General features: G+C 43.7%; 7 protein-coding genes, 1 long non-coding RNA gene and 1 pseudogene across 23 annotated transcripts in view; 5 read left to right on the forward strand and 4 right to left on the reverse strand.

The window, feature by feature from the left end:
* The first annotated feature begins 5,294 nt into the window (after positions 1-5,294).
* Positions 5,295-6,263, forward strand: LOC147966361 (uncharacterized; annotated as a pseudogene).
* Positions 6,264-12,435: 6,172 nt separating this feature from the next.
* LOC125531515 (uncharacterized) lies at positions 12,436-16,708 on the reverse strand. Of its 5 annotated transcripts, none has more exons than XR_015608861.1 (6): positions 16,545-16,708; positions 16,241-16,365; positions 15,461-15,507; positions 15,242-15,362; positions 15,001-15,102; positions 12,436-13,497 (listed from the first exon to the last, which is right to left on the reverse strand). XR_015608861.1 is itself a non-coding variant. In XM_087528840.1 (6 exons), exons 2-6 carry the CDS (start codon positions 16,335-16,337, stop codon positions 13,459-13,461), a joined length of 381 nt encoding a protein of 126 aa, XP_087384966.1. In that variant the 5' UTR covers positions 16,338-16,365; positions 16,545-16,708; the 3' UTR covers positions 13,038-13,458. The 5 variants fall into 5 exon arrangements, 2 of the variants coding, with proteins under 2 accessions (XP_087384966.1, XP_087384967.1); XM_087528840.1 differs by having other exon boundaries at positions 13,038-13,497; positions 15,242-15,337; XR_015608862.1 differs by lacking the exon at positions 16,241-16,365 and having other exon boundaries at positions 13,041-13,497.
* Positions 16,709-17,193: 485 nt separating this feature from the next.
* On the forward strand, positions 17,194-18,061 carry LOC147966362 (uncharacterized). Its single transcript, XM_087527236.1, has one exon. The coding sequence runs from the start codon at positions 17,220-17,222 to the stop codon at positions 17,946-17,948; it is 729 nt and encodes a 242-aa protein (XP_087383362.1). The 5' UTR covers positions 17,194-17,219; the 3' UTR covers positions 17,949-18,061.
* Positions 18,062-22,267: 4,206 nt separating this feature from the next.
* On the forward strand, positions 22,268-23,236 carry LOC147966363 (uncharacterized). Its single transcript, XM_087530800.1, has one exon. It carries the CDS (start codon positions 22,268-22,270, stop codon positions 23,234-23,236), a length of 969 nt encoding a protein of 322 aa, XP_087386926.1.
* A 4,610-nt stretch (positions 23,237-27,846) lies between these two features.
* LOC147966364 (uncharacterized) lies at positions 27,847-28,865 on the forward strand. The gene has a single exon (XM_087530801.1). The coding sequence runs from the start codon at positions 27,885-27,887 to the stop codon at positions 28,863-28,865; it is 981 nt and encodes a 326-aa protein (XP_087386927.1). The 5' UTR covers positions 27,847-27,884.
* Positions 28,866-32,914: 4,049 nt separating this feature from the next.
* Positions 32,915-40,029, reverse strand: LOC147966365 (uncharacterized). 12 transcript variants are annotated; one of them, XR_015608876.1, is made up of 9 exons: positions 39,845-40,029; positions 39,694-39,776; positions 39,183-39,309; positions 37,297-37,412; positions 36,975-37,169; positions 36,591-36,805; positions 36,175-36,274; positions 35,253-35,725; positions 32,915-33,193 (listed from the first exon to the last, which is right to left on the reverse strand). It is a non-coding gene; the product is annotated as an uncharacterized LOC147966365 (long non-coding RNA). The 12 variants fall into 12 exon arrangements; XR_015608868.1 differs by having other exon boundaries at positions 39,163-39,309; XR_015608867.1 differs by having other exon boundaries at positions 35,253-35,398; positions 35,515-35,725; positions 39,163-39,309; positions 39,694-40,021.
* Positions 40,030-42,236: 2,207 nt separating this feature from the next.
* NUDT3 (nudix hydrolase homolog 3) lies at positions 42,237-53,221 on the forward strand. Its single transcript, XM_087528842.1, has 21 exons — positions 42,237-42,433; positions 42,523-42,702; positions 43,251-43,328; positions 43,583-43,679; positions 43,966-44,099; positions 47,242-47,323; positions 47,405-47,491; positions 47,653-47,759; positions 48,494-48,665; positions 48,831-49,072; positions 49,153-49,234; positions 49,433-49,498; positions 50,330-50,407; positions 50,475-50,570; positions 51,279-51,385; positions 51,505-51,673; positions 51,802-51,885; positions 52,083-52,177; positions 52,295-52,385; positions 52,471-52,617; positions 52,751-53,221. The coding sequence occupies exons 1-21, from the start codon at positions 42,357-42,359 to the stop codon at positions 52,808-52,810; spliced, it is 2,331 nt and encodes a 776-aa protein (XP_087384968.1). The 5' UTR covers positions 42,237-42,356; the 3' UTR covers positions 52,811-53,221.
* Positions 44,106-47,226, reverse strand: LOC147966366 (uncharacterized). The gene is made up of 2 exons (XM_087528843.1): positions 46,247-47,226; positions 44,106-46,114 (listed from the first exon to the last, which is right to left on the reverse strand). The coding sequence occupies exons 1-2, from the start codon at positions 46,491-46,493 to the stop codon at positions 44,859-44,861; spliced, it is 1,503 nt and encodes a 500-aa protein (XP_087384969.1). The 5' UTR covers positions 46,494-47,226; the 3' UTR covers positions 44,106-44,858.
* Positions 53,222-56,306: 3,085 nt separating the features above from the next.
* The window catches only part of ATVPS33 (Sec1/munc18-like (SM) proteins superfamily), a 16,859-nt gene continuing 3,173 nt past the window's right edge, over positions 56,307-69,992 (reverse strand). Inside the window, exons 6-23 of the mRNA XM_048680491.2 lie at positions 69,951-69,992; positions 69,811-69,876; positions 69,405-69,512; positions 69,276-69,320; positions 69,039-69,095; positions 67,383-67,477; positions 67,013-67,064; positions 66,820-66,879; positions 65,132-65,194; positions 64,956-65,062; positions 59,711-59,833; positions 59,484-59,565; positions 59,275-59,345; positions 58,631-58,711; positions 57,980-58,037; positions 57,829-57,893; positions 57,097-57,184; positions 56,307-56,752 (exon numbers count right to left, since the gene is read on the reverse strand). The exon at positions 69,951-69,992 is cut by the window's right edge and continues 69 nt beyond it. Of these exons, the coding sequence (XP_048536448.2) occupies positions 56,651-56,752; positions 57,097-57,184; positions 57,829-57,893; positions 57,980-58,037; positions 58,631-58,711; positions 59,275-59,345; positions 59,484-59,565; positions 59,711-59,833; positions 64,956-65,062; positions 65,132-65,194; positions 66,820-66,879; positions 67,013-67,064; positions 67,383-67,477; positions 69,039-69,095; positions 69,276-69,320; positions 69,405-69,512; positions 69,811-69,876; positions 69,951-69,992 (1,365 nt within the window). The 3' untranslated portion in view covers positions 56,307-56,650. The remainder of the gene's footprint in view (positions 56,753-57,096; positions 57,185-57,828; positions 57,894-57,979; positions 58,038-58,630; positions 58,712-59,274; positions 59,346-59,483; positions 59,566-59,710; positions 59,834-64,955; positions 65,063-65,131; positions 65,195-66,819; positions 66,880-67,012; positions 67,065-67,382; positions 67,478-69,038; positions 69,096-69,275; positions 69,321-69,404; positions 69,513-69,810; positions 69,877-69,950) is intronic.

Below are 69,992 nucleotides of genomic sequence, written 5' to 3' on the forward strand. Positions count from 1 at the left end.
CATTTAGTGAGCCTGCTTCACCTAGTTGTGCTAAGTATTGACTAACATGCTCCCATGTGGTTTTTGTGCCCTCTCCATTGAACTTAACAAAATCTGGAATCTTATATATCCCGGAGGGCACTGGATGGCATCAAAGTACTCGGGGTACGGCTTTTGGTAAATCCGATTCCGAGGTAACTCAACTCCAAAATTCTCTCTAAGCATCTTAGCCATTTCCTCTCTAAGATTAGTTAGACCATCATCCATAGTGGATGATGAAGCTTGTGGCAGTGACATAGGAAGAGTATGGTTACTAGCTGCAGGTGGGAATTGTGGCATGTATGGTGACCCATAATTTGGTAGTGGTCGAGTGGTTGTAGCTGTAGGTAGAGTTTGGTTCAGCGTTGCCACTGAACCTGTCATGCTCATAATAGGATTAATGGGTGTAGCCACAATCTGATTTGTTTGGGTAGGATAATAAGTCATCGGCACGGGAGGCGCCGATGCAATAGGTAAAGCCAGATTAGGGTTTTGCACACTAGAAACTACACCATTATTACCACTAGACGATTGAGATATATTCTTCTGAGCATTAGTATTTTCTATAAAAGTTTGATAGACTAGATTGTTACCATCAGCAATACGACTTTCAATCTTAGCCCACTGCTCAGGAGAAAAGGCAGTACTTATACAAGGCTTAACCTGTTCAGTTTGAAGAGGAGGGAACTTGATTTCTTCAATTGGAGTGATGTTGCCTTGGCGATCTTTCTTGAATTTTGCAAGGAACTCCTGCAGGTCCTTCTCCTCGCGCGCCTTCTTGTACTCCTCATAGACTTGGCGATGATCGGCCGATATCTCATCAAGACTGGGCTTAATGATGTTATCGGCGTTTACCTCGGATGGCTTGGGAAGATCGGACATGGTGGATGATGACGATGATCTTCGTTCCCCAGCGGAATCGCCAAAAAGTGTGTTGAAACACGAACACGTCACGTGTACCCTCGACACTGGGGTGATGCACCGCAGCTCACGTCGAAGGAGACCCGACCGACAACGCGATACGCAAGACAGTCGACGGGCGCTTTTGCAGACTCGAAAACCCCACACCCCCGGGAGGGACCCCGTCAGGGAGTGCAGCGGCTATGGGCTGCCCTAGGTCGATTTGCTCGCCCCTAGAGTCTCGGGATTCGCAGCTCTCAAACACGAAGAACAGCTAAGAACGAGATAGAAAAACGGTGGAGAGATAAAACGTAGATGAAAAAGTAGTATATTGATTTGTTCAATTGTGTGTTGTTCAATCGGCCGTCACCCCCAACATATATAAGAGGCGGCTGGACTTCCCGTACAAGTAAAGGATTCATCTAGGCTTTCCTTACAAGAAAAATTACATCAATTCACGTCCTAGAGTCCTAATTCTATTCCAACTCGGATTCAGTCTGAATCTGGCCCAAACTCTGTCTTCCTTCTTGGGCGGGCCGCCGGGCTTGCATATGATCTCCGATAGAGATGGCCCAAATATCAAACTTGTGCGCCTCGACGATACGAACAACTCTCATGTTGATCACTTTTTCAAATAAGGCCATCTTGAATACTTTTCGAGGTCATCTTTATCTTCCAGTCGGACTCGGTCTTGCAGTAGACTGGATTATCCGAGTCTCGTAGTGAATTTGTAGGCTATATATTATCTCTGATGATGATGACTCCAAAATCAAAGTTTACCGTCTTGATGATACGCACAACTTCTGTATTGAACACTTCTTCATCCAAGGTCATTTTAACTTTCGAGCACATGTTCAATTTCACTCGGACTTGAGCTCATCCACTCGGATATTAGATACTTTCACTCGGATCGTCCGATTGGACTTTTTCACTCGGAAGACAATCTTTCACTCGGATGACTATATTTCCACTCGGATGACTATATTTCCACTCGGAAGGCACTATCTTATTCACTCGGATGACTATATTTCCACTCGGAAGGCACTATCTTATTCAATCGGCAAGTTTTTGTCCCGATGGTAATCTTTTCACTCGGAATATTTTCACCTGGACGACAATTTCACTCGGATGATCATATTTTCCCTCGGATGACTATATTTCCACTTGGATAATAATAAGTTCATCCGGTCAGCAAACTTTCACTCGACCGTAAAATTTCACTCGACCGTAAACTTTCACTCGACCGTAAACTTTCACTCATATGGTAAACTTTTCACTCGGATTTCCGACTGAAAACATAGCCTGATCTTGATTTGTCTCTCCAGGCCTCATATGATCTCGAATTGAGATGAATTATATATGAAAATCGATCGGCTCGACGAGACAAAACTTTTCCATGTTGAAGGTTTTTCGATTCAAGGCCGTATTGATGGCCGAATTACTCGCGCAACCTATCAGACAAGTGTCTGGCACCTCGCGCCATATTTCCGTTGAGGTTCAGTCTGAAGTATATTGCCTCTAATTTTTGCATATGAACTCGGATTGAGATGATTTATATATCAAAATCGATTGCCTCGACGAGATGAAGACAATTCCTTAAGAGTGCTCCTTCATCCGAGGTCATCTTGAAGACGTGATTGGCAAAAAACTACTCGGAACATTGAACTATGCCACTCGAAGTATAGTTTCGGTCCGTAAGATAAAGTCAAATGAATATAACCGAAACATCAAAGTGGTTCCACTCGATGACGTGAATATTTTTATGCTGAAAACTCATTCACTCGAGACCATCTTCATTGCAATCTGTATCTTGCCAAAATCAGGTGTCAACACCCGGACACCTCCGCCACCTTATTATGAGACCCGCAGGATCCAGAGCACGGCCAGGTGCCACTGCCGTCGTTACCGCAAGCTCCGCCGATGGGCTCCGAGTGCGTGCTGTCCGGCGATCCCACGGCCCCCGGCGGCTGCACCGTGGTCTTGACCGAGCCAGATGAAAGCACCACCCTGTGGTACTGCCACGTCGGTTCGGCCACGCCGGAGTGGGTAAGGCACGAGTATGATCTTGGAGGCAAGTTAGTGGTGATCGGCAAATACAGGAGCTGGGAAAAGAGGCACGTCTCCGGTCTGACACCGTACCGTGGCAAGTTTTACTATCCAATCTGCATGAACGAGTATGGTGTGCTTGAGTTTTCGCCGGAGCCGTCGTTAAGCGCCGTGAAAACCAAGGGGATCAAAGCCACTCTCCCTCCGAGCGGGGAAAAGTGTGTGCATGCATCCAGCTCTCTCGTGGACCTAGATGGCCAGCTCCACAATGTTTGGATTTTCTTTGCAGACATTGAACGGCAAACCGTCAACGATGTGGCCGTCTATAAGATGGGTTTCGCCCAATCAAGATGTGTCAGGGTGGACAGTATCGGCGATCGGGCAATACTTTTCAGCTCGGGAAGAAATATGGGGGGATGGTGTCCGGCCAGCAAGTTCGGGTTGCTTCCCAACAGTGTGTACTGGATGAGTGAGTTTGACAAATGTCTGCACGTGTACGACATTGGAACAAACACAGAGGAAGTGCGGCAGTGTCAGGGCATCGCGGGTCAATCGAATTTGCCATTTTGGTTGGTTCCCGTCAATCGTCCATGAACAAATTAGATATGCCAGCTTTATTGTGATAAAAGAAGATGGTCATGGTATTCATCGTTCAAGGTTGTCTAGTTAGGGTATTCATGGCTATATTTTCAGGGTTGATTTGTAATTTTGTAGTTCAAGGTTCTAGTTTTTTTAACATGTTAGGCCAACATGTCTAATAGGAGTATATGTTAAGGGTTTATTCATCCTTTTATGAATCAGGTTAACATGTTTATTTGCATTAAATGCTCCCTGTCCTTTGGTGATCGTCAGTCTCAAGATTTGTTGGGTCGATGTCTCGGATGTGTTCATAATTGTAAGCGTTTGTGTTTGTACAACACTTATTACAAAAACTACTTGCATGTTTGGTGAGCATCTGCATTTATACTAAGTTTAAATAAAACCCAAAAAGATGCTCCCAGATTAAGTGGATTAGCCGCAGCCCCATACCACAATGCATATGCCCATAACAATTTTCCTTCATGGTCTCGATCGCACACCAACAACAGCGGCACCCTCACATTTCTCCATTGAGCAGCTACAATTAACATTGATTTTTCAGAAATTAGGCATCTGGTGGCTCCCATTTTATCTTGATCTCATCTGTTTGGGAAGTCACCTTCTTCGGTGTCAGTTGCCAGATCCAATGCAACATCAATAGACTATCTCACGGAGTCCATCAACGCTCGGCCTTTCTCTCCATGGTTTCAAGCATTACGCTCCGACCAAACAGCCCAGTTGTCACATAAAATGATGCTAGCTTCTTGTCAGTAACCAGTTCTCCTTTTATACCATATGAAATTGAAATACGGCGGATTATGGGTAGAATTCGATAAAATATAAAGATACCTTTTTGAAATACGAAGACAGGGTTCCCTAAGTGAAACTTATATATGGGTGGGCCATGGATTTATTTTGATAAATATAAGGTATTGCAAAAATGGTTGTGGGCAACAAATAGAATATCGTTGGTTAAGGTTTTAGAAACAGACGGGATGGATTCCAAAAATATGGATCTATAATATGGATCACACATTTTTCTTTTTGTGGGTCTATAATATGGATCAAAAATCCCTTGTCCTTAACAAAACACAATATGGATCTATAATGCATGCGCTATTTGCTATTGTGGATCACACATTTTTCTTTTTGTCGCGTGCTAATAAATATATTGTTCAAGAAATTGTGGAGGTATGTAGGACACGTCCACATATGTATGTGGATTTTGTCCCAAAATAATAGTGAAATGTAATATCCGCAATTATAGGCCCAACATTGTTTTCTTTGTTTAAAAAACACTGTCTTCTTTGTTGCCTGCGAAAAAACGTTTTTTTTTTCTTTGTGCAGCGCAAATGAAAATATTTACTACTGTAATAAAGAACTCCAGGTAGGTTTAAGATGTACTAGTAGATATACATTCCTAATCTTAAGCTCTAAACGGAAAATGTTGATGTAACCAATAACGATACACTGTAAGGTTAAAAAAATGATACACTGTATATTCATCTAACTGTATATATACGCGTGCTTCGCGGTGACCACGTGAGCCGGTGCTTGGTTTTGAATCCGACTCGTACCCAAGTACTAGGCCACGTCGTTATGTGAAGCCGACTCGAACTGGGCTATGCCCCGGCGCCGTGCGCACGACTATATATAGGGCAACGGGCACCGCATCGGCTGGGTCATCGAGCCAGCTCCCACACCTTACGCGGCGATCGAACCGAGTGGAGTCTCTCAGCCCAAATCGCGCCATGGCGACGTCCCTGCCGTGCCTCGTCCTCAACTACGGCGACAAGCGGCCGAAGAAGCTGTACGGCGCCTCCGACGGCGAGTACCGGCCGTGCGAGATCGGCCCGCTGCTAGCCAACCGAAACTGGGTCACCGCGCAGGGCTGGGTGCTCGCCTGGGACCCTGACACCTCCGCCACCTTTCTGTGGGACCCACAGGATCCAGAGCGCGGCCAGGTTGAGCTGCCGCCGTTGGCGCAAGCTCCACCGTTGGGTTCTGAATGCGTGTTGTCCGGTGATCCCGCCGGCCCCGGGGGCTGCACGGTGGTCCTGGCCGAGCCATGCGAGAGCACCGTCCTATGATACTGCCACGCCGGTTCGACCACGTCGGAGTGGGTCAGGCATGAGTATGATCTTGGAGGCAGCTGGGCCGTACTCGGAGAATACCGGGAGTGGATTAAGGAGCACATATCTGGGCTCGTGGCATCCGGTGGCAAGTTCTACTACCCAGTATCGGACAAGGATGAGTGCGGTGTGCTCGAGTTCTCGCCGGAGCCGGTCTTCAGCACCGTGGCGACCAAGGGGGTCGAGCTCACCTTACCTCCGAACGGGGAAGTGTGTCTGCATTGGAACCACTTAATCTTCGACCTAGACGGCGAGCTCCACGCGTTGTGCATCTTCTTTGCCGGTCTAGACACCAACAAGGTCGCGGACATCACCGTCTACAAGATGGATTTTGCCGGGTCCAGATGTGCTAAGGTGGACAACATCGGTGATCGGGCAATACTTGCTAGCGCGAGCAACCATGCCGTGGGATGGTGTTCGGCTAGCAAGTTTGGGTTGCTACCTAACAGCGTGTATTGGATGAGCCGATACGACAAATTCTTGCACGTGTATGACATCGAAACAAACACCGAGGAATTGCGGGTATGTGAAGATGCCGCAAAACTTTCGAGGCAGCCATTTTGGCTGATACCTGCACATCATCCATAAAAAGATTTGGTTTTTTAAACGGAGGCAAAAGATTTGTTCCATCCATTAATCAAGCAGAAAGAGTTAATTGATGAACACCAGGCAAAAATCATCACAAATCGTTGAGTGACACACACAAGATACCTACGCACGTCACTTCAAAAAGGACCTCATCGAGACAGCACAACAACATCGTCGTCATCACTTCTTCCATAGAGGCGTCATTGCCATCTCAAACTCTAAGAAAGGACTCCGACTTCTCCATAAACGATCATCAAACCAACCCACACTGAATAGGCGGTGTGGAGACACATGAAGATCAACGCCATACCTCACCCACAGCGACATGACAGCACAACTCCTACACCAACGAAGAGCTATGAAGGAGAACCAAGCAAGGCGAAAAGATCAGATCACACTATTGGCTCTATTGTCGCAAAATCATGCACTAAAGTATTTTTTTTCACCGCTTTTACATATAGCTGATGATGAAATGAAATAAAAGGTTTGTTTATATGAAAAAATATATGCAATTATATTGTAACAATTATAATGCTTCAAGCTTATGACTGGTGATGAATAAAATGTCTGTTTATATGTAAAATAATACTGTAACATTTGTAATGCTTGAGATCAAATTGTAGTTTGATCAATTCAATGCCTCCTTACCTCTTTGTAGTAGAAGTTTCACATGCAAGGAAAAATAGTTTGCACGAGCTTCCCCTTGACTGTACAAGTTAGTATGTACATTTTCCTTTATATCTTATGAAGTTCCTAATTCGGTTACATGTATCACAAATGTGTTCTAAAATAATACAAATTTTCCATACATTTAACCCGATACTATGTGCTGGTTGTGTGGTCATATTGTTGTGGCTGACATAAGTGTTATCATTGTAAAACTTTATCACCTATTAGCTGAGGCCTACAGTGTTATCATTTAACCTGATTGTCGCCCGCCACGAACCAAGCTTTCTCGACTCGATGTTCTTCTTATAAAATATTTCTTAGCTCCACCATATCTCAGCTCCATCGATGGTTCCTTATAATCCAGAGTTATGTTCAAACATTCAGACGGTACATGGGGCTAGCATGCTTGAATCTCTATATCACCGTGTGTCATTCATGGCGTGACTAAGAGCAAGTATAATAGGGTGACGTATGCAGGCTATAAGAGATGTCACATTAGATTTTTACCTAGTTGGAGAAGAGCGAAGAGGAGAGAGCGGTTGTAGATTTATAGCCAGTCGTAGCATGGACTCCAACATCCTTTGTGAGAGAAAAAGATGAACCATATATTAATGGCATAACATACAAGTATGACTAACAATTATATGAGTAGACTATAGATGACGTGGCAACTTCATATAACCGGTTATTGGCTATACTATTAACCTTGCTCTGAACCAAATATGCTGCCACGACCAATCGGTTACACTAGGATCGAGGCAGCACGTGCGCTTCACCTACTGGGCTGCTAGATCAAATCAGAGGCGACAAAGTGACTACTCCCTCCTTCCATGTATATAGGGCCTAATACGTTTTTTGAGGCTAACTTTGACCAAGTGTTAGAGCAATAATATATGACATGCAAGTTACACAAAGCATAACGTCAAATTCATACGTGAAAGAAACTTCCAATGATATAATTTTCACATTATACATTTCATGTATTATTAATCTTATTAATAGTTAAATTAAAAAGGTTTTGAAAAACGCATTAGACCCTATATAGATGGAAGGAGGGAGTAGTTACATCACCGTTCAAAATTTGAGCTACTACGCCAGTAGCGGAGCTAGCCCACTCGGACAGGGTGGACCAAGAGTGTGAACTGTTCATATAATTATTATTATCTTTTCATTTTTTTAATCCTGCAACCCTAGATGGCCTAAGGCTAGTCATGGTGGGAGTAATTTAGGTAGTAACATAACGCATTTCAAGAAATGTTTGCTTATGTGGCAAGTAGTTAATGAGAAGTGGTAACATAATATGTTACTGCAACATAGCACTTTTCAAGACAAGATGAATCTACAAGCTATTAAATGAAGCCACATATGACACTGCTACTATGTTACTTTGCACTATGAAGGTAGTAACTTAAACTAGTGTCATATGCATGACACTAGTATAAGTTACTCCCCACTATGACTAGCCTAATCGTAGGATGGGTCATGGCCCACCGGGCCACCCCTAGCTGTACCATAGCTACTAGGTCCCACCTCATGCACGCCACATGTTCATCATGAAATAAAAGTTGACCGTTCGGTCAGGGGAGATGCTACGATTAAAAATAAAGTATGTCACAACTATTCCCTTCGTTTCTAAATATTTGTTTCTTTAGAGATTTCAAATGAACTGCCACATACGAATATATATAGACATATTTTAAAGTGTAAATTTACTCATTTTGCTTCATATGTAATTATTTGTTGAAATTCCTAGAAAAACAAATATTTAGGAACGAAGAGATAGAAGACAAAGCATCCAGACTTGAGTTCACAGGGAAGAGCATCCACAATGTATCATTCTGCTGCCTCTATACCTGCCTCTAAGCCCTTAGAGGCTGTCGCGATACACTGCTGGACCGAGCCTCTAGGAAAAATTCTCTAGCGTCGCCTCTAACACAAGATGCTGCCTCTAAGCCATTTCTTTGCATTAAAATAATCCCCTGACCCTACTTATAATCCATGTAGTCCATTTATTACTTATTTAGGGTCATATATGCCTAGATATGCATGTGTCGAGGGACCCATACTTGGTGATGGCTTCACAAGACGTGCCACCTCTAGTTTCCTAAGACGAATCTCTATTCAACATGGCAATCCTATCAAACTTGGGGAAGAAAAAAATGAAGAGACACATTCAACAAGCACTCAAAATCTATGACCACTTCTCTATTCCTATATACTAGTATGTATACACGTGCAATGCATGTCTTAACAGTATTGTTCTTATGATTCTAGTAAAAGAAAAAAAACATATAGTACTTTGTAATGAATTCAGAGCAAAAATAAATATTGTTGGTGTATGCATGCACAAATGAAGTAATAAAAAAATGGTAATTGGCATGATACAATGCCTATGGCCTAGTGACACCCAAAAATTTCCATGGGGAAAAAATTGAAGATTTACGTGGTGGAACCCACTAATTATTTGCTTTTGTTTATCCTCCTAGACAATACATCTCTCGTACTCGGCCAAGGGCGGAGCCAGGATTTAGATATGAGGGAGGAGAAAAGTCAATGTTCACAAAAGTTATGGAACATCAGGATATGTTAGGTCTCACGATAGCATTGATGACAAATTATCAAAATATATTTCTAGAACTACAAAAGAATGTTACATTTCCGTTAACTTAAATTGAGCTCTAAAACCAGAAGTGTTGAACAAGTTGATAATGTGAACTTTACAACTATTTTTCTTTGCAATCATGTAATGTCAAAGAAAATTGTCTTCACTATATTTCAAAAATATGTCTTGAAGACAACTGGAAGAGAATTAAAGCAATTAGCATTTACCATTAATGTTTTTTGCCACTGTCATTCGTACGGTGATCTGTGCCATGAATTATAAAGTGGTGGTTTTCTGCTAATAAAAATTGGTATTGTGGTGGTCTTTACATCAAAAAACGCCCTAAGTAGTCCAGTCGAACACGCACGTAGATCAATCAATCGATCAACTGTCCAAGGGAAAACAATAGTTAGCCACACCTACATGTATGGGTCACTCGGCTTTGGTCTTCTCTATATCCGGTGTAGTTGGTTCCATGAATATATTTTTGGACGGACTAATGATGCAATTAGCTGCGGTCATTAGCCGTTGTACAGTATAGAACCTGCTAAAAATGTTCACTCGTCACCGCCCCTGTCTCGGCTCTTTGCCTGATGCACTGGCACATACACCATGGTGAGAAGAGAGGAGGTGTGACGTGATTATTCCAGAACCCAGAAGATGCAAGTGAAGAGAGGAGGTGTGACCTGATTGTTCCAGAAACCAGCAGATGCAAGTGTGGGCTACTGTTCACTGCGAATCCGTTGAGTCTCAACCATTAGATTTATGAGATCAACGACTGGGATTGATGATGTTACTACAATTCAAAACTCGTACACTATATAGTAGTATAGAAAGAGGCTATGACCCTGCAAGAAGGGAATTTTTCTACGCGATGTGTGTGTTCCGACAGTCCCTTCCCCTTCATATAAAAGACAAATATATGGAACCATAATGTGTGCACTATTTGCTATTGTAGACTAACACACTTGTTTGTTTTGTGTGTCGCGTACATAAAAAATGTTTGTTAAAGAAAATTTTCATATATGTAGGACACATGAACCCTACAATCGTGAAAGTAAGGGCCATGATTGCCTTCTTCCTGGCATCGTCAGAGTTTTCACCCATGGCATCAGTGGGGAAGTCATGCTAATTAGGGGCGGGTTGGGGGCCAAGAAGAAGGGTGTGTGTACCACCCCTCTTCTCATACTCCATTCTTCAATGGGATGTGAAAGAGAATCCCAACCTTTATAACCTGGTCCCAACCCTTTATTTACGGGACTAAACTCCCACACATGTCATGGCAGAACACTTGGACGTTTGAGATTTCTCAAGAATTTAAATGTTATATGGGCCAAAAGCCTAATAAATAACATCCAACGTGTACTTGTTTTTTTCTCCCCTCAAGAAAAAACTTGTCTTTTTTCTTTCATTACAAAATCTAGACTTTAATGAAAAGTCTTCCCTTGAGGGACTCGTCCTTGGAATATCGTATGTTACTCCCTTTGTATTCCAAAAGAAGGCTTATAACTTTTGGATCAAGTCAAATGGTGCCTAGTTTCACTAAGTTTATAGAAAAAAATATCAACAACTATGATACTAAATAGATATAATATGAAAATATATTTTATTGAGTTTTTCATACTAATTTTGTATTCTAGTTGTTGATAATCTTTCTTATAAAATGGACAAAAAATTATAAGCCTTCTTTTCACATACAGAGGGAGTGCTTTGGAACGAGAAAGACAAAAAGAAGAAGAAACCCGATAATGCTATTGTGAGCTCGAGCTGACATGATCTCGAGTGAACAGTATAATTCAAGAAATGGCAAAAAATAAAAATAAAAATCCTTTGGCAAGAAACATTGATGTCTTTTCTACACACATGCAAATTCTCGCGTTGGAATCGCATTTGTGGAGGTGTGGACAAGAAAACAAAATTGATTCTTCAAAATGCTTCCAAAAACACTATTTTCTTAGCATCGTTTTTGTTTTTCCCACACATCCACAAATGTGATTTCATCGTGAAAATTTACATGCGTGTAGAAAGAACATCAATGTTTCTTTGGCTTTTGTTGTTCATCTAAGATCATGTGAGCTTGAGCTCACATACTCTATGTCCAAACAAAACTCGTTATGAATTGTTTGTACTTCGGGTGATCGACTATTTCAGTCTCCCAAGGGCCAAGGCGTTGCTCTGCACCTTGACAAGACTTCTCGGTAAAGGTTGCAAGACAAATCGACCCCTCTTAACAAAAACGCTAAAAAAAGGCTCGGTGATTTGGAGCCCATATGTAAACAGATTTAAGGGTATGTTTTAAAAAAAATGAATACACCGCGCTACATACTTGTAAAAGTGCCATGAAGAAATATATTTATTTTAGTGATACACAAAAAAAACTAGATGAATGTACTATTTGTTGTTATAGATCGAACATTTCTTTTTTTGCGAACTAATCTATGGTTGGATGGTTAGAAGGATAGTGTTATCCCCAACACACCAGAGTTCAAGTTCTAGACTTGACACTGGTGCTTGCATTTTTCTGGATTTATTTCAGGCCTTTCGGCAATGTACGTTCTGTGCGAGAGGCGTTCCCATCAACTACAAAGATGTTTGTGGTGAACTTGTCAATCTCAGCATAATTTGTCAGCTCAGTCTCTCAGAGGTGCTCACAGGGATAGGGTGTGCATGTGTGTGCATTGATAGGGATGAGTGTATGTGCGTATGTATGAGCGTTTGTGTTTGTACTGTGTTCAAAAAAAAAAGATGAAAGATTTTTCTTCTTTGTGCAGAACACACAACTTAAAATATAGGGCGCGTCTAGTGGGCGGCCGGCCGCCCACTAGCGCGATGGAGCGACCAGCCATAAAAGTCAACTTCCTGTCCCCCTTGGTCCCAGGAAGGAAAGTTTCTTCCGACCCGACTAGCCACGCTCCCAACAAACAGAAAATCTCCCCCATCGCTGTCAAGTGATAACCACTACGTCCCCATGCCTCCCACGCACACCTCGCCCACACTTCCTCCCCCCACGGGTCGCCCTTCTTCTTCTCCACGAAAGGAGATCCTAGGCCTGGATCCAAACCCTACAGAGCTGCCATGGTAGAGCAAAACTAGGTGAAGAAATTGGCCAGAAAAGCTTCAACTCCAAGAAGAGGGAGTACAAAGCCATAGTAGGCAGCAGCATCAGGTAACTTCCCTCTAGCTTCCAGCTCATCCTTCTTCACTTTCCCCTTCCCTTTCCCTCTGGATCTGCCACAAATCTTCTCCGGTCTTCTCCATAGTTGTAGGAAGAAGGAACATGAAGCAGCAAATAGAGTTGAATCTGATCTTTGCACAATAAAACACTTTCCTGTGCAACTAAAACATGGATCCAAGCCAACTTTTGCCTGGTTGCATGCAGATAAACCAACCCATATGCAAAAATAGATAGGGTGAAGTGCTTGTGCAAAAAGCCATCTATTTGTGCAACTAAACATGAATCCAAGTCAACTTTTTCCTGGATGTGTGCATATAAACAAAAAAGGAGTAGTTGCATATGCAAAGATAGACAGGATGTAGTGCCTGTGCAAAAAACCATCTATTTGTGTAACTAAGCATGAATGCAAGCCAACTTTTGCATGGATATGTGCAAATAAACACAATGAGTAGTTGCAAACAGCACAATAAAACTTCATGTAGTGTGTGTGCAAAAAACCTTGATATTTGTGCAACCACACATGGATCCAGGCCAACTTTTGCTGCAATGTGTGCAACAAAAACAAAGTAGACTAATAAAGTACAAAACATAGTAACATCAAGCATACATAGTCTTGTCACACAGAAAATGCAGTAGGGAAAATATGTTCAATATACTAAAGAAAAACAGAAAAAGATGAAAACTATTTTCTGCCATCTGAATCTTCTTTCTTCGTCCAAATAGCAGTGTATAAGAATTGTAGCATCAAATTATGTGCAGAATCTATGTCGGCTCCTTGAAAAATAAACCTGCACATCATTAGTATAACCAAGCAGCTAATTGAGCAGGATAATTTGTGCAACTACACAACATATGGACACCCACCTAGTATAATCATGCAGCCAACTGTAGAACCAGGAGCCAACTGAGCAGGATAATTTGTGCAAATGCACAACATATGGACAACCAACTAGTATAATCATGCAGCCAACTGAGTACAAAATTTGTGCAACTAAACAACAATGAACAAATCTGAAACTCCTACGGCTGAGCAACAACAAAATGGACATCAAAATCGCTCAATAGGCGCTATCGTCGTGCATCCTGTGCTACCTATCGTACACCGGCGCAAAGCGCTGACCCACCACACATTCTCATGCCCCTGACCAACGATTCCCCGCGGAGAGGCACCCGCAGACCCGCCGCCCCTCTGTCGCGGCCCATTCGGCGGAGATGAATCGAGAAGGAGAGGGGAGAAATGGGGGGAGAGCAACGACGAGGAGAGATTTCAGGCTGCAGTTTCGAAACCGCCGCCCACGAACTATGCTTTATGGCTTACAGGTGGGCCTCCCCATGTTCGGATGAGGATAGAACCACCCACGATCCACGGCGGAACTGATCCCGCAACCAGGCGGCACCTGACGCACGAGCGAGACGATCGCTACCCGATCGTGCGTCCAGGAAGTGGCCACTCGGTTCGCCCAGAAAGTGCGCATGCACTTTTTAGATTTCAGATATAAATATTTGTTCTCTGGAAAACTAGATTAAAAAGTTGATTATGGCAACTTGATATCTTGTTTGTTCTGCAACTAGAAATGTTGGTGATGACAACTAATGAGATATTCTTATGCGACTAGAAATGCTGATGATGCCAACTAATGAGATATTCTTGTGCAACTAGAGAGGTTGAGGATGTCAACTACTTGGATAATGTTGTCCAACTAGAATTGTTGAGGGTGCCAACTAAATAGATACTCTTCTGCAGCTAGAAAGCCTGAGGGTGCCAAGTCATTAGATACTGTTGGGCAATCCTCAAAAAATGTAAGATGGGATTAATCTCAATTCTTGTGCAACTAGAGAGGTTGAGGATGTCAACTACTTGGATAATGTTGTCCAACTAGAATTGCTGAGGGTGCCAACTAAATAGATACTCTTCTGCAGCTAGAAAACCTGAGGATGCCAAGTCATTAGATACTATTGGGCAATCCTCAATTTTTTTAAGATGGGACTAATCTGAGTTCTTGTGCAACTAGAGAAGCTGAGGATGTCAACTAGTTGTATATTGTTGTGCAACTAGAATTACTGAGGTTGCCAACTAATTAGATACTATTCTACAACTAGAAAGCCTGAGGATGCCAAGTTACATACTCTTGGGACAATTCTAAAAAAACTTGAAGATGGCAACATTGATCAACTGAGAAAGTTGAGCATGCCAATGCTTAATTAGTCCTTCTACAACTATGTATGAAAATTAATGCACTTGGCTGCCTGTATGTGGAGTAAAAAGTATTCCCGATGGAATTTTATGTTACCTCAGCGGCTGCTGCAGAAGATGTGGCATCTACCCCTTTGGATACTGCCTCCACGGGCACCTTTCTTCTCTGCAGTTTTACTAAGAGGAATCTTTCGCCACCCTAAAGTTGTGTAAAAAAATGAACAAGCATAAGGGGTTGAGAAAAAAAATAAACATGTATGTGTGCCATATAAAAAACCTAAAGGATAAAAGAAAAATGAAGGAAAATAAATTCCAAAGGAGTGATGTTCTCCACTCACATCGTCACCCTCTCCATCCCCGTCCTTATCATCGCCACGCGGCTGCCGCTTAGCAGCCCTTTTTGAGTTCCGTCGTGAGATCAAATTTACAAAACCCTACAATGAACAAAACATTGGGATGCTAAGAGGGTAAAAGAAAAGGGCATAATAAAATGGTCAAAGGATAGAACCCCAAAAATTAAAGTGCTAATAGGATAAAAAGAAAAGAAAAATGGGAACCTCTGTTTTGTTGTCAGGCACATCTCCTTCTCCATCCATTTTGGTCTCTGTAACAAAAAAATGCGAACAATGTATTAGTCAAATTAACAGAAGTTGCACAGGGGAGAGAAAATGTGGTGGGTTGGCTACTTTTATATTTGAAGTTGGCTAGTCTGAATTAAAAGAAAAGTTGCACATGATTTGCTGTCTAGTTGAACAAAAAATAAATGCCACCCAGAACACAATACTCCATCAGAAGAAAAATTAAGTTGGCTATTTTTATCATAATGTTGGTAAGTTCTATCTAACAAGTTGCACAAAGTGGGCTGCCCGGTTGCACAAAAACATTTGAAACAAATATGTAAACTCCTACTGCAACTCGCAAACCCTGTATAACCACCGCATTTCTCACCAAGCTCCATAGGTCATATACACCCACAAAATTCACTCCTCCAATAACACAAGAACTGAAAACCAATTGCTAAGTCTAGTAAGAAGCCAACTAGGTAGAGCCTCTTGTGCAACTCCACAAGCCTAACTAGCCAACTAGGTAGAGCCTCTTGTGCAACTGCACAAGCCTGACTAGCCAACTAGATAGAGCATGTTGTGCAACTGCACAAGCCTCACTAGCCAACTAATTTAATCAAGCACACCAATCCATATAGCGTTTTGTATAAACAACAGAATCAACTCACCCACCCCGTGAAACACCAAAAAAAACTGCATAATCTGTCAATTTCATCAAGCACCCACAACAAAAGCATCCCTAGATCCCCTGCGGCAAACTGAACGAGAACCCACCTAATCGATGCTCCCTGCTTGCATCCCGTGCTGCCTGGCCCGGAGCCAAAATATGCGTACAATATGTCCGTAAACGTGTACCTGTACACCCGCACATGCACAGGCACCCGCGTCTCGTGCATGTGCTGCCAGAGAACCACCAAAATCGAAGGAGATGTGAGATGTCAAATCAGGTGCCGAAATACATGCACCTCGAATCAAACAACGGGAACCAATTGACGACGTTGGAACCCTAAAAATCCGCTCTTTCACCGTCCGAACTAGCCCTCCCCGAGACAGAGAAATCCAGGAGATATCTAGGTACCTACGATGCCGACGAGGAACAGCGACTCCAGGCGGTCGCCGCCGGCAATCTCGCCGCTGGATTTGAGAACTCCGCCTCCCCTTCCGCCCTTTCAGGTGCGTGCGGTGGCGAGATGTGAGGAATGAGGGGGGAGAACTCGAGAGAGCACAGACGGAGGAGAGAAGAACAGCTCGAGTTGTTTGACTTTCAAGTGGGCCTCCCTCCACTGCAGATATGGACAGACCGCCCACGATCGCGCCTGTGATTCCGACCAGGTGGCACCTGGCCCACCCGCGGCACGATCACGGCGTGATCCTGTGGCCAGGAGACGGCCGCTCGTTCTTGCTGAAAAGTGTCGCGCGTACTTTTTAGTTTTTAGGTAAAATATATTGTCTAATACAAAATTCAGGTATGTAGTAGATCAATAGATGTATTTGTTGTTTTAATCTAATAACTCTAAATGGAATATGTGGATGATGTGTTCAGATGTACGCGTGCTTCGCGGTGACTACGTATAGCTGCTTGGTTTTGATTCGGATTCGAACCCAAGTACTATGCCACGTCGGTCTTTGAAACCGACTCAGACTGCTCATGCGGGCTATGCCCCGGTGCCGTGCGCACGACTATATATAGGGCAACTGCGCCGCATCGGCCGGGTCATCGAGCCAGCTGCCACGTCCCTCAGCCAATCGCGCCATGGCGACGTCCCTGCCGTGCCTCGTCCTCAACTACGGCGACAAGGGGCCGATGAAGCTGTACGGGGCCGCCGACGGCGAGTACCGGCCGTGCGAGGTCAGCCCGCTGCTCAGCAAACGGAACTGGGTCACCCCGCAGGGCTGGGTGCTCGCCTGGGACCCGGACACCTCCGCCACCTTTCTATGGGACCCACAGGATCCAGAGCACGGCCAGGTCCAGCTGCCGTCGTTGGCGCAAGCCCCGCCCATGGGCTCTCAATGCGTGCTATCCGGCGATCCCACCGGCCCTGATGGCTGCACGGTGGTTCTAGCCGAGCCAGGCGAGAGCACCGCCCTATGGTACTGCCATGCCGGTTCGGCTGCGCCGGAATGGGTAAGGCACGAGTACAATCTTGGAGGCAGTTGGGTGGTACTCGGAGAATACCGGAGGTGGATCAAGAGGCATGCCTTTGGTCTAGCACCTTATCATGGCAAGTTTTACTTTCCAATCTCCACCAACAGATCTGGTGTGCTTGAGTTCTCGCCGGAGCCGGCGTTAAGCATTGTCAAAACCAAGGAGGTCAGATTGACCTCCCCTCCCAGCAGGGGAGAATGTTATCATGCATACTCCTCTCTCTTGGACCTGGACGGCGAGCTTTACTCGGTGAGGATTGTCTTTGTGGATCTCTACACGCACACCGTCAAATATGTGGCCGTCTACAAGATGGGGTTGCCGGGTCAAGATGTGTAAGGGTGGACAATATAGGCGATCGGGCAATACTTGCGAGGTCGAGCAGCTATCATGCAACATGGTGTCCGGCCAGCAAGTTTGGGTTGCCTCCCAACACTGTGCATTGGATGAGCCCTTTCGATAAATGCTTGCACGTGTATGACATCAGAACAAACAAGGGGGAAGTGCTAGAATTTGAAGATGTCGCGGAGCTATCAAGCGTGCCGTTTTGGTTGGTTCCCATACATCGTCCATGAAGAGTTCAATTTGGGTGATTTTCGAACATCCACCACATGACGTCATTGGCTTTATTGTGATAAAAACGTGCACTAAAGTATTTCACCACTTTTACATATGTATTGATTGATGATGAATAAAAGGTCCACTTATATGTAATTATACTTTGACATTTGTATTTCTCAATGCTTTTACACATAGTTGATGATGAAATAAAAATTTATACCATGGAATTTGTAATGCTTGATGCTTTTACTTATAGGTGATGATGAAATAAAATGTTTGTTTGTATCAAATTATACCGCGGCATTTGTAATGCTCGATGTCATCTGCTCCCTCCGTTCCTAAATATTTGTCTTTCTAAAGATTTCAACAAGTGACTACATACGGAACAAAATGAGTGAATCTACACTCTAAAATATGTCTATATACATCTGTATGTGGTAGTTCATTTCAAATCTCTAAAAGGACAAATATTTAGGAACGGAGGGAGTAGTAGTTAGATCAATTCTTCGCCGTCTCGCCTCTACTTTATAATTAAGTTTCAAAACATAACCTACATTTGAGAGGTGCAAGGTGGTATGTATATTTTCTGTTATAGCAAAACTCCCAATTTGTTTACATGTACAATTTGGTTCGTGCATTTATGCATTTAAAGGGTTGCTATTTGCAGCTGGCTTGTCCATAGTATTTTGGCCGAGGTTATTATCAGCTATTAGTTGAGCCCTCTCCAGAGAGAGTAAATGGAAACGAGATGGGATGATGTAAGTAGAAAAAATAATTCAAAACTTACTGTAGCAGTAAGTGAAGTCACGTTCCGTCCAGCCCGGTTTCTATATAAACATAGGGAAATGTTTATATACGGCGCGCCGGCGCAACTTTCGGCCGGTCACGCTCACTCACGCGCATAATACACGTATCACGCTGAATTTTCTTGCCACGCTGGCACGATCCCAGGCAAACTGCTCCCGCACGTCTCACACGCACGATATGGGGCCCACATGACTGCCTTTTTTTCTCCCTAGTTATCTTTTGCCTTATCTGGTACCTTTCTTCTACCTCCAGCCACATTAAGTTTTTCTTTTCTGCTACAAAGTGTTGCATCCGGTTGAGAAAAATGCTGCAACCGACAAATAAAAAGCTGGAACCGATGAATAAAAAAGCTGGAAATAAAAGACGGCGGATTTTTGAAAAGTGATTTTTGCTGGATCCAACAAAGTCGGTGCTACAACCATGTAGAAAAGATGATACAACCACGGAGGGCGGCTGACAAGAGTTTTGCTGGATGTACCGATGTGAGCTGCAACCAGAAGCTGTTTTTGCTGCAACCGGCAATCACAAAATTTACTACCGGCAATCACAAAAGCTACAACCGGTGTTCAATTTTGCTCCATGGACGGCATGGTGGCAGCACCGGCGAGCATTTTTTGCTGCAACCAGCACAATATTTTGCTACTAACAGCTGACATTTTTGTTGCCACTAGCAAATCACAGTCAAAGCTTTTCTGAAAACGATGGAAACTTTTTTCATTTTTTTTGTTTGCTACAACCACGTCATTTTTTTGCTGCAATCGGCAACCATAGAAGCTACATCCGGTTAACATTTTTGCTACAATGACGACGGCGGGCTGCAGTGGTAAGCGTTTTTGCTGGAAGCGATAAACATTTTTGCTACAACCGATGTCGTTTTTTGTTCGAACCAGCAAGAGCCTCGGGTGGGCACACCGTGAGGTACGGCGCGAGCACAATGACAGGTGCTGCGGCCGGCGGCCGGCGCCACCGGAGATGCGGCCATCTCCCCCGGAGCTGCAAGCTTGCAACCACGAGTGCAACCATGGGCGCACGCTGCTGCATCCACGGAGGTGAGAAACGCATGAAGGCGGCATAGGTGAGGGCGGCGACCAGCGGTGAGGGCGACCAGCGGTGAGGAGGCTAGGCGAGGCGGTTGGCACGTGCGGAGGCGTCGGCGCGTGCGAAGGCAAGCCTCTCCCTTTTCCGTGCGGGAGGTTGAAGATGAGAGAAGTTGGGGACAAATGATTTGACGACTCAGGGGGCCCAGATATGACGGCTGGGGCTTGACCGGCCAAACAATTGAGCCGGTGCGCTGGCACAGATCGCTGCCCATAAACATAGGAATCAAATATATCTATGAATGGACCGTTCAAACAGGTCATATCCAAATAATACAAAGAGCTGCAGGAAATAAAGGGAGATCCTGAAACGAATTTTACTGTAGCTTAGCATCTCTGACCACAAAACCATCCTTCTTGGCCTCCATGGCATCATCAAAACTTTAGCAAGTGTCGATGCAACGTCACATTCCATTTACATTAATTTTGGGAAGTACTACATAACTTGGAAACTTATGATAAGAAATGTGAGGATGTGAACACTACCACCTCGTATTCCATAAAAGTCCTATAATGAGATAACATGTACATATGGTCCTATACATAATATCTCTCCAGTAAAATCAACCAATATTTAATGGAGAAGCGAAATAGCATACTATTCACTTTCCAGCACGTTGCAAAGCAACAAAAGGCACAATACATGGCAGATTTGTTTTTCCATGTGCACGGTAATGGTCAAGGAAGTTGAACTGCATGATGTTATAACATAACACTTGAAAAAAAGAATATTAGTACCATAAGGTACATGGTAGTTTTGACATGACACCAAAGGCACAAGCTGGGCAAATAAACATGTTTCTGAAAAACTGGGCAACAAATTATTTGTGCAAGATAAGCAAGCTGAAATATTTTGCATGTGTAACCATCAAATAATATAACTGTCTATAGATAAGTGAGTGAAGCAGAATGGTGTTTTGACAACAGAAAGCTCTTCCCAAGCACAAAAATTCCTACTAAAAAAAAGGCCACACCTTATTCGTCATTCATCTAACTGGAATATGTTGTGACCAACTGACCATGAAGGATAGAGAGCCAGTTCCCATAGACTTATGGAACGTTCTGTTTTGCATTAGTTCTATGCAGGAGATTTTTTTCAACAAGATAAAAGATAGCCAGAAAATAATGTATAGTTAGAACTGAGGTCACTATCTCATTCAAAGATTTTCTTAAAGTTTAGGACCACGAACTGGGCTACTAGTTATTTTGTAATGATTTCTGATATTTAGCCGCAACAAAGGTTGTTAAATAGCACACCTGGTTTGCCAAAATGGCAATATAGTTAATGGAATTGCTCCGGACATGAAAATAATGTCATTTCTTACAACTTTGTTTACAATTACAGGGCATCGTTCAGATAAGCCATAGACTTCCCTTCGAACTGCACGGGGAAGTTAAACAAAATGAAATTGACAAACTACAAATGTAGTTACTCACCAACAACATCTGCAACAGAACTCTGTCTGCAAGCAACACCAATGTGTTTGGTAAGCTCATGCTTCATAGGGTCCCGCGCAATACTGATAGCACCTGTAATGTCCGACAGGAGGGTGGTAGGTGTAGTAACAGACACACCAAAATCCTCCAGTAACCATCGTAACCAAGTCAGCTCTGCTGTCAGAAGAGCCATAGCTCGCAACTCGGCCTCTGCACTCGAACGAGAAACTGCAGTCTGTTTCTTCGTCTTCCAGGAAATGAGGGAACCACCAAAAAAGACACAGTAGGCAGAAAGTGAACGGCGATCCGTAGGATCACTAGCCCACGTAGCATCCGAATAGGCCTGGAGCTGTAACGAGCTAGAAGGGGGAAAAAGAGACGATGAGAGATCGTGCCACGAAGATATCATAGAACACGAAGAAGGTGACTATAGTGAACTGAAGTGGGAACCGAAATAAACTGACTCAGAATATGGACATGATAGGAGATATCCGGACGAGTGACAGCAAGATACACAAGACTCCCAACAAGATGACGACGTGACCACGTGAGCCGGTGCTTGGTTTTTAATTCCGACTCGTACCCAAGTACGGCCACGTCGGCATCTGACGCCGACTTCGAACTGGGGTATGCCCCGGCGCCGTGCGCACGACTATATATAAGGCAACGGGCACCGCATCGGCCGGGTCATCGAGCCAGCTCCCACACCTTACGCGGCGATCGAACCGAGTGGAGTCTCTCAGCCAAAATCGCGCCATGGCGACGTCCCTGCCGTGCCTCGTCCTCAACTATGGCGACAAGCGGCCGATGAAGCTGTACGGCGCCTCCGACGGCGAGTACCGGCCATGCGAGATCGGCCCGTTGCTAGCCAAGCGGAACTGGGCCACCGCGCAGGGCTGGGTGCTCGCCTGGGACCCTGACACCTCCGCCACCTTTCTGTGGGACCCACAGGATCCAGAGCACGGCCAGGTTGAGCTGCCAACGTTGGCGCAAGCTCCGCCATTGGGTTCTGAACGCGCGTTGTCCGGTGACCCCGCCGGCCCCGGGGGCTGCACGGTGGTCCTGGCCGAGCCATGCGAGAGCACCGTCCTATGGTACTGCCACGCCGGTTCGACCACGTCGGAGTGGGTCAGGCATGAGTATGATCTTGGAGGCAGGTGGGCCGTACTCGGAGAATACCGGGAGTGGATTAAGGAGCACATATCTGGGCTCGTGGCGTGTGGTGGCAAATTTTACTACCCAGTATCGGACAAGGATGAGTGCGGTGTGCTTGAGTTCTCGCCGGTGCCAGTCTTCACCACCATGACGACCAAGGGGGTCGAGCTCACCTTACCTCCGAACGGGGAAGTGTGTCTGCATCGGAACCACTTTCTCTTTGACCTAGACGGCGAGCTCCACGCGTTGTGCATCTTCTTTGCGGGTGTAGACACCAACAAGGTCGCGGACATCGCCGTCTACAAGATGGATTTTGCCAGGTCTAGATGTGCTAAGGTGGACAACATCGGTGATCGGGCAATACTTGCTAGCACGAGCAACCATGCCGTGGGATGGTGTTCGGCTAGCAAGTTTGGGTTGCTACCTAACAGCGTGTATTGGATGAGCCGATACGACAAATGCTTGCACGTGTATGACATCGAAACAAACACCGAGGAATTGCGGGTATGTGAAGATGTCGCAATACTATCGAGGCAGCCATTTTGGCTGATACCTACACATCATCCATGAAAAGATTTTTTTAAAACAGAGGCAAAAGAGAATTGCTCAGTTAATTAAGGAAAAACCAGGCGAAAATCATCACAAACCGCTGAGCGGCACACACAATATATCCACACACGCCACTCCAAAGAGGGCCTCATCGAGACAGCACAACGACGTCATCATCATCACTTCTCCCCTAGAGGCATCATCGCCATCCCAAACTCTGAGAAGCAACTCCGACTTCGCCATAGACGATCGTCGGACCAATCCACACTGAATAGGCCGTGTGGAGACACATGAAGATCAAAGCCATACCTCACACACGGCGACAAGACAGCGCAGCTCCGACACCAACGAAGACTATGAAGGAGAACCAGGCAAGGCGAAAAGATCAGATCACATTATTGGCTCTACTTGCCCAAATTCTGGGAGAAGCTGGGGAGGGGGTCAATTCTAGAAGAATTGCCCAAAAAAACTGGCCCTCAACATGGCAAGCCTATCAAACTTGGGGAAGAAGAAAAGAAGAGAAACATTCAACAAGGACTCAGAATCTACGACCACTTCTCTACTCCTATATAAAGAGGCTACGACCCTGCAAGAAGGGAATTGTTCTACGCGATGTGTGGGTTCCAACAATCCCTTCCCCTTCATATAAAAGACAAATATATGGAACCATAATGTATGCACTATTTGCTACTGTAGACTAACACACTTGTTTGTTTTGTGTGTTACGTACTTAAAAATGTTTGTTAAAGAAAATTTTCATGTATGTAGGACACATGAACCCTACAATCGTGAAATTAAAGGCCACGATGGCCTTCTTCTTGGCACCGTCAGAGTTCTCACCCATGCCATCGGCGGGGAAGTCATGCTAATTAAGGAGGGGCGGGCTGGGGGCCAAGGAGAAAGGTGTGTGTACCACCCCTCTTCTCATACTTCAATGGGATGTGAAAGAGCGAAAAGCAACCTTTATAATCTGGTCCCAACCCTTTCTTTATGCGACTAAACTCCCACACATGTCATAGCAGAACACTTGGACCTTTGAGATTTTTCCAGAATTTAAATGTTACATGGGCCTAAAGCCTAATAAATAACATCCAACGTGTACTCGTTTTTTTTTCTCCCCTCAAGAAAAAAACTTGTTTTTTTTCTTCCGAAATTTCATTACAAAATCTAGACTTCAATGAAAAGTCTTCCCTTGAGGGACTCGTCCTTGGAGTATTGTATGTTACTCCCTCTGTATTCCAAAAGAAGGCTTATAACTTTTGGCTCAAGTCAAATGGTGCCTAGTTTACCTAAGTTTATAGGAAAAAATAGTAACAACTATGATACTAAATAGATATAATATGAAAATATATTTTATTGAATTTTTTATACTAATTTCGTATTGTAGTTGTTGATAATTTTTCTTATAAAATGGGACAAAAATTTGTGACTCTTCTTTTCACATATGGAGGGAATACTTTGAAATGAGAAAGACAAAAAGAAGAAAGAAACCCGAAAGTGCTATTGTGAGCTCGAGCTGACATGATCTCAAGTGAACAGTATAATCCAAAAAATAATAAAAATTTATTCTTTTGGCAAGAAATGTTGATGTTTTTTCTACGCACATGCAAATTCTCGTGTTGGAATCATGTTTGTGGAGGTGTGGACAAGAAAACAAAATTGGTGGTCCAAAATGCTTCCAAAAACACTATTTTTTTAGCATCGTTTTTGTTTTGTGCCCACACCTCCACAAATATGATTTCATCGTGAAAATTTACATGCGTGTAGACAGAACATCAATGTTTCTTTGGCTTTTGTTGTTTATCTAAGATCATGTGAGCTTGAGCTCACATACTCCATCTGCAAAGAAACCTCCTTATGAATTGTTTGTACTCCGGGTGATCGGCTATTTCAGTCTCCCAAGGGCCAAGGCGTTACTCTGCGCCTTGACAAGACTTCTCGGTAAAGGTTGCAAGACAAATTGACCCCTCTTAACAAAAACGCTAAAAAGGTTCGGTGATTTGGAGCCCATATAAAAACAGATTTAAGGGTACGTTTTTTTAATGGATTGAAACCGCGCTACATACTTGTAAAGTGTCATGAAGAAATATATTTATTTTAGTGATACACAAAAAACTAGATGAATGTACTATTTGTTGTTATAGATCGAACATTTCTTTTTTTCTGAACTAACATGTGGTTGGATGGGTAGGAGGACATCGCTATCCATAGCACACCAGAGTTAAGTCCTAGACTTGACATTGGTGCTCGCATTTTCCTGGATTTATTTCACGCATTTCGGCAATGAGCGTTCAGTGGGAGGGGATGTTCCCGTTGACTACGAAGGCGTTTGTGGCAAAGTTGTCAATGTCAAGATGATTTACCGACTCAGTCTCTCGGAGGTGCCCATAGGGATAGGGTGTGCATGTGTGCGTTGATAAGGGTGAGTGTATGTGCGTATGTACAAGTGTTTGCATCTGTACCGTGTTAAAAAAAAGATCAAAGATTTTTCTTCTTTGTGCAGAACACACAACTTAAAATATATCTTTTAATATACAAAAGAGTCAATTACATCACTAGTGCTAAAACTTGGCGCAAAATTTTTACTTTGGTGCCAAAACTTGTGGCATACATTGAACTGGTACTGCAACTTGGCTTTGACATGCATATACGGTGCACAACATGTTTGTATACAGACATGATGCTGACTAGGCGCGCCACATGGCGTGGGACCCTACTGTCAGCCACTCAACGAAAGAGATAGGACGTTTGGCCTGTTATTTTGTGGAAAACCCCTTGAATTTTTTTCTTTCGAAAAGGCCTCTGACGTGAGTCAGGTCCATCTGTCAGCGACCCAGAATTTATGTACAAAAATAATGGCCGGCTGGATTCGAACAAACGACCAGCTGCGTGAAGGGTCGTATGTCTGACCAACGAACCTAGAAACATTTTCGGTCAAATCACATATACGTACTTTATATATCCTCAGGCCTTAAGTGGGCTGGAAACCTACGGCCCCTTTTGCACTGTTATTTTTTTTAAAAAATTATATGCAAATTATAATCATGTGTTATATATAATATAAATTAAAAAATATTAACACTTTTATATACTACGTAATTATTTTATTAAAAGCATGACCATTTTAAATATATATTATTATTTACTTAACTATATAGAAAACTATCTAATTACTTTGACATTTTTTTAACTTGAAAATTATTACATGCACAATTTTGAAACTTAGAATTTATTTCTATGGATAAATTTTGAAATAATGCATGAATAATTGCATAATGTATTATTGTTATATATACATATATAATATTTGTAGCATAAGATTATAATTTACATGTATTTTATAAGTTTCTGAAAAGAAAATAACGCTGTTGGGTGGGGTGGTGACGCACACATGATGACTACATGTCACTGGTTTAAATCTGATCCAACTATTTTTACAATACATGAATATATGTTTCTTAAAGCATGAACCCTTTTATAGACTACATGAGTATTTTTTTTAAACTGTCAACATTTTTGAACTTATGTATGCATTTACTAAAATATATAGAAAATTTCTTAAAGCATGAAAACTTTTATATACTACATTAATATATTTTTTAACTGTGAACATTATAAAACTTATGTAAGCATTTAATAAAATATATAGACAAATTATTAAAGCATGCACACTTTTATATACTACATTAATATTTACTAAAACTGTGAACCTTTTTAAACTTATGTAAGTATTTATTAAAATATATAAAAACAAAAAACAAATTCTTAAAGCATGAGCACTTTTATATACTACTTTAGTATTTTCTAAAACTATGAACAGTTTTAAACTTATGTAAGCATTTATTAAATTATATAGAAGCAGAAAAAAATCTTAAAGCATGAGCACTTTTATATACTACACTAATATGCTTTATGAAAAAATTATATATTTTTATTTATAAAACAAGATTATAATTTACAAATAATTTGTATGTTTTTTAAGAAAAAAATTCAGTGCAAAAGGGGCGTAGGTTCTCCAGCCCGCTTAATTCCTAAATGATATATAGTGTATGTATCGACATTGAACAGAAAACTCTTCATGGTGTGTTGGTTAGGCACACGCCCCTCTGCTCTCCAGATCACAGGTTCTAATGCCCCGGACACAATTTTTGCACATATTTGTGGGGTTGCTGACAGATGGAAGAAAAAAGTTCCGAGGGGTTTTCTATAAAAATAACAGGCCACACGCCCATATGTTTGGTTCAGTAGCTGACAGCGGGTCCTACGCCAGCCACGTGGCGTGCATAATCAGCACACTGTCCGTGTACTTTGCACCGTATATGCACGCCAAAGCAAAGTATGCCGCAAGTTTTGACATCAAAGTGATTTTTCGTGCCAAGTTTTAGCACCAGTGGTTACAAAATTCAGGTATGTAGTAGATCAGTAGATAGGTGCGCGTGCTTCGGTCGGGTCGCGGTGACCACGAGTCCACGACCACGTACAGCTTGCTCTTGGTTTTGATTTAGAATCGAACCCAGGTGCTACGCCACGTCGGTACGTGAAACCGACTCGGACTCGCCAGGGCTCAGGCCGGCGGGCACCTATTTAAGGCACGCAACGGCTCATCGATGGAGAGATATCAATCAGCCCTGCCAGGTCCTTGCGAAGCGCGCGCGGCAATCGGCCAATCATGGCGAACCCGTCGCTACCGTGCCTCGTCTTCGAGTACGGCGACGACCAGCCGACGACGCTGTACGGCGCCGCCGACGGCGCACACCGCCCGTGTGAGATCGAGGTGCTCCTAACCAAGCAGAACTGGGTCAGCGCCCATGGCTGGGTGCTCGCCCGAGACCCAGACACCACAGCAACCTTCCTGTGGGACCCGCGGGACCCCGAGCACGGCCGGGTCGCGCTGCCGTCGCTGGCGCAACCTCCGGCAATGGGCTCCGACTGCGTGCTGTCCGGCGATCCCACCGGTCCGGACGGCTGCACTGTGGTCCTGACCGAGCCAGAAGAAAGCGTCCTGTGGTACTGCCACGTCGGTTCGACGGCGCCCAAGTGGGTGCGGCACGAGTATGATCTTGGGGGCAAGTTGGTGGTGATCAAAGAATTCCGGTGCTGGCAAAAGGGGCACATCTTGGGCCTGACACCGTACGATGGCAAGTTTTACTACCCAATCCACCATAGCAAGTACGGCGTGCTCGAGTTCTCGCCGGAGCCGACGTTGAGCACTGTGAAAACCAAGGGGATCAAACTCACCTTCCCTCCGAACGATGAAGACTGTGTGCATTCGTATTACTTTCTCTTGGACCTTGATGGCAAGCTTCACATGGTGTCTATCTTCTTTTCGGACTTCGATATGCACACAATCATCGATGTTGCCGTGTACAAGATGGGTTTTGCCAGATCAACAAGTGTCAGGGTGAGCAACATCGGCGGTCGGGCAATACTTGCGAGTATTATGAGCTCGAGCGCAGCGTGGTGTCCGGCCAACAAGTTCAGATTGCGTCCCAACACCTTGTATTGGTTGAGCCCTTTCGACAAACGTTTACACATGTATGACATTGGATCAAACAAGGAGCTAGTGCACGAGTGCCAAGGTACCACGTCGGAGCTATCGCGCCCACCGTTTTGGTTGGTTTCCCCACATCATCCGGGACCAATTGAATAAGATTGTGTGGTTATCTTGATTATTTTCATCAACAAGATTGTGCGGTTATCTTATTATTTTGATGAACAACATTGTGTGGTTAGCTTGATCATGAGTGTGTTTACAGTTGTTACACATAATTGTCCAGTGCCACATTTTAATATTTGTTTCTTGAGATACATGTCAGATTTGGAATCAAAATTCCGAGACACGATGGATGTATGTCCTTCAATGTTTGCAGGAGAACTAGGTTTTTTTTTTAATTATTATCATTGAAAATTGTAATCAGATTTTTTCCCTCGTCCCTTCGATCTCCGCCAATATTGTGCTCCGACTAGTAGATAAGGGTAGGATTGGGTCCTTACGTAGGCGGCGCTTGGCTGATGGCAACGCATCCTCATCGAGATGGTCTTTCGGGGACTTATCTCGAATTCACCGGTTGAGATGGAGAGGACGAAACCAGATGGTTGTCCAATAAACACACTTAGGGAATCTCCAACGCCATCCCTCGAAACATGTGCCTATGTTTAGACCGAATTGTTCGGACATAATTTGTCATCCGATGTGTATTTGTCCATGGACGTGTCCGGTTGTTCGAATTCCCAGCATCTGGACCTCTGCCACGAAAAACTCCGACACTCAAGGCCCACTCAAATCCCCCTTTTGGACACTTCTCTTCCACTCTGCCCCTACTCCCTCTTTAGTCTGCATCTGCACCCTCATCATGTGCCGCCGTTGATGTACCTCTTCGGCCACCACACTGCCTTGGACTATGCCGCCGTCCACCCAGGATCCGTCCACAGCCAGGTGCCCTCCACCCTCATGCCGACGTCGTCCATGGAGGACAACACCACGCCCGGTAGGTGTTAGGTCAAATGTGATTGAGCTTTTTTGTTGACCTTGTTGTTTTCTAGAGTAAGCACGATGGCGGGGTACTCGACGATGCGTGGAAGACTAGAAGGTCGTATATATAGGCTTTGTAGTCATGAGGCAAGGGGGGCGACCTTTTGGCAAAACGTGCATGCTTTGTTTGATGAGCAAAAGCACTTCACGCCCTGCGACTTGCACGTGATCCGTGAATGTAATATGAAGTCGCTAGCCCATTGATGGTACACCATCTCTAGTTTCATCATGAAGTTTTCCGGTTTGATTGCACGGGTGAAGAGAAGGTGGCCATCAGGCTCATCAACGATTGAGATGGTGTTTTGCTTCTTATTGCTCTGTGTGTTGGCCAATTCGTTGATTCACTCAATACTGCAACTTGATAATCATCATGTTGGATAGCCCGGATGCGTTGTGGTGTGTACCACAGGACCGATGATAGACCATTTACGTTCATACATTGTTAAATGAAGTTCAAGGGGCACATTGAGTGGGACAACATGCGCGGATTATGGCTCGGGTATCGTTAAATATGGAACCGATGAATTCAAAAAACTTGTTGAAAATCCCATTGTCTCGGATGAATTATAATATTTTCTATAATTATTTTGAGTGTTGCTTCATAAAAATAGGCCGCGTGTTTAGGGAACAAGGTTGGATGGTCAGCTTCCATATTCGTGTCCATGGACGTATCTGAACTAGTTCGCGGACAAATTTTATATATGTTTTGAGGGTAATGTTAGAGATGCCCTTATAGTTTAATAAAATCAAAAGTTAGCTTCGTCCACATCAAATCGTACACTCATCACACCATGAAACTTTGGACATGTTTGGTTCATGACTAATTCTGCCACAAGTAAAGCTTAGGCAAAGTGTGGCTGCCACGAAAAGTGTAGCCTAAAAAATGACCATAACAAATGTGACAAGATTTGACAAAAAAATGAGCCTATGACATATGGACCATGTAGCTAAAAAATATGATAAAAAGTGTGACAAACCGCAAATGTGACGAGGAGCAATCAACCCCTAAAATGTTGTGGCACGACCAAGCTTAGGGAAACTCCAACGCACAACCCCAAACGGACGTCTGTTCTGTCCAGATTTCGTGTGTTTGAAGTGGCAATGGGGCGGCGTCCACCCGTATTTCTGGATATGCCGGTCGTGCACCCAACACTCGACCGCATCTTGTCCGCATACATTTTTTCGCCACATTTCTTATTATTTTCATCATCAATTTTTTTTATACATTGGAGTACATTCACCAAATCTTGACTAGAATAGAAAGAAAAGAAAACAAGAACCACAAGAAGACATTTTAAAAGATATCCAAGTTCCATAGCTGCTCCCGCAAGCTGGATTAGTATCTTCTCGATGCCTTCATTGTTGATCTGCGGATTCTCGATCTTGCATGCTTCTTTTTTTTCGAGTCTAAAGAAGTAGACGCTGCTTCTCTATTCTAGCAACAAGTGCACGGACATCAATCAAATTTCGTTCTATCAATAGATTGATGTATTTTTCTTCCCGATACCAAAAGTTGCAACCTTCCTACACAATATAAATTTGAGTATAAGCAAAATGCACCGAATCCGGGAGCACAACCGAAGCTAAACTAGCACATACTCCATCATTTTTGCACTTGACGAACACCCATCCGAGATGTTCCGACGTTGTAGACACGCGGCGCACGACCGTCCGTGGACAGTCGTCGCACTTTACGAGTGACAACGGTGCGCCGATGAGCCTTTGGGCTAGCACCGAGCCCGGACAACGGTCGTTGATGTATTTGCCGATGAACTGGGGATGGGGTAGATCCGAGCGACTAGAGGCGGAGTCAATAGTTGCATGTGGCTTGGGGGCGTTGCCGGGGCTGTGCGGTCCGGTACCTGGCCAGTCCATGGCATGGCGCGGCCTTCGGCAACCAGGTGGGCTCAAATCCGGCCGGATCCACTCCAAATCCGGCCGCCGGATGTGCTGAAATCAGGCGGCCAGGGTTGGACAGCTCGGGGTGTCGAGAAAACGAGGTTGCAACAAGGGTAGGGGCGAGCGGTCGTGCTGGACAGCGACACGACCAAGAAAAATGACGGCAGTGGCGGGTAGGGACGAGAAGGGAGTGGGGCGAGGGTGCGGCTAGAGTGGGAAAGGGGAATAGAAAAGGAGGCATATGTGTCCCGATGGGCGGGCTAGAGGAGGACAGAAGCACACGTCGCGTCCGTCTACGTGTGCCTGTTTGACCGCAAACGCGGCCCAAAGTTAAGCCGAAAATGAATTGAAAGTGAACCGAAAACGGACGTTGATCTATTTGCTTCCGTGCATTGGGCTGTTTGTTCTGTCGTTTATCCTCAAACGGACGCGGTCGTATGATTTGGGGCGAATTGGGGTTGTGCGTTGCAATTGCCCTTAGGCGTGGCAAGCAAACCAAACAGCCCTTAGGCGCTTCCTAACTATCCCCTCGCCGCCGGAAACCGGGCCAACTCTAATCCCAACTATATAAATAAATAACCCGTCATCCATCGTCACCAGCCACGTCAGATCGATCGCACCGACACTCGCGGCGCAGGACGAGCAGGACACGCCTCCGTCCACGGAGCACGACCCCACAGGAGCGCCCGAGATTCCGGAGCCAGACCCCACCGGAGCGCCCGGAGCCAGACGCCACCGGAGCCCTGAGATCCCCAGCCAGACTCCGAGCAGGTTCCGCTCCACCCCTCCCGCCGATTCGTCCCTCGATTCCCTCCCCTCGATTCGTCAGGTCGCCCCAATTTGGGGTCGAATACATGTTTCGTGCTGTATCGATCCAATCCAAGGGTTCGAGATCCAATCTAGGGTTTGTAATGAGATATCCGATCTAGGGTTTGATTCCGGTCTGGCGTCAGATAGGATCTAGGGTTTGGAAGATCAGATCCGATCTAGGGTTTGGAAGATCGGGTCCAGTCTAGGGTTTGGAACATGAGATCCGGTCTGGGGTTTTGGAACATGAGATCCGGTCTGGGGTTTTGCAACATGAGATCCGGTCTAGGGTTTGCAATAGATTTCTGTTTGGAAAACAGATCCGATCTAGAATCAGTTTCTTTTCGGAAATAACGATTTTATTCATATTGATAAGAAAAAAAAACGACAGGCAATTGCTCAGGACACATATAAGAGGTTCCGAAAGCAAAAAGAAAAACAGAACACTGAACAGCAGCACCTGTGCCAAAAAATCTATACCCCAGGGTCATCCAACATGAGTGCCCAGCAACATGTGGCATGCAACACACAACGAAATCACATCTACCAAAACAGTCGATCCAAAATATAATGCAGGCTGGCAACATTCAGCAGATTAGTTACTCCAATGAGCATTAGTTCACAATTCCAATTCCAATTCTGCGTGTCATTAGTTCCCATCCACTTCTTTCATCAAAGAAACTTGTGGCAATTTTAATGAGCAGCCGCCACGGCTCGAAGTAGAAGCCTCCTCTGTTTTTCTGCATCCCAGACCAATTGGATATCCAATAAGCAATTTGGAACAAAAAAAAAGTAGTAGGTTCATGCGGGTAAACACCATTAAGAGGAGCAGAATTCCCGCCTTTCCACGATGACCAGATCAAACTTTCCATTATAGAAATCAGTTCATAAAGCTAGTAAATCATTTCGAAGCATAACTCTATTGGCAGACCGTCTGGTCCAGGGGCCTTATTGTGTTTCATGTCAAAAAGAAATACCCTAACCTCTTCTAGTGTAAAAATAATAATATCTGGCACTCCATTATCCAAAATAAGTGTCGTGGTTTAGTTCAAATTTCGTGGTTTTAGGGAGTAGCATTTTCCTATCAGGATCATCTAACACACTGGGCATGTCAATATCCAACTTGATGTTTAGCATCCCTGCAGTAAAGCAATTATAAAATCTGTAGGAAATAAAAGTAAAGCTTTATCCCCCTGAACCATCTCATTACTACTATTCCTAAAGGATACAATTTTATTCTTCCTTTTTCTACTACTAGCTTTAGACATAAAATATGAGGTAAGCAGCTCCCACTAGCAACTCTTCTTTGGATCTCTGCGGCCATTTAGTTTCATCTTCTTCGTTGATTTTCTGTATTTGTTCCTCTAGATCTTTTCTAGCTAAATATTTATCTCTACGCAGCCCTATTAATTCACTTTCTTTATCAATCTCATCAATGCATTGAGTTCGATAAACTTTCTGTTTTTCATAAAACCACATTTAATTTAAGTTACATCCTTTCAAGTTTTTTCCTTGGCCTTCTAGCTCTATATTGCCACTGGTCTTGCAAGTTTCTACCACAATAGACGTCACATGAAACATTCAAAACTACAGCATCTAAATCCTCTATTAAAAACCAACGCAACTCAAATTTAAAAGGTCTTGCTCCCTCCGATCCATAAATAATTCATGGATCGGAGGGAGTACTATTTTTGGCTGATTTAGACCCAAATCCAGGAGCGAAGGGAAATGGTCTGACAGCACTCTAGGCAAAGCACTAAAAAACAGGAGTGGACATAAACTCAAGTTAAAGACATAGGAAATTTCTCACACAGGATTCTCCTGATTATTGGACCAGGTAAAACATCTCCCAGCTAGCTCTAATCTCTCAATTCCCAATGCTCTATAATAGCATTAAACAAGTGTGACCATTTATTCAAAGGCTTATACCTATTTGATTCACTCCTCTTTCTAATGATATTAAAATCCCCACCAATAATAGTAGGAAAATTATTAAAACAAAATATATGTACTAACTATACAAGAAAAGGTTCTTTCTGATTATTGTGAGGGGCTCCATAAACATTTACAATATGCATCTTATCCCCAGTACGTCTATTCTGAACAAAAAAATCTAATATGAATTGCGCCTTTTTCAGTATCCAAATAATATAATGGTCATTATCAACTCCCAGCAATAAACCAAGTGCTTGACCCACAGAGGGTACATAGTCAAAATTAAAAGAGTGATCGTCAGGACAAAGTAAAATGTTGTTTATTAGTTTCTTGTACACCAACAAACCTCACTTTATGTTCATTAATAGCACTATATATAAAAAATAGATTTCACCGGGCCACCTAGTCCCCTGGCATTCCAAAAAAGTCCAGCCATTTAAAACAATTAAGTGTCTTGTATTGTATATCTTTACTTTTGCTTCTATATCTCCTCACAAAGTATCTTTATGTAATTATATACTTTGTACTTTGTTCTCTTTTTTTAATAATACTCCCTCCGTCCGGAATTACATGTACTCAAATGGATGTATCATCAAACATTAAAATAGCGCTAGATACATCCATTTGAGCGACAAGTAACTCCGCACGGAGGGAGTTCTATTTTTATCATTAGTCATTACTGGCATTAAACATAGCAACTCTAGCAACCTCTAAGGATTTTAAATGTTGAACATTTTCTCCAATATCTAGAGTCTTTTCCTAAATTAAAACCCAAACCAACAGCAATGTTTACTAACTTATCATGCACACTATTAAGAATAGTAGGTGTTTCTACTTTATTGGGGAGAGTTTCAATGTTTTTACCTGGGGCAACTCCCAAATTCTTCACTTTTAACTCCCTCCACGGCTCTCCATTACATGTTGGTCACCTACATTTCTTTGAGTCCGATCTTCATGGACTACCACGTTCTTGTTCTTGCCCAGTTCAATCTAGGAATCATAAGACAGATCTGAGGCAGAAAAAAAATTATGTTCATACCACAATACCCAAATGAACTGTCATGTTCATTTTTTTATATTATATTAATCAGTACAATTGAATTGACAGGTTCAGATGGCGGTGCACCCCATAAACTGCTCGAAGCATGACCTGAAAGGACTGTTTATCCTCTCGGTGGTTCAAAACCATGACCGAGTGCATGCCGCCGAGAAGGCAGCACAACTTCTTGAGGATAAGAACCGCCAGCAGGAGGCGGCACAGAAGAAAGCTAATCGAGCTGCAAAGAGGGCGCGCCGAGACAAGAGGAAGAACGCCCAAGACAAGAAAGAGAGCGCCCCTGGTGCAAAAAAAAAGTAATCGGTGCAAGTAAAACAATTGAACTCTTCAAGTAGATTCTAGTACAGTAATGAAAATCTCAATAAACAGCTATCCAGCTGTTCTACTGTTCAGCTACTCTACTCTTCTCAGTATTTGACAAGGACAACTCATCAGTGCCGGCATAGAACAGTGCACAATTTTACTTGGCTGTTCTACTACTCTGCTCAGCTGTTCTACTATTCAGCTATTCTATTCATCGGTGCAGTATTCTATCCATGGACAATTGTTTTGATATATGCTAACTGAATTTATTGTTATGTGAAGATTTCAATTGGGACTTTTTTCAATTCTCAAAGAATTTGCTGCTATGCCTATAAAGATGCTTTAAGTTACACTGAACGATATCCACTAGAACGCCAAACTAAGCATACTGTTCAGTATCAGAAAGCAATAAGAAAATGATATTACCTGTGGACTCCTTGAACCTCCCATCAAGATCATGGTTCATAGCGTCCTTGCCTCTTCAGACCATCCGTGTTTTGTCAGATATTCATTCTTCATTGACATTCTGAATGGTTTAGAAAATAAACTCAATCAACTAGTATGAATTTTTACTGCTGAAAATATATAGCAGTATAAGGATGGTAGGTCCCCTTGTTCCTTAATCATACTTGCGTACTGAAAGTATGGACAAGCACTTGAAAAGCATACTAAATCAAGTATCCAAGAGGCGGCATAGTAATCATACAACAAACAGTATCTTCTGCAACTAGACTGCTAAGAATAACATGTGGCACGACTGAACTGAGGCATGTTTGGTGCATAAAGAAGTACCATGGAACTACTTGTATATCTTTAGCATCAGGTGTCCTCGGAAGCATTACCACTCAGCTCTCAAAGCTCTTTTTGTGATGGTCTTCTTTACTTTCTATCATCTTCGAGGAAAAGCTTGTTGATCGTATCTTCTGCAGCTCCTGGCAAATAATCTCCCTCAAATATGGCAAGCGAGCTGCAGTTATCTTTCACCCTTCAAAGGTGGGAAAGCCCGAATGTAACATCTAGTGAATACCCGCTGCTTACAATACTGAAGATAACTGATCTGTATGAGTATATAAAAGTAATGTTATACTAAGAGCAAAAGGTATTCCAAAATAATGAAACTGAAGTTTGCATACATGGTGGACTTAGGAAACCAATTACGCTCTGATTGGCATACCAAAGCTTTCTAGAAATTAGGAAAAAAAGAACCAACTAGAATAGTGGATTACCAGAATTTCATGATGGAGACATGTCCGCAAGGCCTCCCTGGACACTATTTTTACGCCAGGTCTAGAGAATCTGACAGAATCAATATATGACAGATAACCCTAAAGTTGGTTTGGGTCCTGCACATTCTGCACCAAATCATACATGCCAAAGAAGCATACTTCAACACCTTTTATTTTCTGAAATGAGACCATAGCCTGCAAAAAAATTGTTAGTACTATAGAGAATAAGATTAACTAAAAACTAACAAAAATATAACACTTGAATTGCAAAATATCAACAGCAACTGATTTTATACTTCAAATGAATGCATTGTCTTCTTACTATATTTGCAAGGGAATTCTGCTGGGTACTTGTCTTCTAGAAAAAAATCTTTAAAAAACGTGGTTTAACTTCCAATTTCTTGTCCAATGATGAAACAACTCCGACCACAAGTCCATCTGCTCCATTTACCAGACAAGTGAGAAAAAAAATCAGGATAAAGCCAGCAAAATAGAAATCTTGCTTAGAGATTAAAGACCGAGAAAAAATATTGGTGAATATAATAGTGGCATATATATTCTATTACAGGACAAAATTGCACAAAAGTATAATAGAGGCAGTGCTGATAATGCATAACCTAGCACAATAAATTAAGATTGTATCACGAGAGCACGTCCGTTATGTCTGCTTCGACATGATGGAAGTCATCTTATCAGATTAACAAAGACAATCAAGCATCAGTGGTACACATTACAGAGGGAAGCCTCTTCACTAGTAGGCTATATAAGTAACAGAACAAGATAAAACACCAGTCAGCTAAGCTCTCTGTCTGCTTGCTATGCAAATTTACTTTTCTGACTCCCTTATTAGCAGAAAGTTCCAAGCAGAGGCTAGCATTAGCACAGTGCAAAACCACATACTCCCTCCGTTCCAAAGTGTCGTGGTTCAAATTGAACTAAAACCATGACGCTTATTTTCAAACGGAGGGAATATATAACAAGCTAAGAAAAGTCAATCCCTTATATGTCTTCTGAAGTTTCTCTATTGCTGTAACTTTGCCATGGAATGGAAATGGTGTTGCATTTTTTTGTAGGGTTTTAACCAAAGCTAGTATGATTAGGCTTGCTATGCGCCCAAGTCTCTTAACTTGGACATGGAGATATCGTGGCTAACCTTGTAAGGACAGGAAACTAAGATAGCTTAGCATTTGGCAACGAAGGCGCTTCCCAAAAGAACTACCACCCTTGAATTAGACCTTTCTATAGTTGCTTGATTGTAACTCGATATTCACCCACCTTACAAATTTTGCTTGCATGTAAAAAATCAGTGGCACCTAAGTACACGGTACATACGTTGTTCTCAATTTAGACGACAACGAGCATAAAAACCATAACCATACTCGTTGTTGGTGCACGTCCCATTGTTGATAATGATGCAGCAATAGAGTCAAACGATAAGACAATATCATTTTCTAGGGTATATAAGATGCAGATGATGATACTGTTACCTATTTATCATCATGAAACACGAGCTAGCATCTCTTAGGTTTACTGGTGCCTATTTATAACAGTGTTCAAGAAATCATTTTTAATTGTAGTCTTAAGTGCTGAGCAATGGTAAAACACCTCACGCAGAAACTAGGGCGTAGATGAAGTTTTTTAAAGAAAAACCAGAATGTGGCTGTTTTTGAACTACTTCTGCTTTGCCACTTGTGCAATAACGGCAATATGCCATTTATCTTATTAAATTAACATTAGGATCAGTTTGGGAACTATTTCCTCAAAATTCTGGCCAAATTTTGGCCACATGATCTCTATTAAGCTATGTCTATTTCAACTGGACTGCATTTTCGCTGTCACTTCGATTGCTGTGTGAGCCTGATGCTATTTGCTATGATGCAAACCTACGCCAACTGCATCTTATATATGCTATATATTTCAGTTCCCAATGTGCTATGGTGTCCTACTTTCCTGCAGGATGCTATTCAAAAATAGCCAGACTATCGCCTATTATTTTAGAACGCTTAAGCGCCCATTGCTCTTTCCGCTTCGTTTAGGCTTGACGCTTTTCTAAACATTGAATTATAAACTGGTAGAAGAAATCATGATCAGAATATGATCTACCATCTTGAAACTGCTGAGCATGTTATCACGCACAGGTTAGGAGAAGGTGAAGAAACAACAATATAGACATACATACTAATGATACCTGAAGAAAATCACTTATACATTATCAGCTGAAAAGCATCTTGGTTCCTCATGATCCCTGGCACTACTCTCCGTGTATTTATGTATAGATTTCATGTATGCATCTATTCCTGGCACCAGTCTCCATCACGAAATCCACTTCCCGGTTCTGCAAATTGAACACATGGAAAACAATCAGCTAGGTCTGCTCACCACATGATTTTGATCCACAGAAAAGAAAGTCATCCAATTGGTAGCATCATCAGATAGAAAAAGGCACAAGAAGTTGAAAATTGGCCAGAAAGAGGCAGCGCCGCAGTTAGATCCAACCTATCCTAGAACGAACTACCCATGGGGGAAGCGATAATTAGGCAAAAAATCCCAACCCTCTGCCGATAAAAATCCAATCTTTGAGGTCAAATCAGACATGGAGACCCCGGATCGAAGCAAAAACGACCGAGTAATTCGCAGATCCACAGTCAAATCGTCTGGGGAGAGGTCTATGGCGATGAAAACTAGAGGAAGTGGGCGATTAGGGGGGTAAAGGCGTCACCTTTACGAAGATCCTGCGCCGGGGGGCGACGGCCGGCCGTTGTTCGTCCGGCGTGAGCGCAGATCTGGCGACTGCCGTCCCGCCTGTGAAGGGAACAGAGAGATGGTGAGCAGAGGTGGGAATTGGTGTGGACAGTAGACGATGGCCTTGCCTGGCGGCGGCGGTGGTGGTTCGGGGCGTGGGAGGCCATGGCGCGGCGGCGATGCGCAGGAGGAGGAGAGGATGAGGCCGAGAGGGGGCTAGGTTTGGGGTCGTGGGCGAGGGGATCAGGGCAACGGGGAAAGCCTTGCGTGATCCTCAAAAAAAAAACAAAAAAACTTGCGTGCGCGTCTCCAACTTGCGGCGCGGCTTTGACGATCGTGCACCGTCGGGTGTGGTTGTACGATCTAGAGTGTCACCGGTCGCGCAGTTTTTTTCTTTCTTAGAACCCGGTCGGGCAGTTTTTGGCGTGGAGGCTTCCAGCTCTCGTTTTTTGAGGAAGGAATTTCACCGGATCAGTTTCTGAAAACTGTACAATGTGTACAATGTCTCCAGTCGTGTCTTTTAAAGGAAAAAAATACTACTTCCTCCGTCCCATAATATAAAAATGTTTTTAACACTACACTAGTATAAAAAACGTTCTTATATCATAGGACGGAGGGAGTACTAGTTAGTTTACAGATTACTTACCACATGTGTCTTTTTTTATTTAGATGCAATTCGTAGGTTGGGTCATGGTATGAGAACCAAAGGGTGTTTCAATGCGTCATAATTCTAAGAAGGTAAATCATTGATTGAACGATCAGGAGCTTTCATTGATTTGAGAATCATCTCTTTTTATAATGATTGTTCACTAATACTCTCTGGAATCGTCGTTTTGTAACAACAATCATCTTTCTTGATGTTTTTGGGCATTTGCCCATTGTAATCCGAGGCAAAGGACTCTATTGGTGCATTTAAGCATTACCTACTCGTTTGAGATGCGCGGACATTACATTTTTTTTTTGTTTTTTTACAAGATGGTAGGCGGACAACATTGCGCGCGGTTTATGTATCAACTATCAAGACAAAAAATCACACATGCTTTGTTAAAAGTGGATGTACTATACCGATATTACTATCGTCCATATTGTGCCGACTGTATTTGAAATAAACGGTGGAATAGACCATAAGAACTAAGAGAGAGAGGAAACCTGCCGCACTTCATTATGCGGGGGTTTCACTTATCTCGATACTCCTTCATTTACTTTGTTCTATCATATCACTTCTCCACACACACCTTGTCACTTTTTATCACCCATTGATTGGTCGTTGTCATGTCCGCCATAAAAAAAACTCATAATACTTGTTCTAAAACGTTGGTCAAAACTATCAATAAAAATGACGATGGTACACCATATAGCCTTTAAAAGGAGATAGCCAATTTGCAACGGTGCATATAGTTATGTGTGATATTAGTCATTTTGTTCTAAAGCAAATGTGCTTCTCCTGTTAAAAACATGGCAGTATGCATCACCTGGTCCATTTTCACAGCACTCGAGCCTCACCGCCCCCCCCCCCATGTGCCACCGTTCTACCCTTGTTTACTCTCTTCCTTCCGTCATTAGAAACATAGCACCATGCATCATCATTATTACCATGGGCGCTTTCGAGCTTTATCATCTATTATACTCTCTTCCTTTCATAATTTTTCTCACTTTATGCTTTTATGTTGTTTTTAGCGTTGATGCCTTCCGCACCTTATCTATTGGAAAAACTTTGTTTTTGTCACTCTAGTTTCTGTCCATTTTGCTTATGCCACTCTAGAATTTGACATCTCACTTTTGTCACTCTTAACTTTTGACAATACATCACAAATGCCAGTCTGTGGCGAAAACGATAATTTTTCATTTCACTTTTGCCACCCTTAACTTTTGACATGTATCACAATTGCTAATAAATAAAGGTGGCAAAAACTAGAGTGGCAAAAACAAAGTTTTTTCTTCTATATTTGTTCCCAATGTGTCTGCCTTCCTTCGGCACCGGCCAAATAGTCATTCCCTCCATTCTACTATTTGCTGCACCATCCCTAACGCACTGGCACCACTATCGTGCCACTCTTTTCTTGTCATGGGAGGCACACGTCCTTCTCTCGTGACAATTAAGGTCACTCTTGCTTTCAAGCAGTGTCGGACCCCTCTCCTCTTCAGTCTAAGTTTGAATCCCTCTAGTCAAGCTTCACCTCCGTTTGCCCTCACCCCGTACGATCACCGGAGCGGGGAGGAGAGATGATCACCGATGAAGGAGGAAAAAGTTGATCGAAGATTAGAAAGTTTAGTTGCTTGGATAATGTACACCAAACCAAACCGAATTAAAATCAAACACGATGAAAAGAACAAGTAGCACACGTTGCACGTACACGAAGCATCGTATTCGATCCAAGCTTTGTGCAAAACACTGAAGAAATAGCCTGGAAAAGCAGAGAAGCCCACCAGCACCAGCCAAAGCAGCATCCACCCACAGTTTTGATCCGGAAGCCCTTTGCTCCTCCCGTCGCTGTCCGTCCTCAACTCGTGCCGGCGTTTGAAATTGGCACAAACATCCCGACCTATCCTCGACACAAATCCACCAAAAAAGAAAACCCTCTAAAGCTTCCCAGCCGCTTCCACTGTTCCACACGCCACCGCCGCCGCCCCAGCCGCTCGATGGCCGCCCCGGCGCCGGAGGAGCGCCTCGACGTGCTCACCGCCGCCGGCGACAAGACGGGCGTCTCCAAGCCCAGGCACGCCCCCGATCCCAGCCCTCCCTCACCTCACCCCCGCCGGATCGCCGCTCCCGTGAGCCTAACGCCGGTCGCCTTCTTCCCCGCAGGTCGGAGGTGCACCGGGACGGGGACTACCACCGCGCGGTGCACGTGTGGATCTACTGCGAGAGCACCGGGGAGCTGCTGCTGCAGCGCCGCGCCGACTGCAAGGACTCGTGGCCCGGCCAGTGGGACATCTCCAGCGCCGGCCACATCTCCGCCGGGGACTCCTCCCTCTCCTCCGCGCGGTGAGTGAGCCCGCCGGCCTCGCGCTCCTGTTGCTTGCTGTAGCGGACTCGGATGACTGCTGCACGGGCAATCTTACTTGCTGTCACAGATATAGTCAACTTATGGGATGCGTGGTTGCGCACGCGTTCTGCATTGTCACGCAGTGTTTGCGGTATTGCCTGTCGATTACGCCGTGAGGTCAATCACTGAATTGCCTGCCGATTACTCTGTAGCGTGACTCTGTGCTAGGCTAAGTTGCTGATGATGGGTTCTAATCTGTACTGACATTGATCACCAGGAGGGGTTTTGTTGCTGTGTCACAACTTTATTTTAGAAGGTAGGTATAGCTTATGGGGTGAGTGGTGGTTGTCAAATCAGATGATGTTCCATGTTGTTACACAGCGTTTGTGATGTTGCTCGTAGTTTTCATATTTGTTACACGTTGCGGTCACTGAATTGCTTAAATTTGCTGATCAAGTACTATGTAGTGCTGTTCTATGCTAGGCAACTTCTGTATCAAAATCACGGGTTCTAATCTTTTCTAGTATCTGCCATGGATTAACAACAGGAGGGAGCTCCAGGAAGAACTAGGCATCAAGCTTCCAGTCGATGCTTTTGAGCTCATCTTCGTTTTTCTTCACGAATGGTTAGTAGGTCTACATTGCTGTTTGTTACCTTATTGCTACCTATGTGAGATAGCATGCTCATCAGTTTAAGATGGTAGGGCATATTCTGTTAATAACTGCATTTGATCTATTACCAGTTTAAGCACCAGTAACCTAAGAGATGCTAATCTGTATTTCTTCATATTGATTTTTGTTCACATAAATCTCACAACATCATCATCTGCACCTTAGATACCTTAGAAAAGAGATGCTAATATTAGACTCTTTGCTGCAGCGTTATCAACAATGGGACTTACACCAACAATGAGTACAATGATGTTTACCTTGTGACGACTTTAACTCCAATTCCACTCGAGGCCTTCACTCTCCAAGTGAGAATTCAATAGTGGCCTTTTCACTTACATTTTATTATGCTCATTGTTGTCAAGATCAAAAACTTATGCATTAGAAGAAAGTATGTACTCTGCTGTTTAGTTTGTAAGAAAAAAGTTTAATGCAACTAATGACGCTACAGTATATTAAATGGTTTCTAAAAACGTCATGAGAAAACCTTTAGGTATGGCCAATGATGAATTATTTGTTATTCTTTATCCTTGTTTCACTGCTTGCACGGGTTTTTATTTTCAAAACTGACTCTAATAAATATTTAATATGCAGGAAAGTGAAGTATCTGCAGTTAGGTATATGCACCGTGACGAGTACAAGAGCTGCCTTGCAGCAGAAAGTGGAGAATATGTACCTTATGATGTGAATGGGCAATACGGCCAACTGTTCAGTATTATTGAGGAAAGGTAAGCACTAAAGCAGTCAGCTCTTTTTTTGTATATTATTCTGACCAAATATGGGGCTTCATCCTTCTATGGGATAATCCTATCCTTATGAACTTTACTATTATCAACATGCATCCGATTAACCAATAATCAGTTTGGTGTTCATGACACTTAAATCCATACCAGGACCCATTTGCCTTCCAGGTTTAGTTTTTAACACCAAGAAGCTGGAATCGGGGATTTGGAATCTTGGTATTGTCGTTACGTCAAGCCTAGGTTCTTAAAATTTATAGTCTGCCTTAAGTAAAAAATGTGACGTAATATTGTTTACATCGTAGGGAAAGTGGTAGAAACTAGGGTTCTACTCGGTCTAGGGCGTAGCCTGTAAGGAAGGAGGGAGGAGGGAGGAGGAGATTGCGCGGCGGCCGGCGGCTGGGCGCCGTCCTTGCGGCTGGTGCGACGGCGGCGGACGCAAGAGGCGGCTAGGGTTTAGGTCTCCCGGCTCCCTAAGGGAAGCCGAGCAAATATTGATTGCTTCTTGCTTGATTAGATTGATACATCTCCTCTCCTTATATAGAGAGGTTTACTTGACTCCTAAGCAAACGATCCTAATACGATAAGATAATTGGGCTAAGCCCCTAGTAATGATTAAGATACTTGGGCCATAACCCACTTGGCTAAGCCCCTAATATGCTGGTCATAACACTTATCCCCGCCTGCACAAACAGCTCGTCCTCGAGCTGTAAGGTGGGGAAGCGCTTGCTGAACTCCTCGAGGTGATCAACCAGCGTCAAGCACCTTCGTGACAGCTGGGGCGGCAAGGTCGGCGGCGACGACGTCCTCCGGAATGTAGTCTGCAACCTCCAGGTAGAAGAGTCGTGGGCAGGCGTGGCCGGGCGTGTAGGGCTCGTCGCAGTTGAAGCACAACCCTTGGCGGCGACGCTCGAGTAGCTCGACCGAGGTGAGCCGGCGGAACGGGCGCGCCGCGGTCGCGGCGAGGGGTGCCGCGGAAGCCTGAGCAGGCCGACCCTGAGCGGGATCTGGCCAGGGTAGCGACCCAGTGGCCCGGGACGGTGACTCCTGCTGGACGGCCACCGCGCGGCGCTCGAACGCGCGGGCGTAGTACATGGCCGTCTGGAGATCCTGGGGTCCCCGAAGCTCCACGTCCACGCGAATGTGATCCGGAAGTCCACCGACAAAGAGGTCGGCCCGCTGCTGCGCCGTCACGCCCGACGCGTGGCATGCCAGGGCCTGGAAACGGCCGGCGAAGTCCTGAACTGTGGAGGTGAAGGGAAGGCGGCCTAGCTCTGCCAGGCGGCTCCCGTGGATCGGGGGCCCAAAACGAAGGAGGCAGAGCTCGCGGAAGCGCTCCCAAGGGGGCATGCTGCCCTTGTCCTGCTCAAGGGCGTAGTACCAGGTCTGTGCCGCGCCACGGAGGTGGTAAGAGGCGAGCCAGGTGCGCTGCCCGCGAAAGAACTGGTCGCACTGGTTGAGCCAGTTGAGGGGGTCCTTCGTGCCGTCATAGGTGGCGAAGTCGATCTTGGCGAACCGTGGCGGTGTCTGGGTCGGAGTGTCGTGTTGAGCTGGCTCGGAGGTGCGGAGCAGCGAGGCGGGTGGCGCCTGGTCGGAGTACTCCGGGTTGGGACCCGCGGAGCCGGATGGCCCGCCGAACTGCGGAAACGGGGTCGGCTGCTCTGGAGCCGTGGTGTAGACTGGCGATGGCGAAGACCCAGCCGCCCAAGCTGGTAGTGGCGACGGGGAGGGCGGGAACCGAACCTGGTGTATCGGCAGGCCGACCGGTGACGGCAGTCCGGAGCTGGGCAGAGGTGGTGCCTGGAGTTGCAGCGGCTGCTGTGGAGAGTGGGCGGACGCGGCGGTAGCCGCGGTGGCAGTAGGGGGCCACTGCGGCCAGAGGGGAGCCGCGGCTGGGGGTGGCTGCAGGTGCAGCAGCGGCGGTGGCAGCCCGCTATGGTGCCCCGCCTGGAACGGCAGCAGCGGTGTCCCGCCAATTGCAGGCGCGCCCTGGGACGGCCACGACAGCCAAAGCTAGGCCGCGGCTGAGGGCGGCTGTAGGTGCAGCAGCGATGGGGGCCCGCTGGTGTGTCCCGCCTGGAACGGCAGCAGGGGCGTCCCGCTCGGGCCAGACGCGTTCTGGATCGGCCAGTGCAGCGCCGGATGGCTGTAGGCGGGGGGCGCAGCCGGCGGGGTGGCGTGCGGGCTGGCCAGGTACAGGGTGATGCCCTGGACGGCCGTCACGAGGTCCCGCAAGGTGCTGGACATCTCCTCCGGCGTGAAGACGGGGATCGTTGACGGCGGCGCGGAGGTGATCGGGGCCGGCGGCGTTGGGGACCCGGCCGTGGTCATCGGGGCGGTGGTGATGATGGGCAGCGGCGGCGTGGGTGGGGATGACGACATGATCGAACCCGAGTCTCTTTATACCAAATTGGTAGAAACTAGGGTTCTACCCGGTCTAGGGCGTAGCCTGTAAGGGAAGGAGGGAGGAGGGAGGAGGAGATTGCGCGGCGGCCGGCGGCTGGGCGCCGTCCTTGCGGCTGGTGCGACGGCGGCGGACGCAAGAGGCGGCTAGGGTTTAGGTCTCCCGGCTCCCTAAGGGAAGCCGAGCAAATATTGATTGCTTCTTGCTTGATTAGATTGATACATCTCCTCTCCTTATATAGAGAGGTTTACTTGACTCCTAAGCAAACGATCCTAATACGATAAGATAATTGGGCTAAGCCCCTAATAATGATTAAGATACTTGGGCCATAACCCACTTGGCTAAGCCCCTAATATGCTGGTCATAACAGAAAGCTACTGTTCTAACTTGAAGGAAAATTTGAGGAACCTAAATGGCACTCTAACATCTCCTGAGTGAGGCCTTTCCCAAAGAAGTCATGTAATGGAGCTATCCTATGTGACCACTCTAACCAAGATCTCCCCACTTGGTCAAACAAGCCCAAAGCACTATATGTTTCAAGCATATGTGCTCCTTGCTAACTAATCGCTGGATTTAGAACTTGAAAGAATGATTTCTTTGTCTTCCCTCTATTGCCAATTGCCACTTTCAAGTAATTCAGTTCAATAGATCCTAATTCTTTGGTGAACCCTGTTGCATTACATTTCTCTTAAATACTTTTTCTTAAACCTTTCATGCCTTCTTTAGGTACAAAGATAACACGGAGTCTCGCAGCTTAACCTTACAAAAGCAAATTAGTCGTTATGCTCCCATCCATTTGGAACCAGAGGTAAGTGAGTCTATATGTCAGCATGTACCTTTTGGCCATTGATTTGATTAACATTTGTTATGGATACTTTCATTTTGACAGTTGACTACTCTATCTGAAGGAGACAAAGAAGCCTTGGGATATATTCTTAAAGCATCAATGGTTATTGATGAAATATTTTATGAGCAGGTTAGTTCTTGCATAATATACTGTTCAGATATTAGTTCTATTTCATATTGGTTAGATGTCTCATGTATAGTTATGATTCATAACATGCTCACTAGTTTTGCACTGTATAGTTCTTGCGTAATTTAATTCTGCAACTTCTTACTACTTTTCTTCTCGAGTAGGTATGGAATAGCAACACAATGCTAAGAGACTGGCTAAAAGCACACGCTGACTCCTCCTCCCTTGATAGTCTGAAGTGGGCATATTACTCTATTAATAAAAGTCCATGGTAATATGTTATTCTCTAATCAAGCTTCTCTTCATTGATTGGAATTTACTAGCATGTTCACTGAAAATTTCATCTTGGGAAGTTGCTATCATCAACTATATATTTTTGTCTTTACTTTTCTCATTCCTTCCTTGTGGCTATATACACAATTGAACAATTTCTTGTTATAAGTTAGACTCTGAGATAGGTGCATAACTGGAATGGAAGATATGCATTGTGAGAGTTAAAGCATGGGACTTGGGTTTATTTGCCATCAATCATCTCTGAATGTATGTTAGTACCAGTGCCACCCCCCTTTTTGAGAGGTTTCCATGGCGTGTCAGTGTTACTGCATTTCACCCATGAGATAATTTTTCACAAGTTTTTTGCGATGTCAACATGCACTACTGCAACTTAAAGTCTTGCAGTGTAGATAGCAAATTTCTGCAAACAAAATGGTGATAGTAAATGCAGCATATGCCCACATGCTTTTTGCCTGAGTTGTGATTTTATCAGCTGTGGATATAAAAGAGAAAGTGCAACATAAAACTAAAATGCTTAGAGAGATCGTAGTTACTCATGTTGGTCTTGTCCGGTTTCTTCTTCTTTTGTTGACACCAGCTTCTGCTATCTAATTTCATGCATTTCTTATCCCTCACATTCTTTTTAACCTTTTCTAATTAGATTTCTTTATAACTATTTTATATTTCTTAGCATGCTGATATTTGTTTACCGTTTTGATATTTCTCAAACAGGTCCTGCCTTGATGAAAATAAGGCTTTTCTATCCACTGCCGATTCGGCTGTGAAATTGCTCACAGATGCCACCAAGCCAATTTCAGGATGGAAGGGGCTTGAGTATCGTGCAGCATTCCCTCTAGATAAGCCTCGTGGCGCGAACTTCTATCCTGCTGACATGAACAAAATGGTACCGCCATATTTAGTCACTTCTCAGTGCTTAAAATATCCAGTAGAGAATCTTTCGAGTGAATAATAAAACTTCAGTGCAATTTCTGCTTATGATAATTGTACATCAAATGTGTTCTTTCTAACTAATATTGGACCGGTTTCCACATTCTTAATGTGTCTGTAGGAGTTTGATTTATGGAAAAGTGGACTAACTGATAAGGAACAAAAAGATGCAACTGGATTCTTTACTGTCATAAAACGGCCTGATGCTTTATTGACTACATCAGTAGCACAGTCAGATGGACCAAATCAAACCAATACTTCAGATGATCTTTTTATTGTTCCATATTCCAAGGAGTATAAAGCATCCCTTGAGAAAGCTGCCGAGCTTCTCCTTAAAGCATCAGATTGTTCTGATTGTCCAAGGTAAGCTAGTAACCTAACATCTTTCAGTTTGTGAAAGTTTTAGTTCATTTCTGTGAAGCAGTGCTCGCTTTATCTTGTAGCCTGAAGAATTTGCTCAGAACCAAGGCAAATGCTTTTCTTTCAAATGATTACTATGAATCTGACATAGCTTGGATGGAGTTGGTTAGTATCCTCATTCTCAGTTTTATTAGTTCATTCATTTCTCTTTAAATACATTATTTGAGTGATTATAGCTGTTAACTTTGTTAGAGAAATGGGATATACTTGTTATTTTTAGCAGTAAAATTTCTTTTCTATTTTTATTTATATCAATATTAGTTGATGCTAGCTCTATATTTGGCATTCTTGTCATGTTTCCAGGACTCCAACATAGATGTCACCATTGGCCCATACGAGACATATGAAGATGGCCTGTTTAGTTATAAGGTATTTTAGGATCCTTGTCCCACCTGTTCTTGCATCACTTTGTCTATTGGTGAGTCTAGCAATGAAGTGCACTAAACACCAGGCACAAGTTTGAAGTTTTTTTTTTAAAGCTCGAAGTTTGAAGTTTCTGTCATGTGTCTTCTTTTGGACACTCTTCAAGTTTGTGCAACTGATGCTAGCAGATTAACAGTGGCTACACTAATATTAGCTTCAGACACCACATGTTGCCAACTTTCTCCATACTCAATTTTATTTTCTTACTTAGGCTACCATCTAGGCAAATTTGCTAAAGCATGTTCTTCATTAATGTACATCAAGTCAGCAATATTTTTGACTAATGGACTAATTGCCATGTAATTTAATTTATGTGTATTCTCTATGGGCTGTGATCATCTGTTCTTCTATTTAATTATGCACTCATGCTGAGACTGCCAATGTTATTTGGCCTAACCACTTGGATTTTAGTATAAGTACTCCCTCAGTTCCATAATTCTTGTTGTGGTTTTAGTTCAAAATCAACTAGGCACCAGCCATCACCACAAGGCAATATTAGCATATATATATGGCAAAGTGGTCACGCTGTCCAGTTAGAGTAGATTGCATTTCTCTTTCCTATGGGATTTTACTTTATATTTCCCTCCACGTAATGTTTGCCCCACTGACCACTGTGGCCAATACAACGACTCATTGCATAACAAAAACAATAAGCACATGTAGAAAAGAGGGGAAATATTGAATTAGGTCTGTTCATCTCCATACTATGCCTAGACCTAGAGTTCAATAAAATATTTCATTTGTTATACTAGTAATAATAATTCTACTATTTCGAAGGCAACCTTTGAAGCATTTGTTGGGGTGCGGGACGACGTTGCAACTTCTCAAGTTAAACTCTTTGGTGATCAACTCGAGGTAATTCTGATTGATTTTTCAAGGAAATATTAAGCTTTCATTTACACCAACTTTGATCTGGGTTCAGGATTTGGAGAAAAATCTTCCACTGGACAATATTTACAAATCAGACAATGTATCTGCTGCTCCAATTCGCGTGATGAATCTTCTTTACAACTCTGGGGTATGTTTCTATGTTGATGTTACTTTTCACATGCTCTTGCTTCTTGTAGACAAAAAGCCTAGTTCAATCAATGTTTGGTAAGAAATAAAAAATCTCATGACTGTCCTAGTTTTTCCTTGCAATTCAGTTGGTGTGAACTCATTATTATCAAATCATCTGACATTTGTAGACAAGTAAAATTAGGCTTGTCTTCTCATTCTGCTTGGTGATAGATGAAAAGCTGACAAGAACCTTATGTCCTTAAATCCCTGAGAGAATTAAACAATTCTTCTTTGTTCTTTAACACTGTAAGATTAATGAGTGAGGAAGCACTAGGATTTCATGAAAGAAATACCTTTTGTTTGCTTTGGATTCGTGTAGACTCCATGCTTTCCTGACTACTATCTCTCTGGCATGGTTGTCATCCAAGTATTTTAACGTGTTAATGTCAGCAACCATTGCACCATACTGTTATAGGGAGATCCTTAGTATTTCCGTCCTTTTTGTAGTAGATTAATAGTTATTGTTGTGTCAAAATTTCTTGGAGATTTAGTATTTTTGTCTCTTGTGGTAGAAGTATATTTATTTTCATCCAGGCTACTTTAGGCAATTGGTAGGCTGAAAAAGGTCAAGAACTCGTCAATGTTAGTGCAAATGAATTGTTTATCCACATTTTTCATATCTTTGGCCAACAGCTTCATGTGAACTAAACAAGTGCTTCTGTGGCAGGATGTGAAAGGTCCTCAAACTATAGCTTTCAATTTGCCAAATGATGAGCGGATTGTGAATGAGCGAGGAACTTCAATGGTTATGCTTAAGAACATTTCAGAAGCCAAGTATGCCTTCACTGATTTTTGTTTATTCATTTTAGCTGATGTTATATAGTTTACACTTTTGTCAAGCGAAAAGGGAGTTCATGCTGACATTGGCAATTCAAATTTTATTTATCATTCAGGTTCAAGAATATCTTGAAGCCTATAGCCAATGCCTGCATCAGAGAGGAGCAGAAAGAATATGTTGATTTTGAGCCTTATTATACACATATTGTTTGCCATGAGTGCTGCCATGGAATTGGACCTCATTCCATAACCCTTCCTGGTGGTAAAAAGTCCACAGTTAGAATGGTACGTGTGCAAGTAGCAATTTAGATAAAGACTTGCTCGATTAGGTGCTATGACAGAAAAAGAAAAGAGTGATATATCCTATCTGATGCCACTTGTTGACTCTCCTTTCTTTTTTGATAAATGTACAGGAACTTCAAGAATGTCATTCAGCATTGGAGGAGGCAAAAGCTGATATAGTTGGTCTGTGGGCGCTGAATTTTCTTATAAACAAGGTCAGTTACTTCATCAGTTATCAGGGTATCATGGCACTTGTGTTACAGCCCAGTGTTCTGGGGCCCAAGCTAGACAAATCTTCTTATTTCTGTAGGGAATATTGGGGATGCATATTCCTTTCCTTATATCCTTTGTATGCAATCATATAATACTTGAAATGGATCACATAATTTCTCGTTTGCTTCTGTTCTGTCAGGGGTTGCTTCCTAAGAGTCTATCAAAATCTATGTATGTTTCTTTCCTTGCTGGATGCTTCCGGTCGATTCGCTTTGGACTGGAAGAAGCTCATGGGTAAGTGTGTATCTTCCCTCCGAGGCCCTAGCAAACTACGGAAAACTTAGCAAGCATACTACTTCTCATGGTTCCTTGTGCTCGGATGATAATCTAACTGTTATTCTGTGAATGTAGGAAGGGACAGGCATTGCAGTTTAACTGGTTGTATGACAAAGGAGCTTTTATCTTGCATTCTGACGGAAAATTCTCAATTGACTTTACAAAGGTAAATTTCATTAAAACAGGATATATATACTTATCATTATTTATTTATTTGTTATTGCTCCTCACTATATTCTATGTCCTCAAAGGTCGAGGAAGCTGTTGAAAGCCTTGGCAGAGAGATCATGACGATACAGGCAAAGGGCGACAAGCCTGCCGCGCAGTCTCTCCTTCAGTCCCGTGCAACCTTGACGCAGCCGTTGCGTGTGGCATTGGAGAAAATCGAACACATGCAGGTACTACTCAAGTTATAATGTTTTCAATAGCAAATGCAAATTCTTAATAATCTACTCGCTGAATGATGTTCATCTGTTATGTTCATATGTTTAGCTGAATGGAGTTTTACTTATTATGTATGTTCATTTTCAGGTGCCTGTTGATATAGCCCCTATATTTGGCACAGCCAGTAAGCTGCTCGCAAACAATTAAGCACCGGAAGACAGCGATTTAGAAAGTTTTGTGTCTCCCACTGTACCTGATAAACTACAAATTGTTTTCTGTTTACATGAGAAAGTACAAATTGTTGAAACAAGATGAAGCACCATCCTGGGCGACACAAATGGAAAATAACACAAATAAATGAATGACTTCTTAAAAGGATGGTTGTTAGCATCACTGCCTAAATGGATGAACTTCTGAAGGATCACTGTTAGCATCACTGTCTATTTACCAAGGTGTTTTTAGAAAGCGATGTCTACTGTAATCTTTGAACATATTCACTCAGGAATTGGGAGCAGAGACCATCAGAATTCTGCTGAACTTCTGCGGTTTTGCTGCGCTGAAGGTCATCTTGTGCTTATATATATCAGAATGCTGGTACACATGGTTTGTTCCTTGTGAGTGAATGTTGCAAATATATGCCCCACTCTGATCGGACCCTATTCAGCGTTTCAAACTTGTAACGTTGCTTCATACAGAAAAATGCTCTTTCATCTTAACCATATTGCATACTCACAAATAGGTTAATGACGCTCACGAGTCCCTTTCGCCTGAGCTAATAATGCGCAGGTGAGCCGAACAGGTGCAACATTCCAAACCAAGGCATCACTTAAATTTATAGGGTCCCACGATGGTTTGGGGTTATTATGATTGCTAGGTCTGAGACTTCTTTTTATTTATTTGTCCTTGTTCATCAGTGTAGGATCCAAGAATATACAGATGATAATTGATAAGTGGCAAAGGAAGCAGTGAAATCTGAAGAGACAAATCATCATTGTAGGTGTAACTGCAGAGCAGATGTTGCTTCATCAGAAGAAAACACAGGACACTAACATTTCACTTCTGAATGGTGAGATTTATCTGCAGATGAAAAATGGCAAAGGAAGGATTGAAGCCCTTTGGCCCGGGCCGGTCGGCTGGCTCGCCGGCCCCGGCGGCGCTGGTTAGTGCCAGGTGGCATCGGGAACATGGTCAAGGAGCTCCGAGCGTCGGGACGTTGGGGAGAAAGCTCTTGGATGTGGTCGAGACTGGAGGAGGAAAAGCACTACGGAGGTGGCCCCAGTCGCTGGCGCAGACACACACCTTGAGCACAAGCAGCATGGGAGCTCGACATAGGTGGCCTCGGCGGTCTGCGTCTGTGTGCTTCAGTGCTTGGCATGGCCGGTGTCGCCACGGCGTCGGCGGGGCTGGGGTGTTCAGCGACGACGCATGGCAAGGCGAGGATGGCGTTGTCTGGAAGAGGACGACGATAACGTGGCAGGGTGACGGCGTCCAGCGGCGCGGTGGATGGATGCGCCATGCGTGCGTGCAGCGTGATTACGCTAGCAGTGGCGGCATGATGGATGGGCACCCCTATATCTCGCCTTCAGCGACTCCAGCTTCCGACTCGCTAAAGGGGGAGCGAGATGGTCCGGCCCACAGACGTGGCAGGCTACTGCCTCTTTTTTTTCCTTTTTGTTTTCTGTTCTTGTTTTTTGCTTTATTTTTGTACCTTTCTTTATACTTAAAATATTCTATATATTACAAAAAGCACTCTACAAAACACATTTGAAATTTTTTGAACAAGTATTTGAAGAATGTTGAATAAGTAATTGGAAATGATGATTTTTTTATCGTGTATATAAAAATGTTAATCAAACATTTTCAAAAAAATGTTGAACAAGTATTTAAAAAATGTTAATCAAGCATTTCGGGAATGTTAAATGTGTATAGAAAAAATGTTGACCATGTATTAAAAAAATGATGAAACTTTTTTATCATGTATATAAAAAATTTAGTCAAGCAGTTAAAAAATGTTGAACAAGTGTGTGAAAAATGTTAATCAAGCGTTTGGAAAATGTTGAATGTGTAAAGAAAAAAATGTTGACTATGTATTCAAAAACTGTTAATCTTTTTATTTGAAAACTGTGAATGAAGCATTTAAAAAATGTTTAAAATGTATAGAAAAAATGTTGACTATGCATTCAAAAAATGTTAATCTTGTATTTGAAAAATGTTTAAAATATTTATGAAATAATGTTGACCATGTATTATAAAAATGTTTACTTTGCATTGAAAAAAATGTTAGACGTGTATTAGAAAAATGTTGTTGGCATGTACAAAAAATGTAGCGAATCAACCTGTGGTTGAGTTGGTTAGGTAGACAGTGGTATTCCCAATCCACCAGGGTTCAAATCCTGATGCTCGCATTATTCCTGGATTTATTTCAGGATTTCTGGCGATGCACTTTCAGTGGGAGGAGACGTTCCGTCGACGACGAGGCGCCTACGGTGACTTTGTAAATCTGAAGATGATATGCCGGCTCAGTCTCTCGGAGGTGCTCATAGGGGTAGGGTGTGCATGTGTGTGTTCATAGGGGTGAGTGTATGCGCGTGTATATGAGCGCTTGTGTCTGTACTGATGCTCAAAAAATGTACAAAAAATGTAAAATAATATCCAAAAGAACAAAGAAAACCAAAAAAAGAAGTAAAAAAACATGAAAATGAAAATGAAAAAAAAAGAAACGAAATGCAAGAAAGAATGAAAAAAATGGAGAAGAAACAAAAGAAAATAAAAAAGAAGAAAAAACCGGCTCGAATAGCCTCAAGTAAAACGCGCCCCTACAACTTACGATGAGAGGGACCTGGGCGGGGTGGCTAGCATCTCCCGTGATCTGCCTGGAGACGCTGCAATGGTGGATGGATGCGTGCGAATTTTCTGGGACAGAAGTGCGAACGTACGCTCTTGCTAGGTCAAGCTTTGTACGTGACTGGGCTGCTTTTTTTGAGGTAACGTATTGGGCTGCTCTTATTTATTTTTTGGTTATGTAATTTATTTATTTTGATAACTATGGGGCTGCTCTTATTAGTTTTCTGCTCTCATTTAGATGGGTTGGGCTCAGACCAGCCTCTAAGTTTCACCTCCATGTCGTCAAGCTGCGGTGAAGATTGGTGCAAGGCATGAGGAGCGAGGGTCGGGAGAGAGCGCCGTTGGTCGTCCAGGCTTCCAGAAGAATTATCGATATTATGCTGATAATCTCAAATGTCTAGTCGCTTTGAGCATGTGAAGTCCACCATCCAGTGTAGCAGAAGATAAATCAAGCGTTGACGTGCTAGACCAACTGAGGTGTTTGGCCCCAACTGTCCCTGCCTGCACCAGAAATTCAGAATAATTTGTGCCTCAACTTTCTAAAGCACCTTTTCCTCTGGCATCCACGACAAGCTCGATTCGATCAATCAGACCAATGTAGCTTTCCAGTAATCTGTGAGCAGATAACTGCAAACTGCAAAAGGTTTCACCATAGTTGGCATAGTTTGCAAACTGATGACAAGCCGCTCACAAACTATGCCAACTACATTTCCAAGTATAATCGGCATAGAGGAGAGAGCTAGCTTTGGTGAGCAGAACACCACCAATCTCCTACAGGTCCATTTTACAGAGCGGACACTTCGCCGAACCCAGAGCCGCTCACAAACCAAAACAGACGCAGAGTTGGCATTGCCGCACAGAAAAAACTGAACATACCTGTCACACCACTTGATGTACAAGGTGAAAGCAGAACAGAGTTAGAAATGAAGGTGTGTATTTCGAGAATATACATGAAAAAACATAATGCTGAACTTCCATCCAGCACCAAGGAAGGAGCTAGCGCGGCTGTGTCTGTACAGGAGATATCGATGTACATGCGCTATCTGACGAGAAAACCAAGGCTGATGAACGCAAGAGCGCAAGCAATAGCATTTCCGGTGGCAGAATAGAAGTAGCCTAGAACTGAACCAAGGAAAATCCCATCTTGGGCTCGGGTGTGCGCTGCTTTGTACAATCAAAAAGGGGTGTGCACAGAAAAGACAACTAAATCATTCCCTCTTTGCTGCTGGCTATAATTGGTCTCAGTAATGTGTTGCCAGTGATAACCTTTGTTGTTGCAACCAGGAAGTCATAGCCCATTCCTTCCTGCAGTAGACAAGAGACAGGACATGGCAAGTAAGAAACTCGAGTCTATGGCAGGACTTTCCTGAAATAAACTGTAGTGTGATACTGTAATGTCGAGCTGCAAGCAAAACCTCATCTACAGAGTCAAACTCAGACTCCCAACAATCACTTTGAGAAAACATTAAAGAGAACTAGACATGAAAAATAGTGAAAACAATGGATGAAGTAGAAAGGAACTGGAGCAAACTCTTTCCATTTTTATTTTCCAAATTTGGAACTCCAAAATGTACCGAATTTGTAGCATTTTGGAGTCCATTTCCTATTCACATCTGAAGGAAAATGGAAATCAATTTGCACATACATACCTGTGCACTAAGAAATCGAAGCGCAGCAATCTCAGCAGATGTTACACCACCAATAAATACAACCAGAACCAGGGAGCGATGACCAACCCTAGAACAAACAGACAATTATAACAAATCCAGGGGAAGAAAAACTTGGTGATGACACTGCTATCAAGCACAATAGGGGAAAACCATCTAGTTAAACCAGTCATACGGTTCTGGCGACAAACAACTTCGATTAACAAAACAGTGCAATTCTTGGCTTCTCCAGGGGACAAAAGTGGGGATGCAATGTCAAATGATAGTATTAATAGTACTAATCTTCTTTGTCTTTTTCACCTTGGTTTCATGTCTCCCTAGTTTTACTCTTCACGTCCTCCCCTGGACTCTACATATAATCTCTTCTCCAAGATCTGTTACTTTATGATCACACACCCTCAGTCCTCACATGTCACAAGGTCTAATGGCCCAAAAAAGTCGAACTAAGCTCATACAGCAGACATATCATATAACTTAGGATCAAACCATGTGGAGAACACCACAGTTTTGACAGTCTAACTCTCGACACATGATAAATACTTGCTCGGTAAGATCATGAAATAACATGGGAACTGGTATATCAGATCAACAGACAATGCTGGCACCTATTATTCGAGCAAGTTTATGAAGCAAACATGATTGGGGTAACCAGACCCTTTCCATTTCTAGTATTCATAAAATGTGGCAACAACAGTTCACATCAAGGTAATTTACCTGTCGGTACTCTGTTGTGACCCGGAACCTGGTAGTAATTCTGATGAACTAATGGTCGAGACACCCTATATGAGTAAACTGGATCAGTATCTTAAGAAAAAACATTCGATATCCCCAAAAGTGAAATTCAATATAGACAATATTTGCTCACTCTTTTCAAATCCATATGAGGACCTGGCAATAATTTCAACAGTTCTTCAATAGATCGCCTGCACAATGGTACACAAATTGATATTGGAAAAAACATCTTAACCTGCGGCAGCTTCTAACCCTTCAATACTGTTTTTTCAAGCAAACAACTTGCTCAACATAACATCATAGATAAGAAAGTCGATACGACTTGTTATAAGGGAGGAGTCATACACAGATGAATCAAACAAATTGGCACTGCCAACTCTTTTGCTACGATGTATTACGAAACAAGTAATTAACGAGCTCCCCAAAACTACATTCCATAAGGAATGAATAAGTATGCTTATAAGAAAAATGGAAGTTCATTCGTGTTGTGGAGAACATCATTAGAGAACGATACAGGCGCAAAGAAGGGATGCCATTATTTCTCACGGTGTATAAAGTTCTGTTACAGCTAAAAGTGCAGAAAAAGGGAAGTTCATAAATAATGCCTACTTTCTGTAACTCAGAGCACACTAGAGATGTTTGCCAGGGTTCTCGGTTTGATTTTTTAGCTTATTTTCTCCAAAAAGGATCTATCTCTAGGGAAATTAAACATATTTTCTCATGCAAACTACATTCTAACTAGCATGAACATATTTTTTAAAATAAACTGATTGGATATACTTACCATCCAGACCTCACTGCATGCTGAACCAGGCGAATACTAAGAGGTGCATATCCAGCAAAGATGTATGCTATATCATCAGGGCTGAGATTGAAAACAGGAACATTTTAGTGATAGTTGTTATCATGACCAAGATAACTTGCGATCACAGTTAAGTATGGAAACTTAGTAACAAATGCACAACAGGCAGAAGAATGAATGTTCCCAGAAGTGTTATGAATATTTTCCATAACATGGTGAGGGAAAATGAACAACACTTCAACATATTCAAACACACACAAAAAATACACCAAACAAGTTTCAACAAAGCATATGGCATGAACCTTCATTGGAAATATGGAATTTAGCATTTTTATTCATTCATACAAATTTTATTTATTGAAGCAACTAAAAATGAGAAAATTCTTTTGCATCTCACAACAGCTCAAGACTCCAAAAACATCAGTTAGAGCCAAAGTCATTTGCAGATCAGTATGGGTACTTTTTAAGAACATAATTAGCCAGTTATGAAAATAAACAAAAAAATACATTAATAAACTACACCTTCTGAAAGATGAAAAATTTGTGGAGATTAATTCAGCATAAAGTTTTATAAGTGAAACTTGAAAGAGAAGCCAAAGTAAGTCTGAAGTTTACGCAGTTAATACTTTTCAGGATCCTTTATATCAACTATAAGCTGGAGAGCTCTACTAATAACAGGCCAATTAGTCCTCGATTCCTGCACAACATGATAGTATATTATAGAAACTGATGCGAGAGGAACTGGAATAAATAACAAGATAAAACTCCATTGAGGAGCCGCTTAAGGATCTGAAACAAGAAGAAAACCAAGTTGAGAGAAGCTACTTTGACTAACCTGCCTTTTAACAAGGCCAGCTTTTTCCAGATTGTATAACAAGGGCATATGCTCAAAGCCATAACTGTGCAGTATTTCCCGCCTAGAAAAAGTAGAAACATGAATCAAGACTATAACATACATTTTGTATGTTGCAAATTTGTAAAGTGAAAATATACATGGAGTTTTAACACAAAGTATCATGAAATCCCAGAAATACAGTGATTTATAAAGAAATATAAGAATACCTCAAGTAGTCAAAATTCTTCTTCGGCAACCCAGCATTTGTAAGGGAAAATAACACTAGAAGGCGAAGTACAGTTTCAATAGGCTCTTGCTTCTGTATAATCTCCTCAATGTACTCGTAACACCTGGGCATGGTTAGTTTAGTTTAATATTTCAACACAGATCAGAGGAAACTGATTGACAGCAGCTTGATATCCTAAAAGCCAAAAACAAGGGAGTGGATTGCACAAAATATTTTGGGGGAAACTTTCCATTGCCACTGGCAAATATTGAATCTTCTATCGGACCTATATTATTTTGGCATTAGACATGAAAAAAATTGCTGTTTCATACCAGTATGGCAATTGGTAGGCTAAAACAGTACCCATTAGCATTTTTCCGTTTTGTACCCTTCACATGTTAGTAAATCAGGAAATGACAGCATACAGTCATCTAAGTTACTAGACCGACAGACACATGGAATCACAGCAAAGCAACAAGCTAAGGTTTGAGCCCAAGAAAGCACGAGAAATCCATGTAGAAAATCAATGAAGAACTTCCACCCTTTAGAAGGCAAGAAAGGATAGTTCACACCTCCGAAAAGGCTCCCACCTCCATTCCCCTCCCACCACCACATGGCCGAACAGGTTTAACCCTATGACGTGTGCATCCCAGCATACAATAGCTCATCCAAAGCACAGGCATACCACTACCCAGCAGAATCAGCGAGAATGCATGAATTGTTTATATTTTCAAACTAAAAAGAACATGGGAACAGTCTGATAGGCCATAGGGATAAAATGTGTGCTACTCCTAGAAACTAGATATACAAAGTTCCAATAGCACCGTCTGCCACCAAGGAGCAGCTGCTGGTGGCATGGAGGGCCATTTTGTGTGGCGGTCAGAAACTTGAGCACAGACACCACAGTTCCCAGCATGCAGGACTCAAGGAAGCCTGGACAGTTTGCACATGGAGGAGCACCAAGGTAAGGCGGATGTGGGAGGAGTAAAGGATGTTGCAGCTATGGCAGTGGCCCAAAGACAAAGGATGTTGCAGCTTGCAGATTGGTTCATTGCTTCCTTTCTTCAGATTTAGACCTGACCATCACGCCAAGGACAGGGGATCACCAAGTTTGAATCCTTGCTCTCTTCTACTGCTTCAGTGGAGTTCACCAGCTGAGCCCAGGCAGCCGCCCAGGCTGGCCGAGCCATGGCTCCGCCAATGACCCTAGCCTCTTTCTCGTCTCGTCCGCTCGCTGCTGCCACCGAGAGCAACGGAGCTTCTCGCGCCCCTCGAACATGTCGTCGCCCAAGGGCTGCCCCGGATGGCTAGTGGTGGTCAGTGACGGGTGTATCTTGGCAAGGGTGCAGCAGCGGCAGGTGGCTCCACCGGAGGTGGTGTGCGCTGTACCCCCCCCCCCCCCCACCCCACCCCTTGGCCCACCCAAGGTGGCAGCATGGGGGTCAAGGCTGTGCACAGCTGGTGATGCGGTCAGCGGTGTCCCTCATACAGCTCCCCTCTCCCCTGTGAGCTAGGTGCGAGCGCCCGCGCATTGAGGCCGCGCGCATTCCAAATCGCAATCTTTAGGCCGTGATCCATAGGGACTAGATCGATGGGAAAGATTGCCGAAGCATGACCAAGTCTCGCAGGCAACGTCAACGCCTGCCGAGACGATTGGCGGGGAGGCCAGGCAGGCTGGGACTCACGGTCGACAAGGGCCGCAATGGCCATGAGCACCACGAGCGGGATGGGCGCAGCAAACATGCCATCATAGGCCCTCACCTCTGCGGCCATGATGTTCTGGTTTGTCCCTACAATCCCCCAGCGTGCACAGTCTTTGGACCTGTGCTCTTCTCTCCGTTGTAGGTGGCGCTGCGATTGGCGATGCAGCAGATGCCGAGCGGCCACGGCGAGGAGCAAGGTTCAGAGGACAATGTGGCCTCTTCCCAGGGGTCGGCAGGGTCGCATTTAGGTTCCTGGTGGCAGCTGAGAGGAACACACCCAGCGTCCACGATTGGGGAGCAGCAGCACGGCCTCTGGGTCGTCGCATCGTCATTGTGAGCGGCGGTGAGGCGTATCGGCTGGGAGCAGGCTGAAAGGAGGCGTGGTCGTCAATCGCTGGCTTCGGCGTGCCTGGCAGACCAGCAACAGTCCTTGGCGGTATGGATTGGGCCAAGGGCCTCTGTAGGATCTCAACGCGAGCCCGCTGGGCCGTGGACAACAGCTGCAGCCCAGGGTTGGCGGAGAACTGGCGCCAAGGGTGTACTACGCACCCCTGTCCTTCGAGGACCCTGCGGACCGGTCAGCGGAAGAGCCAAGCCCCGCGCCAGGTGCTAACTGCTTTGTCCCGACAAGAGATCACTGTTGGCTAGATGTACTGGCTCTTCAGGCTGGGTGTCTAGGATCTCGCTCAAAGCGTCCAGACCCTGACAAGCCCTAGGATCAGACGATCCAAGCCTGGACCCAGCAGAATCATCCTCATGCGTGCAAGACCACAACGAGTTCAAAATTCTGGATGGTTCGGGTGGGTCTGCAGCCAATGTGGGACTGCCACCCAGCGCCAACAATGGACACAGATCCTGTCGGACCACCGCCTGTTGCCCGAGCAGCTTTGGGGGCCTGGTCCACAACCAAGGACTGATTTTTCTTCCTTTTACTCTTTCCTTTTCTGGCACGAAGACGAGATTGGCAGGGCCCGCATTAGCCCGGCCATGGCATCATCTCCTTCCTCGCAGAAGGTATAGACAGTGGCACCGCCACACGCGAGGGGCAGGCCATGCGGAAGCGACAGCCACCCCATCTGCACGGACAACACGGTTTCCAGCACACCAGCCCAGGGCGTCCATGACCATGCCATCCACGCGTCCAGTGGGCTGCGCATCGATGCGGCGGCGTTTGCTGCCACGGCATCGCGCACGTCCAGGTTCAGAGCCATGGCCAAGGCCACTGCCGGCGCTAGCGCCACCGTCGCGATCAGGGTCAGTGTCAAGGGGGTGCCAAGGGGCAAAGCCTGTCAACCTCCGCGCGGACAAGCGTAATGGAGATGGGGTACGTGAGCGCCCTGACGGTGGCGCGCTAGAGCCGACACGGGAGGTGATCTGCTCGACAATCTCGAGAGTAGCGGCGCGGCAAATGAGCAGGGTCGTGCGAGCGCCCCTACAGCCGAAATGTGGCAAGGTCTGCCCGGGAACGCGTGTGGGGGTGGAGACGCTCAATCCAGCGGCTCTCTCCAAGGATGTGCTCGGCCGTTGAAAGGTGCCATGCTTCGGCGGGGATGCCGCAGAGCTTGAGCTCGAGCTCGACGCGGTATTGAAACTCGCTTGAGACGGCATGGGCGAGCTCGCTCCAAGGATGAAGCGAGAGATAGAAGTGTGGGTTGCGAATGAAGTGGTCACCATCGAGGCAGTTCTTGGTGAGCTAGGAGCTGAAGAGGATTAAGAAGTCCTCGAGGTGGTGGGTGTGGACGGTGAAGTCGCCATCAACAAGCTCGAAGGCGTTGAACAGCACCTATGCGACATCTACGACAAACACGTGGTCTAGTGCCGGTGATGGAGGCCACCATCGCGCGAGCGAGAACCTCCTCCGCTTCCTCCATCTCAACGGTGCATGACATGATGATCCACGCTAGCTCGGCGGAGCGCGCAGCGGTCGCAAGCGCTACCGGAGTTGCAGGAGGAGGCGGGGGCCGGGGGCGGCCTAGCGACGAGGGACCTTTGGAGCAGCGAGGCTCGCGCGGCCAGGAGCAGCATGGAGCTGTCCCTGGTGCAGGAGCGGGAGTTGTGGCCGGAGACAAGGCAGCGTCGACACTTGATGTCGTTGGTGCAGTCACGCAGACGGTGGCGATGGTCGAGGCAACGAAAGCACAACCCTGGGACATCCTCCGGCGAGGGGTTGCGCTGGCGATGCGGGGGAGGGCCGGGCGCAGCGATCTGGCGTGGATGGCAGCATCGGTTCCTGCGACGTGACTGCTGCCATCCATGGCGCCATCAGAGACGCGGTGAACCTCAGAGCGAGGTCCTAGGCGAGTCTTGGCAGACAGCTGGGAGGGTGCCGCCATGGGGCCTGAGGCGTCAGAGCGGCTGGGGTGGCTGGAGGGGTGCGGGCGACGTCGCTCTACGAGCGCGTGGAGGACTCGCTCTCCGAATCGAGCCAACAGTCACCAGAGACACAGTCGTCGAATGGGGTTGCTCAACGGTCAACGAAGTCAGCACCAAGGGCAACATGGCGGGGAAGGGGGCTGGGAGGAGGGGAGGGCTGTCGGCGGGGGTCGACGGCGGCAAGGTTGGAGGGCTAGGATAGGCTAGAGGGAGGGGGCAGGGAGCAGGTGCGGGAGACATCATCCCTCCAGAGGCTAGTGCTCAAGGGCAGGGTTGTTCTGCCCTCAACCTAGGATGTTCACTAATTTTCTTTCATCTTTTTGCACCCTGCACCTCCTCGGAGGATTGCGGCTGAACTTCTACCTTTTCAATGAAAAGAAATGCAAAGGACCTTTGCGGGTCCTTTGCGTTTTCACGAAAAAAAAGGGAGGCGTTGTGTTTTAATTAGTCAAGTCCAAAGTTTGTGTCTCTCGTCTCAAGAATACTACTCTTTTTCAACCCAGCTGAGCAGTCAATGCTGCCATCATAACACATATAGCGAACATAGAAGCTTCCACAGTGGCAAGTAAGAGAATTGCCCCTCTTTCCATTATACAGCTTGCTAAGCAGCTAGAAATATCCATGCAGAGCCACGTGGCAAAATCACCGCAACACCCGACAATAAGAGGTTATTTGATCTGATCCAAAAGTTTAGATGGTAGAATACATGGTTAGGAAGCTAAGGGAGTTAAAGTGACCAGCCTGAAACTTCAGGGTGCAAAATTGATTATTCAATAGAAGCAAGCATAAAGAAAATAAAGCGTTAATAAATAATACTCCCTCTGTCCCATAATATAAGATCTTAGTACATCCAATATATGAGGTAGAATACATGGTTAGGAAGCTAAGGGAGTTAAAGTGACCAGCCTGAAACTTCAGGGTGCAAAATTGATTATTCAATAGAAGCAAGCATAAAGAAAATAAAGCATTAATAAATAATACTCCCTCTGTCCCATAATATAAGATCTTAGTACATCCAATATATGAGTATATTGGATGTACTAAGATCTTATATTATGGGACGGAAGGAGTAGAACTCAAGAAGCATTGAATTGCGAGGGAGGAATAAACTATAACAAATGCACAGAAAGTAACTCAAAGAAAACTGAGAAGTTTCTAAAACAAACTCACGTTTCATAGGTCTGCGCCTCCAGTATTATTTGCTCAATCTCTACTCGGGCATGAAATGCGGGTTTTGCCGCAAATGATTGCAAATGTTGTGCCAAGTTAACATGCCTCTGAATCATACAATGTGTCATAATTAGTGGAAGCAGAGGTAAACAAACTTAGGTATTTAAGTAACTCACAGCTATCTCCGGTAGCGAGTGTAACCTCTTCACAAAATCCTTCAGCTCAGAAACCGACTGTGTCTGTTTATGAAAAATATTTAGATAACTTCCATTCAAGCAACAAAGAAACCAACTGGAATACACATGCAGATACTTTGGATGCTAAACAGCAAATTCCCTAGTGGGATATCCAAAGTATGTAGTTCTCATAAAAAGGGACAAACTTATAATTTTATCCTAACACTTGTGTTCATCACTCCTTACCCCAAATGTAACATCAAAAGCCAGCAGCATCTCCCAATACAACAATTCAAATTTTGACAAATCATTCCATCAAGTATACGTGAGACATGTCCTCCGAATATCCAAATCGAACAGTTCAAATTTTGACCAAACATTATGTGAAGTACACGCGAGACGTGTTCTCTGAATTTCCACATCAAAAATATATCGAGTGAAGATGAAAGAGCTGCCAAACGGGCAATATATGATTCTGAAGTTAACAGTACAATATTTTCATATTGTACACGCTTAGTGGTCCTTTTTCTTCTTCAAAACTGTCACATCAGATAGTTCAATTCATGCCAATGTAATCATATTTACACTACGAAAACATATCGTTCGAAATGGATACGGACTCTTGTTCTGAATATGATAACGGACAGAATCATTAACCATATTTCAAAATAACTGCAGCGACAGCAACCTGTCAATGCAAACACCAACAACAAAAATGATGTCTAACTCTAAAAAAAATTTAGAAAATGGAAGCTTTTATTACCCCTGACCTCTGCATTCTAAGATGCATATAACCAACAACCTTACTACATTGTTTATTACAAAGAATTCAAACTTTGATCTTGCCAAAAAGAGGGTAAGATCAAAAATATAGACTGACTAAGATGAACTCTCAAACTATGACCCTATATAACAAAACAATTCCATGTCAGCCCAGTATCTCAAAAAAATCAATCATAAAGTGGTTATTTATACAAACAGGGATTCAGTCAAATTTCTCAAAGAAAATCAGCTGAAGATGGTGCTCCTTATACACCAACATCATATTCGGAACCTTTTTATTCAACAGTATTGTGAAGGATTCTAGATAAGCCTATCCATCCTAGTCAGCATATTAACACCATCGTATACATGAGACACATACTGAAGGCAATTGACTCCAGGCACCGGTGATTGAACTATGCTATAGCATTTTCAGGCACCATAAGAAGGGAGGCACACTAACACCTATGACCGCTATACCAGATCTAACGAGTCACTAAGCAGGAGTAAGCATGATGCTGGAGCTGAATTGAAAATAGAAAATACGACGACATGTAATCCACCTTAGAATCTCAAATACTGAAACACACAAAGTAGATGCCCATAGTGAACCAAGGTGGGAACTGATCGTGGATGAATAAATCTGGTGGGGGCACACGCGGAGGTGGCAGACCGCATGCAAAGAGATTAGCATGGTGGATGGGCTAGGGGTTGCTTCGCTCTTAATATCATGCTAGCTTTCGGGGAAGAGAAGTTATCACAGCTATATGCATTGTATTGTATTCAGCATAGTTAAAGTTATAAGAGTCACGGACCACATGGACCTAACCTGGGTGGACCTAGTCGACATTCATGACAAATATTAAAAGATAATACATACCAAGAATACACAACATGATGCAAAACTCTTTAGTTCTTACACTTACATTCGTTGATTTTACTTCTGCATAATCTTGCTGAATAGACGTTGCCTTTTGGCGGACGACCTGCAGTCAAAACAATTTGCAATGACCAGAACACGATATTATTTATGGCCGCTTGCATAACAACCAGAACAACAACATTAGTGCAAAGCTCATTCACACAAGATATACAAGAGGTAAAGCCAGTGGAGTGAACCTGAACTACAACATGCAAGTTGAGGTCTCGAATCTCCTTGTACAACTTATCACTGAAAAGAGATCAGCGACATAAATTTATAGCTCCAAATCCATGCATGCTTATGTACATAGGAGCATTGCACACGCATAACTTGCAATCTAAGAAGGTTCGAAAATGTATTTGTACATATGCAAAATCTGAGTCTTCAGAAATGCACTACAAAATTAAAACCAATATTGTGGGATGTCAATGGCAATAATATACACATAGAGGAAGCTTCCAAACAGCAAAGCAACAATTCTTGCACACACAAAATTGTTACACGCCACATCGTTATAACAATGTCCATTGTTTGTTTTCCAGATAATACATACTAAGGATAGTTTACCTTGAATTGAGTGGAACCTTGACCTTTTTTCCATCTTGTTGAGCACCCATAATGCTGGCGTCAACTTCCACAGATCCATTATGAATTTCCAACATCTGTCGAATAAAACATAATCACACGATTCATTCAAAGCTACTTTAAATTTAGATTCGTAATGGAAATGCAGTGGCAGGATGGTAGAAATTCAGTTCATTTTGGTTGCATTGATTTAGGCAATAAACATCACGCCACTGCCATTCATGCAGCGGATACACCTGAGTTAATGTTACTCCAGAATCATACAAACAATACTGATAAAACCGAGACCGACCTAGCCAATGAGCTAAAATCTTAAGCAACACCCTGCTGCAAAGACGAGTATAAGTATGCAGCTGCATAGGCGTTTCCACTTGGTCTAAGATTAACGAGTTCACCATTTACCAAAATATCATTGCACCCTGCTCGTTCTAACACAATAAAACTAGTATGATCACTGCTACCATTGCAATGCACATAACCTAGCAAACTAGGAGGGTAAAAGAGTAAACAGGGATATTGTCTACCTGCATTTCACATCTCCTGTTCAAGACAACAATCCAAAGCAAGGTGGACATTACTTAAAAGCAAGATATTATCACAGTTAGTTCAGTCAGGATACGACATTCTGCATGCAGCTCAACTCCAGTAGCCATCTGGATAGACCAATATTAAATGACAAATCAGTCATTCGATTAGGACAACAATGTGTATGACCCCCTCCATCCAGGGTAGATGTTTCTGGCATACAGTTCAATATACACCTTTGACCACATTATTCCAAAAATCATTTGATACAGAAATCCACCAACAAAGGCCAGTCTAAAATGTCAAATTCACAGCAGTTTGACTGCATACACTTTAAAATGACATCTATTTTGGAACTAGGGTAGTAAACATGAAGGCTCAAGGAAACATTACCAAGTAAGAACCAGAGTTTTAGGTGGCCTTTGGTGGCATCCTGTGATTTCCATCTGCAACTCTATGGTTTTTAAAATTTACTACACATCATTGGTAGAGATTAGGGAGGTGTGGACCTTGGGACTACAGCCGGACGGCTGCGACACTAGGGTGGATGGCAACAGCCGTATGTATCAGCTAGTGTAGATAGCTATCGCACAGTTATGCATAGAGTAGATAGTTATCAAATAGAGATTGAGTTTGTTATTTGTTAGTATATACCAGCAGCCAGGTCTGATTCCCGTCCAAACAATGAGAAATCAATCTATTCCTTCCCAAATGTATCTCCCACCTATGATCTAATCGCTTCCCCAATCAGGCTGACTCCATTCGAACACCCTCCCGGCGGTGTTTACCCCGTTGTGTACTGTGGTTCACAACATACATACTGTTGAATTCATTACAAGGCCTACACTGCTGCACGCATGATCTGGTGGAGGAGCCACAACAAAGACGGAAGCGGCAATAAAAATGTCTTATTTTGACTGGCAAGGAACACAAACTGTGTGGTGTTTCACATCAACCCCAACTTAAGAGAAAGCAATACTAGAAAGCCAGGAACATGCTAGCTCGGAGAGTCATACGTTCACATGTTATCAATCAAGATTCAACAGAGAAAGCTAATAGTTCAAACACTTGTGACTTATAAGTAATGCCAGTATCAAAAACTTCATGGCCTACCTCGTCTAATAGACCTTCATACGTTAGCTGAGAGCACATTGGTGTCACCATATCCACCTGAATGAATAAAAGATGAATTCCAGAAAAGCAGAAGACATCAAAAGAAAATATATCACACATTCACACCTAAGATCACTATAATTTATACAAAACTTTGATCACTTAAAAAATAGTAAAAAGGTTCATATAAGCTGAGAAAAGCAAGAAATGATCACAAAGTGTACAACAGAAAATTACCTCTCTATCTAGCAAAATAACGGTGTCTATCTCTGGAATCCCCATCTAAAAGCACCACAAAGTAAAAATTAGGCAATCAGCTGAATTTAGAGATCTGAGTCATGAAAGGTTGAAATCAAATGGCATTACATTATCCATGCTGACCGGGTCTTCGAGTTGCATATGGTTCAGCAATTCTGCAGCTTTGGTTGATGCTACACCCTTGGCTCTAATATTGGGGATAACCCCGAAGGCAAACTGGAAAAGAAACCTTATATGCGTAAGAGCAACACTTTATGAATTTGATGGAAGCCAGTTTCCCACATTGAAATAGGGTGAAAGACTTTCTGGTGAACGAAAGATTGTGTCAAAAAACTTGTGAGATTGCAGATGCAGAGTTGGTAAGTAATATGCAAACGTCAAGTATAGTGGTCGATCGTAACTTAGTCTATCCATAACAATATTTCAGCCATAAACTAATGAATCACAAATGGAGTAATCACTATTTCAAGTACAAAACATTCCAAACACAGGAAGGGAAGACATACATACATACCTCTAACTTATGGATAGCTTTTGCAACATGCCAGACAGAACTTGTATCTCCTTCAATAAGGCATTCCTGAAAATCATAAATGCTCCAATGAGACTAATAAAATGTTAGAAAAACATGCTACACCAATTATGTAGCTGTACCTGCAAGGAATAGTCAAGCTCCAAAGAAAGGACATCCTCGTC

Source organism: Triticum urartu, chromosome 6A, assembly GCF_056163025.1.
Source record: "Triticum urartu cultivar PI428250 chromosome 6A, HENAU_Tu73, whole genome shotgun sequence".
Taxonomy (NCBI): domain Eukaryota; kingdom Viridiplantae; phylum Streptophyta; class Magnoliopsida; order Poales; family Poaceae; genus Triticum; species Triticum urartu.

Bases quoted from the DNA above. Each gene is read 5' to 3' on its own strand.
- LOC147966366 (XM_087528843.1), bottom strand. From the start codon at position 46,493: ATGTCGTCATCCCCACCCACGCCGCCGCTGCCCATCATCACCACCGCC. The intron at 46,115-46,246 runs TGCACTGGCCGA...AGCTTTGGCTGT, and splicing joins CGCCTACAGCCATCCGGCGC to CGTGGCCGTCCCAGGGCGCG.
- NUDT3 (XM_087528842.1), top strand. From the start codon at position 42,357: ATGGCCGCCCCGGCGCCGGAGGAGCGCCTCGACGTGCTCACCGCCGCC. The intron at 43,680-43,965 runs GTGAGAATTCAA...TTTAATATGCAG, and splicing joins TCGAGGCCTTCACTCTCCAA to GAAAGTGAAGTATCTGCAGT. The intron at 51,386-51,504 runs GTATGCCTTCAC...TTTATCATTCAG, and splicing joins AAGAACATTTCAGAAGCCAA to GTTCAAGAATATCTTGAAGC.
- LOC147966363 (XM_087530800.1), top strand. From the start codon at position 22,268: ATGGCGACGTCCCTGCCGTGCCTCGTCCTCAACTATGGCGACAAGCGG.
- LOC125531515 (XM_087528840.1), bottom strand. From the start codon at position 16,337: ATGTGCGGGTGTACAGGTACACGTTTACGGACATATTGTACGCATATT. The intron at 15,338-15,460 runs GTTCCCATTTTT...TGTTCATTGTAG, and splicing joins TGCCTGACAACAAAACAGAG to GGTTTTGTAAATTTGATCTC. The intron at 13,498-15,000 runs GTAACATAAAAT...AATGATGTGCAG, and splicing joins CTTCTGCAGCAGCCGCTGAG to GTTTATTTTTCAAGGAGCCG.
- LOC147966362 (XM_087527236.1), top strand. From the start codon at position 17,220: ATGGCGACGTCCCTGCCGTGCCTCGTCCTCAACTACGGCGACAAGGGG.
- LOC147966364 (XM_087530801.1), top strand. From the start codon at position 27,885: ATGGCGAACCCGTCGCTACCGTGCCTCGTCTTCGAGTACGGCGACGAC.